Source organism: Micromys minutus (genome assembly GCF_963924665.1).
Source record: "Micromys minutus genome assembly, chromosome: 9".
Lineage (NCBI taxonomy): Eukaryota > Metazoa > Chordata > Mammalia > Rodentia > Muridae > Micromys > Micromys minutus.
The window spans coordinates 56275348-56347436 of NC_137978.1; the positions used below are offsets into that span (position 1 = coordinate 56275348).

Genomic DNA, 72089 nt, shown 5'->3' on the forward strand with positions numbered 1-72089 from the left:
CTCAGATGACAATTATCCTGACAGCTCAGCCCATAGCTCAGACTATGGATGTCAAGGTGGTAGGAACTGGGAAAGAATCTATTCCACGTCACAGTGAACCTTATTGTAGGGGTTTTTCTTTAAAGGGGAGGGGGAGATAAGAAACTTATTTTCTTAGACTATTTATGGGTATGGAAAACAGAAAAGAATCTAAACTTAACTGAATTAAAGACTTATTTTCCAAGAGACACCCCTCCCCACCTTGCTCCCTGACTCTTTTCCCCCTGACCTCAGGTGACAATAGTTTTTCAGCTTCCTTTCCTTTGTCTTAAGGATGAGCACTCGGGGTCTTCCTGGGGGTCCTCAGTATTTCAGTCCTCATCTGGGATGTATTGGCTCTGTCCATCTCTTGCGACCCATGGCAGGGACGGGCACCGTGGTGGTTTGAATGAGAATGGCCCCTATAATCTCACAATTTGGAAGGCTTGGTTCCCAATTAGAGGGGTTGTTTGGGGAGGACTGAAGTGTATGGCTTTGTGGGAGGAGGTAGGACACTGTGAGCCGGTGTTGAGGTTTCAAAATCCCAAGCCTTACTCAGTCGGCTTCTCCTCCCTCTGAGCCACATGGTTGCTGCCTTATCAAATAAGCTCTCAGCTCCAGCTCCAGAACTACGCCTGCCTGTCTGCTGTCCCGCTCCCTGCCAGGACGGTCACAGACTCTGCTAACCTCTGTAACTGTGGGCCCCACATTAGATGCTTTCTTTTTTTCTTTTTTTTTTTTTATGGAAAATAGATTTGTTTCCTTTTTGAAACATTTTTTATTATATTGATATGAGCGTACTGTAGCTGTCTTCAGACACACCAGAAGAGGGCATTAGATCCCATTACAGATGGTTGTGAGCCACCATGTGGTTGCTGGGAGTTGAACTCAGGACCTCTGGAAGAGCAGTCAGTGCTCTTAACCACAGAGCCATCTCTCCAGCCCAATTTTTTTTTTTCATACAATATATTCTGATTATGGTTTCCCTTCCCTCTACCCCTTCTAGTTCCTCCCCATCTGCATCTACCCAGCCTCTTTCTGTCTTTCATTAGAAGACAAACAGGTATCTAAGGGATAGTAACAAAATAAATAAAAACAAATAAACCAGAGGAGGGCAAAACAAAGAAACAGAAGAAAAGGAGCCTAAGGAAAGTCACAAGAAACAGATCTAGACACAGATACATTCAGGAATCCCATAAAAACCCAAAGATGGAAGCCACTGTGTGTGTGCATGTGTATGTGTGTGTGCATGTGTGTACATATACATACACATACACATGCAAAAGCTGTAGCATAAAAATAAAGTAAAAAAAAGAAAAGAAAAGAAAAGAAAAGGAGTCCTGATGTGACATTATGATACAAGTCTTTGTTAGCTGTCCTCTGCAAGGAGACTCCGTCGGAGAAAATTATTGATTTGCATGTGGAGATAGTTTCCTTCTTAGTAATAGGGCATGTGTCCACTCCCCTTCCGGCAGCTATTCTGGAATTTACTGTGCAAATCAAGCTGGCTTCAAAAATCACAAAGACCTCTGTCCCCCCCAAGCACGGGAAAGTAAGGCGGTGGCACCACGCCCTGCTAAATGCCTTCTTTTATAAGTCACCGTGGGGGTCGCTGTGTTTTGTCCGGGCAGTAGAAAAGTAACCTAAGCAGGTGGTTTGGAATCCAGAACCCGAGCCGGAAGTCTTGGCTGTCACTTCCTCCACCTCCCCATTGAGAACGCACACCAAAATCTCCTTTATTGATGCAGCATTGGCTCCAATCTATTTTCCCTTACTGGTCGGCTGCAGAGAGACCTTTAAAACCTGCGGAAAGTTCCAGACTTTCCAATTACGGCACGGTTTTGTGACCTGGGGCATCTTCTCAGTGTTCTCACTTCCCAAGGTCACTGGACAGCCACTGTCAGCATTGTCCTGTCTTGTTTTCGATTTTTAGTAGCAGAAATAGCATTCATTTAGTCGCCTCTTTCCTCTGCCCCCCCCCCCATCACCCTCCGCCTTTCTTCTTCTAGACACAAACATTGACAGCTTTTAAAAGTTGCTGTTAATCTGAAATATTCGGCTCCTTTTTCTAATAGCGATGCTGTTTATGTGGAACATGGCGCCCCCTCGTGGCCATATAGGACAATTAATTTTATTTTTTATTTTTTTATTTTTTATTTTTTTGGTTTTTTTGTTTTGGAGGGGGTTGATTTGGTTTGTTTGTTTAAGATGCTGAGGTGTGTTAGTTAGAGCTAAGATAACAGGAGATAGAATACGGAGGTTGCGTTTTAAAGAGGGGCAATGTCTGTGTGCGGATAGCTGAAAAATTATCTGGGACCCCGCCTTTCAATGCTAAAGTCAGTCAAGTTCGGGACAATTGGGAATGAACTGGTCCTTCTGGGTTTGTTTTACCCCTACGCTACTTTGTGCAGAGGGAAGCATGGGACTGATGCTTTAGATGCAAGCAAGGATTAAGAAGGGGCTGAAAGATGGTGCAATTTCCTGACAAGACTTGGCGTGTGCTATAGAGACGGTGGGGGGGAGGGGGCGGAGCGTGCGGCTCCAGGAGCAACTTTTAGGCTGAAGAGGGTGGACTATCAAGGCCTTGCTACATGTGCACACCATTCCTGAAGGCTGTACAGATTGAGGGTGGGTTTTATCAAATTCAACAAGTTTTCAGGGCTAGAGAAATGCCAGAGGACCCAAGTTCAGCTTCCGGCACCCAGCCTGGCTTGTTGACAACTTACTGCCTGTAACTCCCGCAGTATAAGGGTCTGAAAATCGCTGAAAGAAGACCCCAGACTCAGTGTGCAAAGACAAAGATGTTTGATGCTACTGGAACAACCAGCATGGGGGGGGGGGGGGTCAACGATTCTACAAAATGGCGAGCCTGGACAAAGGCCCGAAGGGAACCGGGGAAACTCTATAGAAGGATTAGGTAATCTCTAATGCGATTGGCAGGGGCCAAAGACGTGACATTAGTATAACTCTGATTTGCTATTGCATTAGTACTTCTATAGTTAGAGCATGGGTTCGGTAATCTAAAATTTCATTGGTGGGTGCTGGGGAGGTCACAGGGCTCAGCTTCTGATTGGCTTGCGCCCGGGGGGAGGGGTCAGTGGTCTGCGTTCTTATGTCATGAATGTTTAGTTGCAGGATGAGAAAGGACTGCCCGGCACAGATGACCCGCCCACCCTGGGATAAGATATTTTCCCATTGTTGTGGTTATCCCCAGGCTCTTCTTTGGAAAGGGGTTTTATGATCTTGTTCTAGATTTTATGGCCTGTCCCTGGCGCTGGTACCTATGGCCTTCTTTTTGATCAGGCCTGGTCTTTAAAATGGAGACAAATGGGGTTTCTGTTGTCTTTGCAGCACCAGTGGACTGGTTGCCTTGCTCTGGCCTCCGTGGTCACTGTACATCCGTGCACACACATAAATTCGAAGAAAATAGGAAGCTGGGTGTGGTGGTGCATAGTTCGGTCCCACCACTCCGGAGGCAGAGGCAGGTGGATCTCTGTAAGTTTGAGGACAGCCTGGTCTACAGGGCTAGTTCCAGGACAGATGAGGCTACCTAGAGAAACCCGGTCTTAAAAACACCAAGTATTATTTGTGTTGTATGCAAACCAGTGTTTGGCCCACATGCTTATTCTGAAGAAGGTGCTGAATTCCCTAGGACTGGAGTTACAGATGGTTATGAACTGCCCTGTGGATGTTGGAAACCAAACCTGGGCCCTGTGAAAGAAAGCAAATGCTCTTAACCACTGAGCCATCTCTCCAGGCCCTTAAAATAAAAGAATTTCTAAAAGGATTTTACAATCCCTTTGTCCACTTGCCCCTGTCCTTGGCCATCCTCCAAGGATTCTGACAACAGTCGGGACTGCTTGCTGGCTTTTAGCTGCTGGTATCCTTCAGCTTAAAATAAAAGGTATTACACGTATTTGTGTGTGTACATGTATGTACATGCATGCATGTGGGGGAGGGGTGGTGTCAGAGGACAACTTTAAAGAGTCCATTCCTTCCTTCCATTATGTGGGTCCCAGGGATTAAAAATCAGCTCACCATGTTTGGCGGTGCCTTAATTAAGCTTTCATTGCTGTGAAGAGATACCATGATCAAGGCAACTCATATATTTTTTAAAAGATTTATTAATTTATTGTCTATGAGAGTACACTGTCACTATCTTCAGACACACCAGAAGAGGGCGCCAGATCCTACTACAGATGGTTGTGAGCCACCATGTAGTTGCTTGAAGTTGAACTCAGGACCTCTGGAAGAACAGACAGTGCTCTTAAGTGTTGAGCCATCTCTCCAGTCCAAGGCAACTCTTATAAAGTCAGACATTTCATTGAGGTTGGCTCACAGGTTAGAGGTTCAGTTCATTATCATCAAGGTGGGAAGCATGGCAGCATCCAGGCAGGTATGGTGCTAGAATTGCCAATAGTTCTACATCTTATTCTGAAGAGAATGTCGTCTCCCATGTGGTTAGGAGGAGCGCCTCAAAGCTCACTCCCACAGTGACACACTTCCTCCAACAAGGTCATGCCTACTTCAGCAAGGCCATACTTCCTAATGGTGCCATGCCCTGGGCCAAGTATATTCAAGCCAACACCCGCATCAAGCACCCTTACCCACTGAGCCATCTCACCTCCCTTCATGTTTTAAGCAAAGATACATGATTATTTAAATGTGGGCCTGTAAAGAGGTTGGGCAACAATCTTAAGATCCTCCTATGCTGAGTGCCTTCTCTCTCTCTTTCCCTCTCATTCCGTTCTTCCACTAGTTGGTGTGAGGATTCCATCAGCAAGCACACAGGAACTCCACATCAGCTATGGTCAGTCACCCAAGGTTGGCTGTTCCCTGTGTTCGATGAGATGCCCTTGTCTCGTCCACTGGCTTACTGATCAATAGAAGCAGCAACTCCTGTCCTTCCTGCCTGCAACTGTTACCTCAGAGCCGATGCCCACTACATCAGAGATTTCTGTTGGAATGGGAGGACATCTTGGGTCTCTCCAACACTAGACTGTTCTGACTTCACCACTCCATTTACTGGGAAGCACATGTGCTGATTTTTATATTTTTCTTGACTCCTTCGAAAGATTTGATATTGGCCTAGAGATCTAAAAAGGCAGAGATTAAAAACCACCAGTCTCTGTATTTGTGCTGTGAAAGCCCCCCCCCCCCCAGCAAAGCGGCAAAGCTAATTAGCCAGAATTCTACTTAAGTCATTTACACTATTAATCTGCACACGCTGAATTATAGAATGTGTGTTTTCTTGGGAATTTAGTAGTATATCCTCAACTAAAAGAAAAACAAAAAAAACCCAACAAACCAAAAACCAAAAACCAAACCAAAACAAAACAAAAAAACAGGGGCATTCTTTTCTAAAACATTTGTTTCTTTTTATTTGGTGTGTGTATGTTGCCTGTGTGTGTGCGTGTGTGTGTGTGTGTGTGTGTGTGTGTGTGTGTGTGTCTGTGTGTCTGTGTGTGTGTGTGTGCATATTTGTATGTAGTGGCCACATTAGTCAGAAAAGAAGATTTGATCCCAGACCGGGAGTTACAGATGGTTGTGAGCAGCCATGTGGGTGATAGAAATCAAATCAGGATTCTCTACCAGAGCAGTGGGAGCTCCTACTCTTGCATATCTACAGACAGGTAGATAGATAGATAGATAGATAGATAGATAGATAGATAGATAGATAGATGGATGGATGGATGGATGGATGGATGGACGGACGGACGGACGGACGGACGGATGGATGGACGGACGGGAGGACAGATAGATAGATAGATAGATAGATAGATAGATAGATGGATGGATGGATGGATGGATGGATGGATGGATGGATGGATGGATGGATGGACGGACGGACGGATGGATGGATGGACGGACGGATGGACAGACAGATAGGTAGGTAGACAGACAGGCAGGCAGACAGACAGACAGACAGGCAGGCAGGCAGACAGACAGATAAAAATAGAGTAGGAATATGTTTGTGGATGTGTAGTCAGGTGTGGGGGAAAGGGGTGTCTTTGTGAGCCCATGCTGAGGCATCCACCCTTCCCCTGAGGGGCCAGCCACCTGATGGTATAGTATAGAACCATGTATTCAGAGAGGGGGCGGGGAAGGGAAAGAGGGGAGAGAGGAGACAGAGAAGAGACATAGAGAGGGAGAGAGAGAGGGAGATAGAGGAGACAGAGAGACAGAGAGAAGGAGAGGGAGAGGGAGAAGGATGAGGAAGAGGGGTGAGGGAGAGAAATGAGGAGAAGGATGAGGGAGAGGGAAAAGGATGAGGGAGAGGGAGAGAGTAGAGAGGAGTAGAGGCCAGCCATGAGCATGTGGAGAGGGGTCTGGGGGGCATACGGGAGGAGAGGACTGAGCCTAGTGGGCAAACAGCCCCTTTTATACTGAGTCAGGCACACCTGGCTATTGCCAGGTAACTGTGGGGTGGAGCCTAGACAAAATGCTAGCATCTACATCCCGCAGAACCTTCTTCTTTAGTTCTGTTTCATATTTCTATTTTCCTAATCCACTCCTGTTTCCTTATCTCCCGGTACTTTCCTGGGTTCTCCTACAATGCTGAGTAATGACCAGCAACTGTTTTTATCCTGCTACCCAGAGCAACGGATAACGAGTCTCTGCCGCTGATGGATTTACTGGGATGCTGGCTGTAGCCTGGGCTTTGTCACATCGCATGCTGCGAAATATGTAAATATGTCCTTGAATCTATTGGGCAAGATAATGAAGCCTTTCACTTCACTTATTCTTTTTCTTATGTACCAGTTGACTGATTGATGGTGTACACATGTGTGTGATATGTGTGTGTGGAGGTCAGAGGACAACTTGTGGGAATCTTGTCAATTCTAGGAACTGAACTTATTTCATCAGCTTTGGCAGCAAACACCTTTGCCCGTGCAGCCATCTTAGCTTTCCTTCCTTCCTTCCTTCCTTCCTTCCTTCCTTTCTTTCTTTTCCTATTTTTATTTTATTTTTTGTTGTTGTTGGGTGTTTTGTTTTGTCTGTTTTGTTTTGATTTTTGAGACAGGTTTTCAGTGTGTAGTCCTGGCTGGCTGGGGACTCACTTTGTGGATCTAGATGGCCCTCAGATCTGCTGGTGTCTTGACTCCCAAGTACTGGGATTAAAGGTGAGTCCTCTCGTTTCATTTCCTAATGCTGTGGGTGTTGTTAATGGAGCCTTAAAAATCATAAATCAACTTTGGTATTCCTAGTGTAAATATAATGTCACATTATATCCATTTTATATGACATCACTTTTTTTTTTCTTTCGTGTTCCCAAATAAGATTGGGTGGTTTTTCCTCCCCTCCCTTGTTCTTCTCCCCCCTCTCCTCCTTCTCTTCTTTCATATATCTACAAAATACATACATACATACAGCCAGACAGACAGACAGATAGGTAGATAGGTAGGTAGATAGGTAGACAGACAGACAGACAGTTAGATAGATAGGTAGATAGATAGACAGACAGGCAGGCAGGCAAACAGACAGATAGGTAGGTAGACAGGTAGACAGATAGACAGACAGGTAGGTAGGTAGACAGGTAGACAGACAGACAGGTAAGTAGAAAGACAGACAGATAGGTAGGTAGATAGGCAGATAGTAGGTATATAGGTAGATAGACAGACAGGCAGGCAGACAGACAGATAGGTAGGTAGATAGGTAGACAGACAGACAGACAGATAGATAGGTAGGTAGACAGGCAGATAGGTAGGTATATAGGTAGATAGACAGACAGGCAGGCAGACAGACAGATAGGTAGGTAAATAGGTAAATAGATAGGTAGACAGACAGACAGACAGACAGACAGACAGACAGACATTTAGTCCGTGTGTCAGGCTCGGTCTGGCCTTTAATTCTCCATGTAGCCAAGGATGACCCTGAACTTCTGATCAGCCTGCTTCCACCTCCCGGGTACTGAGGTGACAAGTCTGCACTTTTATTCTCAGCCTGGGTTCTGGGGACTTAATCTAGGGCTCCTGCAGCTGGGCAAGCATGCTACCCGCTCAACCATGTCCTTAGCCAGATTTCTCTTTGTTTGCTAGGTTGTTGATGACAACCTCCAGTGAAGTCACTGGAGTTCGGGTATATTTTATTTTTATTACCAATTTAGTTTCTTTAATAATAGCAGAAGTTTTCAGTTACTCTCTTTTTTCTCAAATTGGCGTTGGCAGCTAATTTTTCTCCTGAAGGATTTCTCTATTCTGTTCAAGTTTTCACATTCATTGTCACACTCGTTTGTCACATGTTACAATGATGGTTGTTCCTGCTGTGACAGCCCTGTGTTATTTTCATTACTTCCAGTCTTGGATTCCCCCCCCCCTTCTCTCTCTCTCAAAGTCACCTATGATTTCTTTATATCTTAATTTTTTTTATTTGTCAGGGTATATAGGCCAAATTATTATATAAATAAAACATGTCCTGATAAATGATCATAGTTACCTTGTTTTGTTAATTTTTAAAAAGATTTATTTATTTATTATATGTAAGTACACCATCGCTGTCTTCAGACACACCAGAAGAGGGCATCAGATCTCATTACAGATGGTTGTGAGCCACCATGTCGTTGCTGGGATTTGAACTCGGGACCTCTGGAAGAGCAGTCAGTGCTCTTAACCACTGAGCCATCTCTCCAGCCTGTTTTATTAATTTTTAAAAATTGTGATTCATTTTATTTTACATGTATCAGTGTTTTGCCTGCGTGTGTGTGTGTACCACCTGTGTGCCTAGTGCCCACGGGGGTCAGGTGGGTCATCAGAGCCCCTAGAATGGGGTAATCAAATGTTTATGAGCCACCCTGTGGGAGCTGGGAACCAAGCCTGCATCCTCTCCAGGAACAAGAGCTCTTAAACTGGTGAGCCATCTCTCCAGCTCCCAAGAAAAGTATTTTAACCCAGTTCGTTGGCATACACATCATTTTTTTTCATTTCTTAGAAACAAAGCAAACGTGCACACTAAAGAGTTTGTCCAACATAATGCAATCCAAAGATACACGAACTTAATATTTACATGCTGAAGAATGACAGTAGACTATTCAATCTTTGTTTTCTTGGACCGGAGAGATGGCTCAGTAAGTAAAAGTACTTGCTGCCCTTTGAGAGGACCAGAGTTTGAATCTCAACACCCTAATCAGGTGGCTCACAATTTCCTGTACTCTGGCGCCAGGGGATGTTGTGCCCTCCTTTGGTCAGTGCTGGTACTGCACGAACGTGGTGGTACGCAAGCAAATACTCATAAATAAATCTCTTTTTTTTTCCAAATAAAAGAGACTTTGTCTTAAATCACGGAGCGTTTTCAACATTATTCACTTTAAAGAATCTCTCTGCTCTGTGTGTGTTTCCTATTATAACTGTTCTTAACTATTAATCTTTTCCTCTCACATTTTTTTGGTGTATATGAGATTCTTTTCTACCCTACCGCTTAAATTTCCTTATAATTTGATTTGTGTGGAGGTCAGAGGACAACTAACAGCAGTCAGTTCACCTCTTCTACGATACGGGTCCCAGGGGATGGCGTCGGGGCTTTCATCCTCTGAACTTCCGGGTAAAGCTTTTGGGGGAGGGGTGTCGTTATAGGATGAAATTTAAAGGTGGCAGGTTTTCTGACCCAATAGTTAGCTCCCACATAATTGAAACGGATATCTATTAAATTTATTCAACAAGCTTGAAGCACAATAACTGGACAGATACTCCTATCTCTCTGAGAGATCTAGCTACTTCCCGCCTAAGCCCCACGTCACTTGCTGTTGCTGTCTCTTTGGCTCACTCTTGATGTAGCTGCCTGTCCTCATGGAGAACTCTCTCGGCATCTCCTCCTCACGCCTGATCTCACGGTGACCTTCTCGATCTTCCTCCATCTTTATTCACCTTACACCCCAATCACAGCCCTCCCCCCCCCCCCCCCCCCGCCACATAGCCACTATTCTTAACTCACTCCTCCTCTTCCAAAAAGAAGGAGCTCCCTGTGTCATCCTACCCTAGCACAGAAAGTCACTGCAGACTGGGCACATCCTCCCCCAATGAGGCCAGACAAGGTGGCTCAGTTAGGGAAACAGGAGCCACTGGCGGGCAACAGATTTTGGCACAGCCCCCTCCCCAGTTCTTGGGGGGCCCACATGAAGGCCAAGCTGCACATCTGCTGCATATACACAGCAGGCCTAGGTCCAGCCCGTGTACACCCTTTTGTTGGTGGTTCGGTCTCTGGGGACCTCCAAGAGTCCTGGTTAGTTGGTCCAGAGTTGACTCTGTTGGTCTTCTTGGGGTGTCCCTATCCTTCCTCCAACTCTTGTATAGGATTCTCTGAGCTCTGTCCAGTGTTAGGATGTGGGTCTCTGCATTTGTTTCAGTCAGCTGCTGGGTGGAGCCTCCCAGGGGACAGTTATGCTAGGCTCCCGTCTGCAAACACAACAGAGCATCATTCATAATGCCAGGGATGGATTCTTGTCTGTGGGATGGATCTCAAGTCATTGGTTGGCTGTCCCCAAGTCTCTGCTCAGGTTTTGTCCCTGCACTTCTTGTAAGCAGGAGAAAATTTGGGTTGAAGGTTTTGTGGGTGGGTTGGCAACCTTATCCCCCCACTGGGGGCCCTGCTCGAATACAGGGGGTGTCTGCTCCAGGTTCCATTTCCCCCACTGCTAGGAATCTCAGCTAGTTACCCACATAGACTCCCAGGAGCTTCCCCCATCCGAGGTTTCTGGCATGTCTTGGACACCTACCCAAAATGTTCAACCATGCCACATGCTCTACTATGCTCATAGCAGATGTATGCATAATAGCCAGAAACTGCAAAGAACCCAGATGCCTCTCAACGGAAGGATGGATAAAGAAAAATGTGGTTCACTTAGACAATGGAATATTACTCAGCTATTAAAAACAATGATATCATGAAATTTGCAGACAAATGAATGGAACTAGAAAATATCATTCTGAGTGAGGTAACCCAGTCTCAAAAGGACATGCATGGTATAAACTCACTTATAAGTGAATATTAGCCATAAAGTATGGGATAAACACACTACAATTCACAGACCCACAGAAGTTAACTAATCAGGAAGAGCCAAGTGAGGATTCTTGAATCTCACTCAGAAGAGGAAATAAAATAATCACTGGAGGCAGACAGAGGGAGGGAACTGTATGGGAGAGGAGATGAAGAGGGGAACGGGGGGGGGGGATTAGGATCAGGTATGGGGAAGAGAGGATGGGGCAGGGAGAGTGAAAGGAAATGGGAGAACATCTCTAGGTTGTGGGGAGCATTCTTTATACTACATTGATACAGAAGATTCTTTACTATTCATGACAATGCCCCTGTCTGGATGGTAACTGGATCTTGGGGCACAGACATCAGCATTGGAATACACAGAGTGCAAGACCCTCCACCAAACACATCACCATCTCTGCTTTATAGCAGCAGGTGTTGGATTCTCTTGTCCCCTCTGTACCTGGGAAATGAGGTAACATTAAAAACGAGGGAGAACATCTCCCAAATAGCTCAACCGACAGGGACACGCCCTACTGGGTGTCAGTGTGCATAGTAGGTAAACTACAGCAACAGGATGAGGAATGGAGTGCAGGAACTCCAAAGGTCAGGGCTTCCAAGAGGTGACGATGCTTTCCTAAAGTACAAGTCTTTCAGAATGCCCTCCAGTCTGAGCCCATTGGTCAGGAGATGCTGAACGTTTGAAATACACATTATTTTACATCAGCGGAGAACATCCAATAACCAGGATATCAATCAAGTCGACTGATTCCAAAGGCATGTCGCTCTCAGCCAATTGGAGAAGGGGGGGATGCAGGGAGTCCATCTACTGCATGGTCATCAAGATTTCCTCTAGCCTAAAATCTAAGTTCTATTTATTTAGTTCTATTTATTTATTTCCTTCATGACTTTGTGGGGAGGTTGCCAGTACGACAGCTCGAAAGTGGAGGTCCAAGGACAACATGCAGGAGTCAGTTCTCGGTCCACTGTCTGGGTCCCAGGGATCGAACTCAGGTTGTCGGGCTTGCAGAGAAATGTCTTACCAGCCCCTTAAAATTTATTTTAAATTAGCATTCCCCCTTTCTTTCTTCTCTTTTACTGAGAAGTATTAGCCATACATCATTATGAGTACATTATAGTAATTCCATAAATGTCAACAATGAGTAATGATCAGATTAGGATAATAAGCCTTCTGTCTCTTCGAACATTAATCATTTTTACAAGCTGAGAATGTCTTCCTTGCAGCCACTTAAAAACAATTCTCAGGAGCTGGAGAGATGGGTCAGCAGTGGAGAATACTGGTCGCTCTCCCGGAGAATCCCGGTTGAATTCCGACACCCACATGTCTGCTTGCAAGGGTCTGTAGTTCACTCCCTGGGTATCCAGTGCCCTCCCCTGCTCTCCTCAAGCACTGCACACTCACGGTGCATAGCTCTAGATGCAGGCAAAACCCACATATATGAAATAATTTTTAAAAATCAGAAGTCACTGAGCACTAGACAACAAGAACCGATTGCTCCTCTCCAACAGGATTAGGGTCTCTTGTGTAACCCCTGTCCCCCCTCCTCCTCCTGTCCTGGCCCGGCTCTAGTGACCACAGCTGTAGACCACTCCTCTGCGAACCTTCCCTTACGTGGTCTATGTCTTTCTGTGTCTGGGATACACCACTGTACACCACACCCTCTGATTCTATCCATGTGCTGCAGATGACAGGATCTCAGGATTGAATAATTATCCTGTTCGTTTCTGTCAGCTTGACACAAGCGGAGAGGGAACATCAATTGAGCAATTGTTTCCACAGAATTTACCTGTAGGCAAGCCAGTGTGGCATTTTCTTTACTATTGGGGTGGCCCGGACTACTGTAGGAAGTGACACCCTTGGCAGGTGGTCCTGGGTGTCTAAGAAACCAGGCTGAACAAGCCACGGAGAGCAAGCCAATAAGCAACATCCCTCCATAGCCTCTGAACAAGTTCCTGCCTCCAGGCTCCTGCCTTGAGGTCCTGCTCTGACTTCTCTCAGTGGTAGAGTGTGGCCTAAGAGCTGTAAGCTGAAATAAATGCTTTTCTCCCTAATTTTTTTGTTTGTTTAATCATGAAAATGGAAACCCTATGTAAGACAGCAATATTCTAGTGTGTGTGTGTGTGTGTGTGTGTGTGTGTGTGTGTGTATGTGTAAGTACCACTGTTTATAAAGATAGCATCTTGCTATATACTTTGTTGAGCCTTAACATTCTTTCTAAAAATCATCAACCTTATTTTTTAATTATTTCATTATTTTATGTATATAGGTATTTTGTCCACGTGCATGCACGTCTGCACACCAAATGAATGCAGTGCCTCAGGAGGCCAGAAGGGGGCATTGGATCCTCTGTAACTGGATGTGTAGACAGTTGTGAATGGCTGTGTGGGTGCTGGGAATTGAACCAAAGTCCTCTGGAAGAACCAGCCAGTGCTCTTAATTCCTGAACCATCTCTCCACCATATTGAATTTTAATTTATATGCATGCATGTGTATCTGAATGTATATATAAACATGTGTGTGCATGTATCCTTAGAGGCTAAAAGAGGGTGAGGGATTACCCTGAAGCTGGATTAAAGATGTGAGCCATCACTGTCCAGCCAAACTCTTAAACTCTTAAACCAAAACCTTAGCTTAAGGTTCAGTCCCTTAAACTTTTGTTCTTTCTGCCTCTGCGTCTCTACTGCTGGGATGAGCGTCTCACTGTACTCAGTTCTGCGTTTTATTTATTCATTTGTCCACTGACTGCTTATCTTAGCTATTGTGAATAGGGCTTGCAATAAACCTGGGACTACAAACTTCTCTTCCCATAACAAGTTTATAAGCTTTGGAGTTACTGTTCTGTTGCTGTGAGGAGACACTATGACTAAAGCATTTAACTGAGGGTTTGCTTACAGGTTCAGAGAATTAGTCCATTATCATTGTGGTAGAGAACATGGCATACTGGAGAAATTGTTTAGAATTCACTTCTGAGCCACAGGATGCAAACCAAAATAAGATAGAAACTGAGCCTGGCATGGGCTTTTGAAACCTCTATTTCTATGCCCAGGGACATATTTCCTCTAATAAGGCCACACCTCCTCTAACAAGGACACACCTCCTCCAGCGAGACCACACCCCCGGATCCTTCCCAAACAGTTCCATTAACCGGGAGCTACATGTTCAAATACATGAGTCCACGGGGGTCATTCTTATTCAGATCATCACAGAGGTATACTCAGTAATGAAATTGTTGGTTACATTATGGTACTAACTTCATTTTTTAATAAAGAATCCCCATGTTTCCAAATAGTTTAAACTTTATTGATGAAATTATACCAGTGGGAAATGTATAAATTTGTAGTCTAGGAGTAGAGATTTTTCTGTTGGAGACAGGGTTTCACACTGTAGCTCAGGATTTCCTTGAATTAATTGACAGCTATTCTTTCCCTCAGCCTCAGAAGTACTTGGATGACAGCCACCAATGCCTGGTTCAGAAAATATTACCATGGAGGTGGGGAGTGAATCTGAAATGAGAGCACCCCCGCCTGGTACACTGGTGGGGGACACACCCAAAATGAGACAACCCCAGATTATCTGATGTAGTCAGATTATTTGATGCAGGAAGACTCACCCTAAATCTAGGCTGCACCTTGTAATGGCAGAAAGAAGTGGATGAAGAAAACTTTGGGTTTTGCCTGCTTGCCTCACTCTGGCTGGTAAGACCATCTACTCTGTGCTGTGTCATCCCTTTAACCATGGTAGAACCAACTTCCAGGCGATCCCAGCACACACTGAAGGCCAATAGCTCTCCAGGAATCCTCCGGGCCTGCAGCACCAGATTGGGATTGCTGAGACCAGCCTTATGGACTGAAGACCTGCTTTTTTGACCTCCCATTGTGAAACAACTATGGTTGCACTACCTTGTCTGCAACCTGGAAGGCAATCTAATAAATGCCCCACGTGTGTGTGTGTGTGTGTGTGTGTGTGTGTGTGTGCTAATGCCCATCAATAGAGACACGGTTGGCTCACGTGACAGAGCCACGTGACGGAGACTCAGAGGGAACGCAGAATAGATAATCTGCACATAAGGTGTTAGAAAGAAGCACTACTGATGATGCACGTTCGAAAACTCATTTGAGCAGCAGGCAGAGAAGTGGCCCAGAGAGCCCCTGGTTGTGGTGCGAGCAGCGAATTCCTGTGTGTCCACAGCTGGGTGTTTGCCTCATCTGAGAATGGGATGGGAGGTTTTAAATCGTGTAACCAATCAGCTGCCCAGGTATTTGTCATTGGTTAAGCTCCCTTCCCTGCTAAGTCGGTTATTGGAGACCCCTCCATGTTCTGGTGTTACAGGAGGAATCTGGGTCTTCAAACCATCCCAGGCTGACCTTTCTGTATGGAGCTAATGGAAGTGTTAGCCAATGTATCTCCAGAGGAAAAAAGAATGTCTACCCAAAAGCTGTATGTATAGTGTAGTATAGAGGAGAGAGAAACCAGGCATGAAGGCACATGCCTTTCATCACAGCATTTGGGAGGCAGAAGCAGGAACATCTCTGAGTTCAAGGCCAGCCTGGTCTACAGAGGGATTTCAAGGCCAGCTAGAGCTACACAGAGAAACCTTAAATAAAAAAAAGAAAGAAAGAAAGAAAGAAAGAAAGAAAGAAAGGAAAAAAGAAAGGAGAAAGGATACTGATACCCACACTCAAATACAGAAACATCTTTCATACTTTCAAAAGGAAACAAGAAATACAGGCCAGAGGAAGGACGGGGAGAAGGAAATGAGATCTTTCTGGATGTATCTTCCTGTGAAGCTTTGGCTTTGGAATCGCTTAAATATTTTATATAGTCAAAAAAAATTGAAGTAAGTTAAAAGGGTGAGAAGGAAGCATTGCCTAAAATCTGAGAAGAGGCCAAAACAAGTACTAAATTATGTATCAAACTGATGCTGTAGTCTTGAGATAAAAGGCTCATTCCAAGTTACGGATCCAGCCTTCAGAGCAGCAGGCATTATTGTTCAAAAGAGAGCTGCAAAGGAAGCAAAAGTCTCCACCAGCAGTCCTTATGACCATCAAGGCTGATGTTTGCAGCTGCTGTGCACACACAGCAGCCTTATAAGTTATTACAGCAATGAAAATAACAGTTAGAAATCAAGAATTTAGTGTCCCCCCCCAAAAAAAGCCATGCAGACTTTTATTGTTGTTGTTAAAGATGTATTTATTTATTCTATATAAGTACACTGTAGCTGTCTTCAGAAACACCAGTAGAGGGCATCAGATCTCATTACAGATGGTCATGAGCCACAACATGGTTGCTGGGATTTGAACTCAGGACTTCTGGAAGAACAGTTGGTGCTCTTAACCACTGAGCCATCTCTCCAGCTCAAGCCCAAGCCAAGACCGTAATGCTGAGGTGACATAGTCAGACCTCAAGGTCAGACACTGAGTTCGAAGAGGAAATGCTATTGTGAAGTTTTGATACCTGTCATATTTTGAAAACTATGTGATCTTTAAAAGTCAGTCTATAGAAGTAACACAGAGCATAACCTCGGCCAAGCAGACCAGAGTCCCTCGAGACACACCGAAGGCTGAATTGGAGACAGGGCGCTCTGGGTTTTTCTTGAACTGCTTGCAATATCAGGATGCTGAAGCTAAAAGATGGCTCAGTGGTTAAGAGAGCTTGCTCCTCCACCGGAGGACCCAGCCTCAGCTTATGTTCAGCTGTAACTCCAGTTCTGGGAGGTCCCCTTCTGGCCTCAGTGGTCACTAAATATACGCAGTGTGATCGTATAGAAACTGGCACTCACAGACACATATAAAATAAAAAAGTTTTTTTTCCCCTTAAATCAGGATAAACCCAAAGGACAAAAGAGGTAGTAACAGAAACGTAGCCTGCAGGGTTCCCTTGGCTTAAGTAATATAGTCTGAGCATCCAAAAATGACAAAAAACTCGTTAGGGTGGTATATGCCTGTAATAGCAGCATCCTCGTGCTGGAGGCAGAAGTACAAGACTGTAACTTCATAAGCTATAGATCGAGTTCAAGGCCAGAGTAAGTTACATTCGATTCCCTATCTCTCTCAAAAAACCGTGGAGGGGTCTGGAGAGAGGGTTTAATGGTTAAGACCACTTGGTTTTTTTGCAGAAGACCCAGGTTTCAGTCCCCGAATTCACATGGGGTCTCACATCTGTCTATAATTCCCAGGATCCTATGTCCTCTTCTGTCCCCATGGGGAACTGCACAATGTGACACACTCACATACATTCAGGCAAACACTCACACAGGCATAATTTTTTTTAAAGATTTATTTATTTCATATAAGCACACTGTAGCTGTCTTCAGACACACCAGAAGAGGGCATCAGATCCCATTACAGATGGTTGTGAGCCACCATGTGGTTGTTGGGATTTGAACTCAGGACCTCTGGAAGAGCAGTCTGTGCTCTTAACCTCGGAGCCATCTCTCCAGTCCCACAATTTTTAAAAATTAAAGATGACTATAACTGATGAATACGTCTGTAAATTTCAATGGATTTAAAGTAATCAAGGTGAAATGGAAAGACATAGGAAGACAAGAAAAAATAAAGGGAAAAAGAAAAACAGCAACTGAGAAAGAAAAAAAAAGCCATATTAATCAGTGTCACCTGAGGGCAGCCAGAACACCGATCCTGAATCGATAATTAGCGGAGGGGATGAAAGAAGACCCTCCTGTTCCGTGGGAATTGCTGTTGTTTAATGTCCCTCTTGGAGAGGGAAAGCCAGACATCACAGGCGAATCCCATCTGACAGAGCTGAAAGAGAAACAAAATCATTCGCTCAGATTAAGTCGACACAGAGATAAAGAGAAATAGTAAAAATAATGATTAGTAATAAACAACAACAACCAGTTAGCGAGTCTGCGTGTAGTGGTGCCTGAATGTGTGAATGCACGAAGGACAACGCGGATTCCAAGGCTGGCTTTGGGTACACAGAGAGTTCCAAGCTAGTCTGAGCTACATGAGACTCTGCCAGAGAAAACAAGAAGTAAACAAACAAACAAAAAACAGAGAAACTAAAACAAAGAAAAGAAAGAAACAGAGATACAGAGAGACAGAAACTCACACACACACACACACACACACAGAGCGAGAGAGAGACAGAGAGAGAGAGAGACAGAGACAGACAGAGACAGAGAGACACAGAGAGTTGAAATTTACGTTGGAGTAACCACGCTGCCTTTTCCTGCCGTGAATGAGCCTAGCTTTGCTCCATGTGGACGGAGCTCCGGATGAGACGAAATGGAAACGGACACATAAACAGGATGTGTGTTCACAAAAGGGGGGACTGAGCTTGTATATCACCCAGTTTAAGTAGAGACTAGAGACAAGCCAACAAGATAAAGACTCCAGAATGCGACAGCGAGGGTAAGTGACCCAGTTTCTAAAACGAGTCAGGAGTGAATTAGAAAGCAAGGGTTTGAGACAAAGGTGGGGAACATTGCTTGGGGCAGGAGGGGAGAAGCCCTAAGACCCAAGGTAACACAAGGAGGGGCGAAGAAGCCCTAAGGACCGCCCCCTCCCCCAGACTCACAGTAAAGCAACCAAGGGCGAAGTTTGAGTGAATGTGCGTGGGCTATTCTCCTTTTTACTTAGGAGTGTTAAAAGATTTTTTTTAAAAAGTGTGCATGCGTGTGTGTGTGTGTGTGTGTGTGTGTGTGTGTGTGTGTGTGTGTTTACGCAGGCACACAGCGCACGTGGGCATTTGAGTACAATGTCCTCTAAAGCCAGATGCACTGAATCCCTGTGAGATGGAATTATAGACGGTTGCTGGCTGTGGATGTGATGTGACCTCAGACACCCTAACTGCTAAGCCCCCTCACGCAGGAACTTTGAAGTTAGAAGTGATGCTGAAAGGCGGCCACCAGGGGGAGGTGGTGGGAGGGAAGAGGGAGGTGGAGCCCGGAGGTAGACAGAAATCTCTGATGGAATTCAATCTTCAGTCGGATCAGACCCAGGGCGATTGTCAGTTCCAACTGCAGAGAAGATCTGGGAGCTGATAGCTCGGCCGAGCCAGCGTGCCCTAAACTACACCATTTCCACGAAGTGCTAGCAATAAAATCTAACCGCTCATCTTCAAAGGTGCCGCTATCCAACTTAGGTCTAGCTACAAACAACACAGAAACGGGACTTCTGTGGACACTTGCTCATCTGGTTAGTCCCCACTCACCCCAAATCTCCTAAAGCTCCCCACTCGCCACAGCCGCACAGAGTTTAGAGTAGAAAAACACCCTCAGCCTGGCGTGTTTTGCAAGAGCATTCATTGAACAGAGTTGAGAGATGGCTCAGTGGTTAAGAGCACTGACTGCTCTTCCAGAGGTCCTAAGTTCAAATCCTGATAACCACATGGTGGCTCACAGCCATCTGCAATGAGTTCTGATGCCCTCTTCTGGTGTGTCTGAAGACAGTTACAGTGTACTTATATGTAATAAATAAATAAATCTTAAAAAGAAAAGAAAGAAACAAATCTAGACTATAGAGATGAACCATGCTTGTTTTTCCTTGAGAAAAAAAGACAAACAAGAGTAAGAGAGAGGGAGAGGGAGAGGGAGAGGGAGAGGGGGAGAGAGAGAGAGAGAGAGAGAGAGAGAGAGAGAGAGAGAGAGAGAGAGAGAGAGAGAGAAAGAGAAATATAAGACATAAATGGCTGGAAGGTTGTACCCAGGGTTAGAAAGATCGCACTCTACCTCAGGTACCATACCTGTCATTTTTAGGCTGATACCCAACTAGGTCATGTCACAAAGAAACTGTTTCACATTGTCTTCTTTGAGACTTCAGAGCTCTTACTATGAAGTGAGGGTCTTGGTTTCCCGAATGTGGATGGTTAGGTACACGGACAAGCCCCACTCCCCGTGTTCTTGCTAGGACATGGGTAACTCTGAATGAGTCTTTCTTGTAGGATGTGGGGAGGAGGGAGGGTGCTTTATAAACCCACAAAGAGTGGCAGTGAGTTTCACAGAGAGGAGAGCTTAGTCATACAGAATTAACTCAGCTATTGGGGACAATAATGACAGAGTCAAGGAGACCAAAGCAGGGAACTCCATATGCTGTAAAACTAACTACTGTGCTATCTTGGTTACTTTCTTGTTGCCAAGCGACGAAGCAACTTAAAGGAGAAAGGTCTTACTTTGGATTACAGTCCCCGAAAAATATAGTGCACTGTATGCATGGAAGACGTGACAGTGGGCAGGGAAAGCATGCGCTGAAGGCTGCTTGGTTGGTTGCACTGCATCTGCGCGCAGGAAGCAGAAAGTGTACAGGAGGTAGGGAAGGGCTTTAAAGCCTCGAGATCCACCAAGGCTTCTCCTTGTAGAGGTTCCACAATCTTCCCAACCAGCACTTCCAGTCAGGGACCTAGCAGTCAAACGGTGACTAGGGGGTAGGGGAGTTTGTAGTCAAACTCTAAAGCATACAGCTTGATGTCCTTCAGTGTCAACTTGGTTCCCAACAGGTTGGGGAAGTTACTTGTTGTGGACCCCTGCCTTCATAAACAGAGGGTTGAGTTATCAAGAGAGTGGATTTGTCATACCATCAAATTCTCTCTGGCACAAATACTGTTTCTACTCATATTGTTCTTTACCATGTTACAATGTAGCAGGAAGACCACCCAAGATGCTGGTGTGACACTCATGAACTTCCCACTGCCCATGAGCATGGGCCAAACCAACCTCACCTCTGTTCTTTTCTTTTCTTTTCTTTTTATATAAGTACACTGTCACTATCTTCAGACACTCAGAAGAGGGTATCAAATATTATTACAGATGGCTGTGAGCCACCATGTGGTTGCTGGGATTTGAACTCAGGACCTCTGGAAGAGCAGTCAGTGCTCTTAGCCAATGAGCCATCACTCCAGCACCTCCCCCCTGTTTTTTTTTTTTAAATTACTGAGTCTATAATATTCAATGATAGTAACAGCAAAACAAGACAAAAACAACAATAACGACAACAAAACAGAAATGCTATCATATTCAAAGAGACCTAGGGTCAGACTCATAAGAATGTGCTGGGAAACCCAGGGGACCCTGTCTTCTCTTGGATATAGTGAGATTGAGACACACAGTTTCTGTATTTACTGGTTTAATTCTGAGAACATGTGAATATAATTTTTTGTGTCAAAAAAGGCAATTAAATAAGATAAGGTTTGTGTGTGTGTGTGTGTGTGTGTTAATATGCAAGCCATGCACATATGTGGCAAAGTATTCATGTCTGGGCACATGTGCATGGAGGTCAGAAGGCAAACCTCAGGTGTCATTTCTCAGGAGCTTTTCCCTTTTTGTTTGAGGCAGGGTTTCTCACTGGCCTAGAACTTTGCCACATAGGCTTCCTTCATGGCTCAAACTGTACACATCTCCACTGAGCCTAGCTTTACCTGAGTTCTGGGAATCGAACTCAAGCCCTCACTATTGCAGGGCAAACACTTTACCTACTGAGTCATCCCTACAGCCCCAATTAAGATTCCTGACAGAAAGACCTTAGCCTGGGTTATCTAAGTGAGCCTTAAGTACAGGCACCTGTGTTCCAGGAAGGGAGGTGTGGAGGCGCTTGGGGAAATATGCACATAGGGAACAAGCACTCAGGCTGCCCAGGAAACAGCAGCACTGTTGAGTTCAGAGGTGTGGACTCCGGGGCTGTTGTTTTAGGCTATCCATCTGATGTGTGTTTTTTGTTGCAGTGGCTATAGAAAATTAATATTGGGGAGATTATGCTCCATCTAGGGAAAAGATATCACACAAAAAAGCACACAGAAAGTCACAAGTGCACTTAGTGACAGCGGCTGTGAATAAGCAGGGTGTGTTGATGCCTCATCCGGAGGTAGCAGTGGGGAGGACTCAGAGCCTGAGGCTAAGAGCCGAGGCACCAGAAATCAGATCTCCTTGGGTCAGGCATGTAGGAGTGCCCATAGCTGCAGCTTAGAGATTTACACTCTTCGGGATACAGACACATCTGCCGTCTACTCGCCCCAGGTGTGGTCTCCCAAGGTCAACTGTGACCGAATTTTTATTTGGCAAACCGGAAGTGTGCAATACATACTCCATGTCCTCTCTACCTACTCTTCCTTTAGCAGGATCCATTGGCAGCCTAGGGAGGGCAGGCTCCTGAAGACAGGCAACAAGAGTCTGAGGACGGGAGGGGACAGAGGAGAGGAAGGCAGCAAGGGAGCTCTTCTTAGCTTCTCCAGAGCCACCTCTGCAAGTGATGCTGTGTCTGTGCATCCTGATTTGCGTTCTCTGCTGTTGGGATTCTGTAAACCACATCCCTCAGTTACCTAGCAACAGCCAGGTATACCCCACCCCTCAATTACCCAGCAGTAGCCAGGTATGCTCCGCCCCAGTGACCTGACACTATAAAAGGAGCTGCTTGACCCCTCTCTCTCTTGCTCTTGTGCTCTTGCAGCCTTGCTCTCCCACCCCTACCCCTCCTCTTCCCTTCCCTTCCCCCCTCTCTCCCATGTGCTCATGGCTGGCCTCTACTCCTCTACACTCCCTCTCTCTCTCTCTCTCTCTCTCTCTCTCTCTCTCTCTCTCTCTCTCTCTCTCTGCCTCTACTACCTTCTTAACTCTCCCATGTCCTGAATAAACTCTATTCTGTACTATACCTTTGTGTGGCTGGTCCCTCAGGGGGAAGGGATTCCCAACATGGGCCCCTCAGAGGCATCTCCCTTGCCCTCAGGCCTTGCCACACCTCCATGGGCCATATGCCCCCCACTCTCTTCATCCTTCCCCTAACATTGGTGCCGTGACTCGGATCGTCATCTTTTCACAACATCTGCCACTTAAGGGATTACAAGGCAGGAAGAAACTCAAGCACACGAGGCAACAAACCTTTAAAAGCGAGGAAGCGCTCCTGCACACCCACACAGACAGACAGACTTCCCCATGAGTGGACGGATGATTCAGAACCCAAAGTCAAGCCTTTCTGAAACAACAGTTCTCAACCTGTGGGTCTTTACCCCCCACAGGGGTCTTGTCACCTGCACATCATACTTACAATATGATTCACAACAGTAGTAAGATCACAGTCAGCACAACACGAGGAACTGTATTTAAGGCTCTCAGCATTAGAAAGGTTGAGAACCGCTGCTCTAAGAAGGCTTGGGTCTTTTAAGTGCTGTGTGGTAGAAGGTGGGTCTCCCCCCTTCTAATTTTAGATTGGTTAATTCATACAAAGAAGGGAGGTCTGGTAGGCCTGCAGTTTTATGCAAGTTGAGACTTGTCTCTAACTGACCTTGGGCTAGTGAGGCCAGTCAGGAGGAAGGGGAGACCTGCCAGAAGCACTTTGTTTGGAATGAAGAAGCTGGGAGGTTTCCTTGTTTACTCTTAGCCCCTTTCTCTATGGGTCTGCCTTTCAGGGTTCTACCTGCATGCCCTCCTGCCTGGGGCCAGTCAACAAATGCCTTCACAAATCAATCTGCTCAGGGACCCTGAGACCTGAGAAACTTGCCCTGTTAGCCACAGACCCAACGGACAATGGGTTCCACACCCTTTGATTAGAGCAATGCCTCTCATCCTCAGCACCTCAAGGGCTCACCTGGACAGCGCCAAGACATTCCCAAAGTATCTCTTGAGTCTTGTTAGTAGATGTTGGGATTTTATTTAAGTCAGAATGTTTTATTGCTTGAATTATATACTTAAATGGAACTTTGTGCAGGGAGGGTGTTTTAAGGTTAGTAACCAGGACAAGTATAGAAGTTGGACCATTTGGGCTAGAGAGACTGTTCAGTGGTTAAGAGCACTGACTGCTCTTCCAGAGGTCCTAAGTTCAAATTCTAGCAACCACATGGTGGCTCACAACCATCTGTAGTGAGATCTGATGTCCACTTCTGGTGTGTCTGACAGATAAAGTGTACTTATATATAATAAATGAAAAAAATCTTTTAAAAAAGTTGGCACATTTTGCTCTGCTTTTGACATTCAATAGTCATTTCAGGGTTGGCTATACCCATTGTTCTAGGCCATAAGTCTTTCAACATGGATTACTCCACCACTAACAATAAATTCCAATGGCAGCCGGTAAGGCCGAGTAACATCTGTAACATCTGTCCATCGCAAAGGAAGTACACTGTCCGCCAGCCCATTGTTTGGAGGCATCAGGTGAATGCTCAAGGTCAGAGGTGAAGAGGTTAGGGTTACTTTAGTCTGGGATGGGCTGGACAGAAGTGGGAAGCTTCCTCCCTCGAGGTGGGTTACTCACAGGGGTGTTAACTTCCCGGGGCAGCTGTGACAACTGGCAACAGATTGGAGGGTGGAAAGAACGGGGTTTATTCTCTCCCATATCCGGAGGGTTCCCACCTGCAATCAAAAGTGGGCAGAGCTAGGGCCCTGGGGAAGTGGCCCAGCCTTCTCTAGCTTCTGGTGGCTCCAGGAGAGTTATCTAGCGGTAGCTTTCGTATCTTCCTGGACGGGATATCTTTCTCAATTACCATTCTCTTTATATTTTGAGACAGGGTCCCTCCTGATGAACCTGCAGCCAGCCCCGGACATCCTTTAGTCCTCACCTGTCCCTCTTCCCCTCCCCCCATCGATGGCTTTACAGGCACTCAGTACTGTGACTACCGGATCACATCTTTTCCACCCCCTCCCCCTCTCCAACTCCTCCTGTGACCCAGCTTTCAGATTCTCGATCTCTTCTTCCGTAACTGTTACATTTATACACACAACCTAGAGACTCCGTTTATGGTTACTTGTTTGTACATTTATTTCGGGTTAATCACTTGGGATTGCACAACCTGTCAGAGGACTCATCCCTGGGGGTTGGGGGGGGGCGAGGAGCATCTTCCTGTGGAGATATGGATAAATATTTAGAGCACAGTGAACGACTGTATTGATTTGGGGAAACGGCAGTGTAATCCCACCCCCTTAGTGTCTATGACCTCTGAATCCATGGGTAATTGGTTAGGTTTATGCTACCCGGCATGAACTTGCTCCCAGTGAGCAGGCCTTAAGTTCCACTGGACAGCTGTTTGTTGCTAAAACAAAAGTGAACTGCTGCACAGCTGGAGATGTCCCGAAAGCACAGTCATTGTTATGGTTTGTAAGTCCTACTGCTGGGTGACAGTACTGCTTGTTTTTCTCCCTTGGCAGCGTTCAGGGCACCTTCTGATTCTCCAAAAGCTGGTCCCAGAAAAGAGACTTCCAGGTCAGTTCCAGCTCGAACCCTCTATGTCCTGGGTATAGAATGGGCGGTGCCTTTAACGTTTTTTAAACAAAGCCAGACAACCAAGAGCAATGCCAATATCCTGTATTGTCTTAGGAGTCTCTTGAACCACCTTGACCAATAGGAAAGAAGGTGTCCCATGCCTGGCACACATGCACACACACACACACACACACACACACAGACACACACACACACACACACACAGACACACACACATTTGCACAACCCCTGCAAAACAAAAGTAAATTGCCCCCATTTTTTGATGTACGACCTTCACTAAGTTGTATTTATATTAAATTCCTGGTCCCAACATTCCTATCATTTTTGAAAAGACACAATACGCATGTTTTCTCCAGATACTTTGATACAGAAACGAAGCCACACAGATATTCCTCCAAGGGGAAATGGATGGGGAGGGAAAAGGGATCTTTATGAAGTTACCGGCTATGGAAATCTAATTAATTCAGACCTGAAGAACAAGACACACCACTTCTGGTATGTCTGAAGACAGCGACAGCATACTCACATATATGATAAAACGTTTTTTAAAAGAACAAGTTTATAAAAAAGATATTAAATATCTTAAAATATCAAAAAGAAAATCCCAAAAATTTGGGGGACGGGTGCTAGAAAGATGGCTTAGTAGTTAGAAGCACTTTCTGCTCTTACAGAGGAATTACCTGAATTCAGTTGATACCTACACTGGGCAGCTCACAGCCAGTGTAGGTTTTATGTTTAAGCATGTGAATGTCTGCAGGTACCTGCAGAAACCAGAAGTGTTGGATCCCTGGGAGCTGGCCTGCCCCGTAGGGAAGTGCTACCCAGTGCTTCAGTTGATGGTGTAGCTGGGAACCAAACACATCTGCTCCACTGGAGGGTGATTTACTTCAAGCTTAGATGAACTCCAGAAGTGAACCATAAACCAGTTAGTGAGGACAGAAGTCAAGACAGGAGCTTGTGGAGCAGAAAACGGAACCAAGAGGGGAAACTTGATCTATGGTCTCAGAATAAAGCCCAGCCAGGCTGGCCTCGAACTCATGTCTCCCCCCCCCCCCCGCCTCGACTTTCTGAGTTCATGTGTGTCACTATGCAGCCAAGGAAAGTGGTTAATATGGCAGTACATAACTGCCACCACCCCAGATGTCTGGGGTGGAGGAGGAGACAGCATTTCCTAAACAGCCCACACCCCTGGCAGCCTGTGCTTTCTAGCATTCTCTGGAAGTGTTTACAATGGAAGACACAGGTGCACTAGATGAACAGGGGCCCACTTTCCCTTTGGGACAGTGAGATCAGATGTGCCTGGTCTTCGGTTAGACAAGGGGAGTTTTCTGCAGTCTCTGGAAGTAGTTACAGATGAGCCCCAAAGATTAAATAGGGCTCTAAGGAGTTGCATCTATACAAACAAGCAATGGATGAACTGATAGGGATTCAGGAACCCAGGACTCCTGGTGTCTTGACAAATTCAACAGGCCCCCCAAAACTGAAGACAGGTTGAACATTCCCAATTTTGAAATAGGAAATGCTTAAAGCGGTGAGGGGAGGCTGGAGAGATGGCCAGAGGTTAAGAGCACTGGTTGTTCTTTCAGAGAAGCCGGGTTCAGTTCCCAGCACCCACATGGCAGATCACAGCTGTCTGTAACTATGGTTCTAGGGGATTTTACACCTTCGTACACATGCAGGCAAAACCACTAACGGACTAGAAACACAAATAAAAAGGAAAAAGATGTTTCGAGTTGACTTGAAGCTCAGTTCAAGATTTGAGTGCCATAGGTCTCTGGAGTTTTTGTCTGGGGACTATGAAAATATTCCACATTACAATGTCTGGAGCCAGGCACAGTGCCTATAAATATCAGAACTGGAGATGCTGAGGTAGAAAAATTTGAGTTCAAGGGCAGTCTAAGTTATGGGACAAGAATCTATCTTGAGGGGCTAGAGAGATGGCTCAGCAGTTAAGAGCACTGGCTGCTCTTCTAGAGGACCCGGGTTTAATCCCTACACAACATAGCAGCTCACAACTGTCTATAACTCCAGTTCTGGGGGATCTCATGCCCTCTTCCGGCCTTCACAGGTTCCAGGTACACACGCAGCTCAGGCATACATGCTGGCAAAACACACATACACACAGAATATAATATAAAGAATTGTGATTAAATAAATTTATCTCAACCCCCCCCCCCCACCTCTCCCTGAAAAGTCTGAATACTTATGTTCCTAGGGATTTCGGAAAAATCCTCTTATTGATTTAAATTTTTATTACTGTGTGCACATGAGAGTATGAATGGTTGTTGGAAGAATCAGTTCTCTTTGTTCCCCTCCCCACTCCGGTTCCAGGGATCAAACTCATGTCCTCAGGCTTGTGTGGAGAATGTGCCTTTACACACCAAGCCACCACACCAGCCCCACTCTTGCCAAGAGTCAACCTTTACTTATGAGCACAGGCTTGGAGAAGTATCACAACAGAATCCCAGCAGGACAGTGGGAATAGTTGACGGGCCCCTGACTAAGGCAGTTTCCACGGAGGGGAACGAGTGGGAAGTGGGTTCTGGATGGAGGCACGGCTCCCCAGGCCTGCAGACTCCTGCCTTTTATCACCTCCTGTTCTTGAGCTGAGCTCTGGGCCCCTAGGAAAGTGTCAAGGGCCAGGTAAAATGGCTTCTCCTCTTAGTGCAGAGAGATGAAGTCCAAGGGAAGACTCTGAGACCAGAAAGGGTAAAAGACCCAAGATGACACCTGGTTTCCATCCTATTTCACTCCTTGGCCTCGGATTCTCTACTTTAGCAGAGATTTGGTAAAAGCTGTGGCCCATTTCCCCCCACCCTGGGTTTGAAACAACTTCCTGTGACCATGGATACTTTTCTCTCTATTAAGTCTCTCTATTATCCTTATTAGGGATAAAAGATAGAATCTTAGCCAGGTGTGGTGGCACACACCTTTAGTCCCACCCCTGGGGGGGGGGGGTGATAGATGCGAAGCTAGCCTAGTCTACAGAAGCAAGTTCCAGGAGAGCCAGGAGTATACAAAGAAACCCTGTCTCAAAAAAAATAAACCAATAAACCAATAAACAAATTAACAAAAAAATAGATAGATGGATAGATAGATAGATAGATAGATAGATAGATAGATAGATAGATAGATAGATAGATAGATGGAAGTGTCAAAGGTTGGACTCATGCTTGTACACAATCATGTTTTATTTGAAAAGATATCTACACTGTATTGAGTACCAACACAGGTGACCAAGACACTACAGCTGTTCCAGCAACATGGAGTCCCCATGAAAAGATGTGGCATGTCATGAATACCAGACGTATCTTCTCTTAACATCAAACCTTTCCGTTCATCACATAAAAGCAGTTAAGATTATACAAGCTTATCTCTGCCTTCCCTGTCTTCCCTGAGAAGAAGGCAGGCATTAGGAACTGGCTGGTCTTATTTTCTACACTAAAGCAGGCACGGGAGTCACGTCCACTTAAGTACCGAGTTCCGTTCTGGCATCTTGTGACAGCCAACAGCTTTCTCAGCATCTGGGATGAGATCTCCATTGTCTAGAAAGAAGTGGCCGACCTGAAGGCTTGAGTCTTAGGGAGATGAGGATGTGGCTCCTCGACTTGGGCTTTCCATCGCCATGGGGAGTGGAGTAGACAGACCACTGGGTCATCGAGTCAACTGAGGCTTAGAGATGGTTTGGAGATTTGTAAAATGCAAAGGATCTCCCGGGAATGGAAGGCACACTGGATGCTTCTGAAATGGTCTGATGAAGCTCCTTAAGGGGCTAATTATCATGCCCGATTTTAAGTTTATACTTTCAACGAAATGACTCAGACACATTTGAGAAGAGACCCTACTAGGCTGGAATGTATATGTATCAACTTCAGCTGCAGGTTGGCAGCTGCAAAAAGACCGGTGCCTCTGTGATTCCAGACTCCTTTGCCTCTTAACAGTACTAGGGACTGGCCAGGAAGAACCCATGGTTACAGTTTCTAAAGCTGGTATTATGTCTCGGTTTTGCTTCATTTTCTACGCAGGTTGTCTTTTGAATCATCGATCATAACATTTATATTATAAAATTTGTTTTCCAAAGGCAGATGCTTCCAGGAGGCCACGGCTTGTTCCGTATCTTTCCTTTGGTACTGCCGGCACGTGGAGGGGTCACCATGGCTGTGAGTGGGGTGGGTGGACATTCCATGGGTCATCTTCCTCCACAGGAAGAGGATGGGGAACAGGGCAAGTTGGAAGTTCTCTTATTTTCAGATGGGTCGGGAGAACAACCTGTTTTGTTTAGCTCGTTAGGGCCTGTGAAAATAAAGAAAATTATTACTGCTTTTACTGTGGTTGGGACCAGTCACCCCCTTTCCCACTGTCAGCTAATTGTCCTTTTCTCTAGTTTCAGTCCTGGAACGGTGTGCCCTTTTCCCACATATATTCCCCTCCCCGCACCTTACATAGCCAGGGTCAGGACCCCAGACATTTCCAAACATGATGCATAGGCAAGTGCATGACAGCGCACCTCCCGGTCATAGATGACACATCCTCTCCCCTCTCGGCCCATGGCAGTTCTCTGGTTTTCCTCTGGTCCTGAGTTAGAACATTCTAAATTCTAAAGGAAGCCTAACCAAGAGTTAGACTCTTTCTGCTTAAAGTCAACTTCAGGAGGATACAATGACCGAAGTGGTGGAAGGACTACTGTGGGGGAGGGATCTAAATACAAAACATGCCCTGCTCCCCCCCTACCCCCGCTGTTGATGTTGGGGGAGGAAGGGACGGGAGGGGGGGACAAGGAGATTAAGAAACAAGTTAAAACGTGAAATTTTACTTTCAAATTTGAGCAGTTGGAAAATTAAGATGAGAGATCGGATCTGCTCAGACCTCAAAGGAAGTTAGTTTTGAGTTTTCAGAAACTTCTAAAGGCAGGGCTGACATCCGTCCCAGGAAGAAGGCAGAGGCTGAGCCTGTGGAAGCCAGAGGTTTCTGCACGTGCAAAGGTTTGAGCAGTGGCAGGCTTGCCCACAGTCACACGTCACATGGGGATAAGAGGTTACTTACGAGAACCTCCCGGAAATCTTCCTCATCACCACTATGATGATCCCTCCAACGATGCCGATGGCAAACAAGACGCCAACTATGATTCCAACCAGGGTCACTACTGCCAAGCCATCTGAATAGACCAGAAAAGAAGCATAAATCCCAGGAATAAACAGATGTGCAAGGCCACATGTCATAAGTAAGTAACAGAACTGCCCTGCTGTTCTCTGCAGGGGCCCCTGCTAGTCTCCCAAGTCCAGAGGGTCAAGCACGAAAGCCATTTCTTTTTCCTGATATGGGAGAGCAAACCCAGGCCCTGAGCGTGCTTGTCGAGCCCAATACCACCAAGCCAAGGCCTGTTCTAATTCTATCTTGTGAATCAAGAGGATCTGAGTCCCTAGATTTATCACACATAACACACTGGCTTCATTGTTGACGGGCATGCTTCTTTATGGCGTCAATGACAAACACCTCTTGAAAACCCGGAAGAGAAGGAACATACTTCAGTGTAGTAGAGCATGTTTAATAAATACATTAAAAAAGTATGAAAACTTACAACCAACATTATAAAGTGGGAAAACCTCAAATTATTTCATGCCAGCTTATTCAATGTAACAGAGTACTGTGATATGCTATTCTCAACAGCTGTTGTAAATACGCTTAAGTGTGGTGTGGGGGGTAGGGGGAAGTATGTATGTGTATGTATGCATGCACAAATACACATTAATGTAGAACTGGGCTCCCATACTGAACTATATACCCCTAGCCTGGTTTCTTTTCAAATATACAGACTTTCCTTTTTTCTCTTAATAATTAGAAAGATGAAGGTGCTGGGCCTGACAGAGCTGTCAGCCTGGGAAAACTTAATGAGACTGTCTCAAAGTAAAAAGAAATGGGCTGGGGAGGTTGCTTAGCGGCAGAGCATTGACTTAGCGTGCGTAAGGTCCTGGGTTCAAGTCCCACTACTTCAAAAAGCTGGGGAGGGAGGGAAAGAGAAAGAAAGAGAGGGAAGATGTTCCATTCTCTTTATTGTTTGACTGAGATCCAAGAATGGGATTTTTTTTCCCTCTGCCTCCAAGAATAGAATTCTTTTTTTTTTTTTTTTAAGCTCTTGAGTTAATTTTTTTTAGACTTTATTTTAAAAAACAAAGATAAAAGAAAAAAATTTTAAACATTTTTGCATAAATGTATACAAATACAATTGTGTCAGTGCTTGGCTTTTTTTTTTTTTTTTTTTTTTTTAAGGTTTGATACTCTGCATTAAGGTCTTACTAGTTACAATGAGCAAAAAGTACATGTAAAACAATTCTTAAAAAAAAAAGAAAAAGAAAAAAATTCAAAGGAACTTTCTTTTTATCTCTTAAAGAAACATCAAAATCCCATTTACCTTTTTTATCTGTTGTCTGTGTCTCACCGTCTTCGTTACCTGGAAAGAGAAAAACGAGATGACAGAGAATTGATGGGATTTAATGACTATAATCTAACCGTTGGCAGATAAATCTACCTGAAGTGGAATGTAGCAAAACACGAGCAATGAGGGTAATTTCCACAGCAAACCCGAGGGAGGGTTTAGAAGCCAGCCCTGGTAGATTGCTGTCTTTGCGACTATGACCGTCAATTTGCGAGGGTCTCTTCCCATCTACAGGCTCTCTCTACTTTTGCATCCGTTGGATTTTTGTCTTCTTCTCAGAGTCAAGGACACTGAGCCCCAGAGCTGAGAGATAAATGGTTGGGAAACTTTTCCGAATTAAGATAGCAAAAGAATCTAGGTGTGGCCGCTTCGCCTTTTTTATCAAGATCCTGGAAAAACGTGAAAAGCCGTAAGGGTCATCTGAGCATTTTCCCAGCAGACTTCTAATTTGGGAAGAGGTAACCTGGGCTGCCTCCTGCTATCTGTACTCCATTCTTCTCCGACAGTCAGACCTATACATCATGGGGCAGCGGCTGAGTGAGAACTGGTTTCTTGTGACTTCCACTTATGTTCTTGAGGGTTTCCTCTTACATCCGAGTTGGGTGACAATACACACCTTCTTCGATTCTTCGCTTCCCAGTGCCAAGATTACAGCTGTGTAACCCCTTCAAGCTCAACTATTTTTTTTTTTAAGATTTAGTGTTGGTTGTAAGACTTACTTGTAACAGCTGAGCCACCTCTCCAGCCCAGACTTATTTATTTATAGTGTGTTGTGAGTGTGTGTGTGTGTGTGTGTGTGTGTGTGTGTGTGAGAGAGAGAGAGAGAGAGAGAGAGAGAGAGAGAGAGAGAGAGAGAGAGAGAGAATTATATGTACTATGTGCCTGCAGTGGCCAGAAGAGAGTATTGGATCTCCTGAAACTGGAGTTACAGATGGTTGTTGTTAGCTGCTATGTGGTTTCTAGGAGCTGAACCCTGGCCCCCTGCAAAGAACAGCAAGGGTTCTTATCCGCCCCCCCCCAACCTTCCCTCCAACACCTAAGAGGATATCAGGGATGCTCAGTAAAAGGGGCAAGGCTGCTTTTTTTCCTGCTAGTTGGATGCTGAATCACGGTAGAAAGGAGAAGTCCTCTACGATTTCGAAATGTGCTGTGACACTCCTCGTTCTTTCCGGCTTGGTTCTGCCTGGCATTGAGTGTTAGTGTTTTCTTGACAGCTTGCGGCAAGCTTTTCATTCATTTCAAAGCAGTTTACAGGATATAAGTCAGCGGTAGACAGAGCAATTGCCTAGCCGTGAGGAAGGGCCTGGATTAGATCCAGAGCACTCCAAAATACCCAACCAACCAACCAACCAGACAGACAGACAGAACCCCTATCCCATTTGATAAAATTGGAGCAAAATGTATAGGGCAAGAAAACTATGACATTAATTATGTTTTTTTGTGTTTCCTCACTGTGTCACGCTGGCTTATCTAGAGCTCACTCTGTAGACCAAGCTGCCTCCTCTGCCCCGATTGCGGAGATTAAAGGTGTCCACTACCATGCCTGGCCAACCAAAATCCTCAGTGGGATTGTACTTAACCATGTACATCACCTCCATCCACTGACGGAACTGTGTGTGTGTTTGTGTATGTGGCAGGGCTCGAACCCAGGACCTTGGTCATGCTAGGCAAGCATCTGTCTGAGCCGCATTCTCAACCCCTTCCCACGATGTAAAAATTAAACATGCTACACAACAACTCTTCATTTACCCCTCCTAAGCTTCTATTCCAATGTCTATTGGTTTCAGCACTTCTAGGTGTTTCAAGCAAGGAGATTCATGGCCACACTGTCCTTTGTGTCCGACTGAACTGCCTCACAGGTACTGTAGTGTGTGCCGGCATTTCTAGCTCTTTAAAAGCTAAGTAATATTCCACCACGGGTAGACATTACATTTTTCACCTGCTTATTATGAACAAACACTGTTGCTTCCAGGTGTTAAATATTGTGGACAGTGATATGTACAAATGTAGAAGATTTTGTATTATTCTTGAAACAGTATCTCATGTAGTCCCATGTGGCTACTTTGTAAGATAAAGTCTTACCATGTAGCCCAGGCTAGCCTCCTATTAATAATCTTTGTGCCACAGAATATGAGCATTATGGTATTGTACTACCAAATCTGGATCTAAAATAATTTTTAAGGCCTTAGAAATGCTGTAGAGGGGCTGGAGTAATGGACTAATGATTGGATGTACTGACCGCTCTTCCAGGGGACCTGGGTCCAATTCCCAGCACCTTCATGGCAGTTTGCAGCTGTCTATAACTCTGGTTCCAGAGAGTCCAACACCCTCACATACATGTAGGCAAACACCAATGCACATCAAATAAAAATAAATAAATCATAAAAAAAAAGAAGTGTTGAGCTCTTAAGGCCAGACTGGCAACTGGACCTGAAGTACGCATTAAATAACATACAACATTCGGTCAGGCACAGTAGCTTATGTAATCCCAGCACTTAGAAAGTAGAGGTAGGATGATCAGGGTTCAAGGACAGCCTCAGCTACATCAGTTCAAGTTGTAGGCACCAGCCTGGATGATATGCACCATCCAAAGTCCTGCTGAGTCTGACTTATAATAGCCATAATATAAAGTGGGAAACTTTAGTGTAGAATTGTGTCAACACAAGGTTTGTCAAAACATTTTTTGACTTACTTATTCATTTATTGTATGTAGGCATTGTGCTTTGGTGCACTGAAGGAGACAATTTTCAGGCCTTCAACAAGTTTCTTTCCTTCTACCATGTATGTTCCAGAGACTGAACTCAGGTTGTCAAGGTTGGCAGCAAGCTACCTGCTGACCTACTGAGCCATGTGGCCTGGCTTACACAAAATGTCTTTCCTTTTCAAATATTTATTTTACTTCCGCTATGTGTATATGTTTGTGTCTGGCACCCTCAGAAGACGGAGGCATCGTGAGATGCTGGGAACCGAACTCTGAAAGTATTCATGTGCTTGGCCAGTAGCCATCTCTCCAGCGCCAACACAAGGTTCTTAAGAGAGGGGCAGCAATACAACACGCAGAGCCAGCGACTGGCCCCTGTAGGGAGTTAGCACCAGTTATCATCAAGGTTAAGAGATATTTCCAGGGCTGGAGAGATGGCTCAGCAGTTAAAAGCACTGACTGCTCTTCCAGAGGTCCTGAGTTCAATTCCCAGCAAAACCACATGGTGGCTCACAACCATCTCTTCTGGTGTGTCCGAAAACAGCTACGGTGTACTTATATATGATAAATAAATAAATCTAAATAAATAAAAAAATTAAATTAAATTACAAAAGAGAGATGGTTCCAGAAATCCAATAAACTAAATCTAATTTGACAGAGCTACACTGGACTCTGGACCCACCACACAAAGCCTGGTATGGGATTTTCTTAGTCCCTCAGCCCCTTGGGATACCTTTGCTCACGGGGTTCATGGGTTATGTAAAAGTGGACCCACCTCTACCGGGATGACTTGTCTTCTTGTCTGCGGAGTGGCTAGTCACCACGTTGACAGTGGTTGTACTCTCGTGATCTTTGTGATCATGGTCGGAGGTTCCTGAGGTTGGCAGCTCCTCAATGGGAGCCTTTGTCTCACTCTCTGTGTGTGTTAGTACCTGTTAGAAGTGAGGCAGGGAACAGAGAAGGTAAATCCTGAAGGTTTAGAATGTACAGTGTCTGCCTTCCCCCAGGAAAGGTTCTAATATAGCATACATTTAAAATGGGGGGAGGATGCTGGAGAGATGGCTCAGTGGTTAAGAGCACTGACTGCTCTTCCAGAGGTCCTGAGTTCAAATCCCAGAAACCACATGGTGGCTCACAACCATCTGTAATGGGATCTGATGCCCTCTTCTGGTGTGTCTGAAGACAATAGTGTACTCATATACATAAAATAAATAATTCTTAAAAAAAAAAAAAAAAAAAAAAAAAAAAAAAAAAAAGAACCAAAAACAAACAAACAAAAAAACCCCATAAATTCCAGGTGCAAACAAAACCAAACCAAACCAGAGTGGAGATAAGGAGCACTAACATTAATAAAATGTTAAGATAATCCCTAAATCAAGAAGGCATGGAGACTTCTTGTTCCTTAATTCTTTAAAAAAACACTGGCTCACAGCGGCTGACAAGTTCAGCTGCCACTCACCCAGGCCCAGATCCAGGGCTCTGAGTTTTCGTACCCCCAAATCTGTATCATCTGCAAATGGTTAGAATGCATGAAAGGGCCAGTCCTGCGGATCCAAAGCTGCAGGATCTCCATGATCCCGGGCAATTAACAAAATAATCAGGAGGAGACCCAGAAGCCAGAGACATTGAACCAGGAATCATTGCTATGAACACCAGCAAGTGAAGATGTGGGGACAGAGGGACATACTGTGGGACACACTGTGACACACTGCAGCTTCCACAGTGAGATGTTTTCTATGCTGTGTTTTGTTCACTTTGGTAGAAAGATGTGTCACTGTCACCGACAACTACTTCATACCATGCCCTTTAAATGCCTTCTCAATGCCACAGGCAACTTTATGAAGTGGATTCATTGGCTCGGGGCTTGCCAATTAAGCTAAGCTAGCTGGCCAGCAAACCCCAGGGACCCGGATGCCTCCCCAAAATTAGGACAACCACCAATTATTATAACATCTGGCTTTCATATGGGTTCTGGGGATCGAACTTAGGTCCTCGTGCTTGTGAGTCATGTGTGTTACTGAGCAAACGATTTGGGTGAAGAGAGACACAGGGAGAGGTTGAGCAGGAACTGGCTTGGGGCTTTCATACTCTTTTCGGATGAACATAGCTCCCCTCCCCAGAGACCTACCAAAGTCCCTGAATCTAGTCCTTTTTCGTGCATCTGTTTTATTTGGCAGGATCTCACTATGTAACCCTGGTTGTCCTGGAACTTACTGTGTAGACCAGGCGACAGGAATTATTTTTCCCATTTAGAGTTATGGCCACCCATCATAGGGTACGTATTCACAGACATCTGCCTCCTGGATTCTGGGATTACAGGTGGAATTGCATGCGCCTCAGCTCAAATTTGTAAACACTAAGCCGGTTTCTTACTACTTTGAGAAGATGTGGTCTATTTTTTTTAATTAATTAATTTTATTTATATGATTACACTGTCGCCTTCAGACACAGAAGAGGGCATTGGATCCCATTACAGATGGTTGTGAGCCACCATGTGCTTGCTGGGAATTGAACTCAGGACGTCTGGAAGAACAGTCAGTGCTCTTAACTGCTGAGCTGTCTGTCTCTCCAGCTCAAGAGAAGATGCGGCCTATTGCTCTCAAATAGTCTGAGCCAACATCCAACATATTAGCTCTCTTGTCCCTGGATGAGACCTGTGTCACTGTTATGACACATTTCTTTGTATGGAGCTGTTTTCTTACATAAACATACATCATACCCTGTCATGTAACAGCCTGGTTTTGGGGCCAACTCCCTATTTCCCTAGACACTCACCAGAGGTGCCTTGCCAGTAGACTTAGTCAGCCCTCCAGTAGTGGCCGTGGTTGCTATTCTGTCTTCTAGACCTGGGGTCACCATGCCATCTCCTGTACCTGGGGTCACAATATCATCCTCTAGTGCACTTATGACTCCTGAAAAAGAAAGGCCAGTCAGAGAGGAGGTATGAAAATAATTGGCTACCCACAGTCACGATCTGTTCCTTCCTGTAAGATGAGGTCCTTTCTGTCCCATCTCTTTACCGGAGCCAACGGCACTGTCCTTGTAGTGCTCCTGACACACACCAGGGCCCGGCTGTTCCCACTTAGAAGCAGGGGAAAATGGAAACACATGGCGAAGGTACCAGCCAGATGCTCTAGCCATGGACACGTGTGCCCCTCCCTTTTCAGTACAGACAGTGTTGTGCTAGCTAGCGCGCTCAGGTGGACTGAGTATTGTACAGACCAGAAAAACTATGTAGAATCATGTGAACAGTTCTTCTAAATGGAGCCAGGGTCTATGCTCCATCCAAACCTATAAAGTCCAACAAAATAATCGTCTGCTTGCTTTTTGAATGCTTGGCTCATGTGGACTGGTACTATCAGGACGTGCGTTGGGAGGAAGTGTGTCACTGAGGGTTTTGTGGGCTTTGTGGTTCCCGATGCTCAAGCCGTGCTGTCTGTGAATTGAGATGTAGAACCTCCAACACCACATCTGTCCGTACGCCGCCATGTTGCCTGACAACGGGCTACACCCTAAGCCAGCCTCAACTAAGTTCTGTCCTTTCTCTAGGAGTTGTCATGGTCATAGTGTCTCTTCACAGCAATCAAACCCTACGTGAGACGTCAGTTCTCCACTTCCATCTTGTTTGATGACGGAGTCTCTCGTTTTATTTTTAAAGATTTATTTATTTATTATATATAAGTACACTGTAGCTGTCTTCAGACACACCAGAAGAGGGCATCAGATCTCATTACAGATGGTTGTGAGCCACCATGTGGTTGCTGGGATTTGAACTCAGGACCTCTGGAAGGGCAGTCAGTGCTCTTAACCGCTGAGCCATCTCTCCAGCCCCAGAGTCTCTTATTGTTTGCCACTGTGTAAGCCAAGCTAGCTGGCTGGTGAACTGTGGATTCTCCCTATTCCATGCCCCTCCTCTCAACGGAAGCACTAGAGCCACAGGATGGTCACTACTGACTGCATCTGCGTTCTGTGGGTTCTGGGCTTTGAACTCAGGTCCTCATGCTTGGATGTCATAAGAGTTAGTGACTGTCAACCTAACACAAACTAGAGCCACCTAAGAAAAAGGAATCCCAGTGGCAAACTGCCACGGCTTGCATCTGTCTCCCCAGAGCCCACGCGCTAGAAGAAATCGAATCTCCACATTCATTGAGTTAACAGTATTAGAAGCTGGGGCCTTGGAAAGGTAATGAGAATTGAATGAGGTCATCAGGATGAGGTCACCGGGAGGTGACTGATGGATTAGTAAGAGGAAGGTAGTTTGAACTGACACATGCACTCTTACTGGGACATCACCTTTTCATCAAAGCTATGCCTTTACAAAGGCAGAAAGGACACCACGCTCTTGAACTCCCCCACCCCCCCACCAGGAGCCACAAGGAAAATAAAGATCTAATTTAAATGACATGATTTAGGGTATTTTGTTACAGTGATGGAAAAATGGACAGACTCAAACAGTGAGGAGTTGGCAGGTGTCCTCTGTCGCCTTTGACTAACCGAATACCAGGGCATCTGCTTTTACTTAACTCACGTAATCCTTTTCACGAGTTACAAATCTGACTCACTGGCTGTGGGCTTCCTCCCGAGACTTGGAGCGGCAATGGAAACGCCAGGCCTAAAGGCCACTGCGAAAGAAACACAGGGCATCGGAGGAATGGAGCGGAGGGGCGCTTGGGGAGCGCCCTGCGTAATTAAAGAGCCGATGTTTTCTGGTGGGCGCTGCTCTGATGAGCAATGCTCCCCTCGATGAGTGATTTTCCCTCTGTTACAGACAGCCCAGCCAGGACCATGGCTAATAAACATTTGATCATAACTCCAAGAGCTCGTGCCAACAGGGCGGGAGGCTTCTGGAGGGATGCTGCTCTGTTGGAGCCTTCTAGATGCAGCTGACTGTTCCAGTTGCCAAAGAATGGCTTCAGAGGAGCTATCGAGCAAGGGCATCTTAAAAACCAACTTAGGAAAAGCCTTCAAATCTTCAAAACTCAGTGCATACAAGTGGTAGCTCTCCTCTTGTGGTCCTTTGCTACTGTGGGCTGAGGGCAGGGATTGATTATGACTGTGGAGAAGGCAGATGTTTAATGTCTATTTTCCAGACAAATTATCCCTACTTAAAAGCCAAGCATCCCCAGTAGACATGTCTTCAGTGGCATAGCCACTGGTAGGGTATCCACACTCCCGGGAACTCACCCTCACCCATGCTCACCCTCTCCTGTAGGCAGTCCTACTGAAACTCCCTGGGCCACACACAGGCACACTCAGGTATGCGTATACACACACACATACACACACACACACACACACACACACACACACACACACACAGACACACACAGAAGATATGACATGAGGAAGGGAGTCGTTTGTTAGTTTGGAAGAGAATGAAGATTAAAAGGACCTGAAAGGTGAATATGGTTAGAACACACACTATATATATATGTATGTATAAATGTCATAAGGAAACCCAGTATTATGGTCGTTTAATACATGCTAATAGACGGGCTGGAGAGATGGCTCAGAGGTTAAAAGCACCGACTGCTCTTCCAGAGGTCCTGAGTTCAATTCCCAGCAACCACATGGTGGCTCACAGCCATCTGTAATTGGATCTGATGCCTTCTTCTGGTGTGTCTGAAGACATCAACCTTGTACTCATACACCAAATAAATAAGTCTTAAAAAAAGAATTTTAAAAATGCATGCTAATAGAAAACACTAAAAAACAAAACAAAACAAACAAACAAAACTCCTTCATTTCCCTGGATTGAATTTAGTTTTAAACGTCAGTTGTTAAAAGGTTTCCTGGAACCACTGTCAAAGCCCTGTGTCTCTAACTTAAAACAAGCCCTGCTTTAAAAACAAAAGTTCTGAATGAAGCTGGCTTCAGTTTCTTCATAGAAAGCTCAGTTCACTGAAAGAGTAACTCGATAAAAATTCCTCCTTGTTCTTTCTTCCCCTTGGCCCTCGGAGCCAAGAACCAAAGTCGCCCTGAATAGACAAAGGATGTTTTATGAATGACCATGTGTGTCTTTTGTCTCTCCGGCCCAGCATTCTTTTTGGCTCCATGGGAAAGTTATCTTTACAAGATTCTCAATTATTTTGGCGGAAGGCTTTCCCTTGGTGGAGAGCGTCGACTAGGCCAGCTGCCGAGTTTCCAGCCAGCAGTTGACATCCCCTTTCTCTTTTCTTTTGCTCTCCAAATTGTGGATTGATGTCTTTACACTCATGTGTCCTGTCAGGAGGTACACACCAGAACACAGGCGCTCAGGGTTGCACTTCGGACTTGCATACAAATGCTTCATGAGTACTGAGCGAGGAATCCGGGACTCTCAGTCTGGCTTGCCAGGAAAGTTCTGGAAACATCTGTATCCCTTCCCAGTCACCCGAGTATACTTCCTGACACACTCAGCTGCAGCTGGCATGGGCGTGACACTCAACGGAACTTCTCCACATGACAGAAATCTATCCATTGGCATTTTTATTGCTGTTCTTTCAAAGGGTAGGGGGCTGGAGAGATAGATCAAAGGTTAAGAGCACTGAGAACCCCAGCACCTTGATGGACACTCAAAAGTGCCTGTTATTTCTGTCCTGGGGGTACTCTGGTGCCCTCTACTGGCCTCTGTGGGCACTGAACCTAACACGTGTATATAACACACAAAGACAGACATACACATAAAATAAATCATTTTTTAAAAACTGAGTATGTCTGGGCGGTGGTATATCTTTAACCCCAGTATGGGGGTGGCGGAGGCAGGTAAATCTCTAAGTTTGAGGTCAGCCTGATCTACAGAGCAAGCTCTGGGATGGCCAGGGCTACACAGAGAAGCCCTATCTTGACAAACAAAACAGACAACAGTAATAAAGCTGAGTGTGATGATATGGCGTACTTGCCAGCCAGTCTGACAGAACTGGACACGCACGCACTCACTGAATATGCTTTTTTTTTAGATGCCACAGTCTGTTTTTCTACAAGTGGGTATTTGCGTCTGTTTTGCAAAAGGCAAACCCACTCACTGGTCAGTAATCAAATGTCTTATTTTCTCTCTCTCTGACACCACACTTACAAAGCTTTCCTCGGGTTATGTGAATATTCACGTCTATTTCCCTAAGACTCTGTTTGTATACTTAATAGTTTGATTCATCTGTGTTTTTTTTTTTTTTTTTTCAGATTTATTTTAGATATTTGAGTAACTGTCACTGTCTTTAAAACACCAGACAAGGGCACCAGATGCCCATTACAGATGGTCCTGAGCCACCATGTGGTTGTTGGGAATTGAACTCAGGACCTCTGGAAGAGCAGTCAGTGCCCTTAACCGCTGAGCCATCCCTCCAGCCCTCATCTGTGTTTCCTGGAAGTGGTCCATAAAACAGGAATATGTGCGCACTCCTCACATAATAAGATTCAGTCCACACCAACCTTTGTCCTGTCAGATCACAACGGAGCTCAGATGTGGCACTGTAGTTGTCTGCATCTGCCGGAGGTTGGTTAGAGGGGAGATGTGATTTGACCTAAAAGCATGTGCGTCTTAGGACGGCAGCCCTTGGCTGTTCAAGTGAAGCCAGCAGTCAGCATACATACAGGAGCCATGGGACTAGAAGCGTAGTTCATATCTGTAGATGGCTTGTCTGACATGTCTGGGTTCACGCCCTAGCATCACCAATGACAGGCATGCATACAACAGCACAAAAAAATTTTTTTTCTGCTGGGTGTGGTGGCTGATGCCTGTAATCTTGTAAGACAAACAAGTCTTCCCCACGAAGTGTCCTGACACACAGCGGAGTGGATGTGCTGTTGAGTAGGAGGCATTCTTGTTATAGGCCAGGAAGAACGGGGGAGAGAGAGCGCGCAGATCTGTTAGTGCGTGCATTGTGAATGCTAACCTGAGTGTTCTCTACTTGGTTATTGCTAGTAATGATGATGATGACGGTGATGATGGTGATGATGGTAAGGGTGTTTATTCCTGGACTGACCAATACTACTGTGTCTGGGTGGTTGGGGCCCCAAAAAAGCTAGCAGAATCTGAAAACTCTTTCCAATCTCTCTAAAGATGGTGCTTGCCAGTTTGCAGTCCGAGAGCCCTTAACAAAGAAGGAAAGACTCCCAGGACTAAAGCACCCAAGATTCAGCATCTGGCACTCCATGTATTCTGCAACACAAACGCTGACATGTTGCTTTGAAGAAAGAATGTGCCAGGAAAGCACTGGGCGGGCAGGCGACAGGCAGGGGCCGGTGGCCCTCTGTGTGTGTGATGTAGAGAGACATGCGCACTGGTGAGGAGCTGGAGCTGAGCACGCGGCTACCTCAGCTGAGATGCCAACATCTCCCAGGAATGGCTCTTCCAACACAAAACCTGCTGAGCTCCTCTGGTTTCTAAGTCTAGTTCAACAGCTCCGATTCCTTTTGCAGCTCCCCATGGTGAGGGGTTCCTTACTCTGACAGCTTTCTTTTTATCATCTAAAAGAAACTTTTTCTGACAATTACGTTCTTATCTATTTGCTTGGGGTGGGGTAGCATTGTGCCATCAGTTTTTTGTTCCACAATTCGGGTCTCACGTCCCTCAGGATAGCGAATGAGCAGCAAGCACCCTCCGCCCATCCCCCAGCCCCTCCAGACAGGGTTTCTCTGTGCAGCTCTGACTGTTCCAGAATTTGCTCTGTAGACCAGATTAGCTGTCAAACTCCACCTTCATTCCCATCCCAAGTACTCCAGTAAGGCACGGGCTACCTCCACCATCCGGACCTACACTCCCGAAAGCCAACACACCTGCTTACTCCACTCCGATTGGTCAGCCTGAGACTTTAGAATCTGACCAGTCTTGAAATGGTAAAGATAAATTTTTTAAAAGAGTCAGGAGGGGGCCGGAGGGATAAGATGGCTCGGCGGGTAAGAGCACCGAGGTCCGGAGTTCGATTCCCAACAACCACAGGCTGGCTCACAACCATCAGATGCCCTCTTCTGCTGTTTCTGATGACAGCTATAGTGTGCTCATATACATATAAGGCTGGTTTGGCCTTCTTAGGCTGCCCCATACCTCAATGCAGACATGCCTTTCAAAACTAAATGGCTTTGAATGATTTTTGCTGAAAAAAGGAAAATAGGATGCTTGTAAAGGAAATCCTAGCAAGTTCTGGTTTTGCATTTTAAGAGAAACAGTAGGTAAAACAACAGCAGCAGCAACAACAACAACAACAACAACAACCACAACAACACCAAGAAGTAATATATTCCCAGTTACATTCAGGATAGAGAGATGATTTTGGAAAGATTTTTGAGAAACAAAAACATCTGTAAAAAAAAAAAAAAAAAAAAAAATGACTTGAAAAATTGGCCTGCCAAGTTGGGCATACCTATAATCCCATGCCTCAGAAGCTTGGGTTCAAACGTGAGTTCAAGGCAGTCCAGGCTACACAGGAAAGATTCTGTTTCTAGACAAACAAAAGAACCGTCGTCTCTGAAAAGCAGGCTTATTAAAAACAATCCTATTTACACAATTCAAAAGCTCTGTCATCCAAAGCAAACTGAATCCCAAATCGGTATCTTCAGAAAGCACTTGTCAGTGGCCTTGGAGGTACCTGCCTGTGGTCCCCAAATTTCGGAAGCAGCAGCAGGAGGACCCAGAGTTTGAATTTTGTCTGGGCTATGCAGGAAGAGCTTATCTTGGACAAATCAAACCAAAACAACTGCCCCCGAACGCCACAAAACAATAAAAATAAAGTTCCTTTTCCACTGGGATTCATTATGTTTAGTGAAATAAACCAGCTTTAGACAGATACAGAAGCAGAACCTAAGTTTAAATGTGTGTGTGTGGGGGGGGGGGACACAAAACTAGAAAGAGAATCATAGGGAGAAGGGGAGATCTTAGATGTGATGGAAAATAAAAACAGTAATGAAACACTGTTAATAAAAGCTGAAGAGAGCTGGAGAGATGGCTCAGTGGTTAGAGCACTGACTGTTCTTCCAGAGGTCCTGAGTTCAAATCCCAGCAACCAACTGGTGGCTTACAACCATCTGTAAGGGGATCTGATGCCCTCTTTTGGTGTGTCTGAAGACAGCTACAGTGTACTCATGTATGATAAATAAATTAATTTTTAAAAAAAGCTGAAGAAGAAGAAACTTGGGGGAGAAGGAGAAGCAGCTGGAGGGATGGGGGACAGTAGAGAGAAGCATGACAATAAAGCAGAATGTCACATACATTTGCAGATGCTATGGTGGCACCCATCACTTCCTATGCTAACCTGAGATTTGTGATTATGAAAAACAAGTCCCCTGGGTTAGTGAGATGGCTCAGCGGATACAGGAACTTTGTAGCCATGACTTCATCCTTGGCTCCCACTTAGTGAAGGTGAAAACCGGCTACGGAACCTTCCTGTGATTTCCACATGAACACCGTCACATGATTAAGTCCAGACCTGGGGGAGATGTCTCACTCAGTACAATGTGTGCCACATACCTCAGAACCCACATATAAAAGCAGTGTGGCTATGTGCCTGTGATCGCAGCACTGGTTCAGCCAATCAGTGAGCTCCAAGGTGGAGGGGCTGGAGAGATGGCTCAGTGGTTACGAGTTTGGTCAGGCAACTCACAGCTGCCAGAAACTCCAGTTTTAGGGGAATCAACTCTGATTTAAAAGAAAAGGGGGGGAGGGAAATAATCCAGGAAAGAGAACCAACATGCGTGTTTGGCTTCCACATGGGCACACGTCCACCTGAACACTTACACACACATCACACACACAGAATCCGGTTTTGAGAGCCAAGCCCTCTTTACCCATGTAAGGGCTTTTACATCTTACCTCCCCATAGTGTCTCGAACTGTCCCCACAAATCTCAAAATGCATATACCTCAGGCTGTAGACAGTGACAACCTGCGGACCCCCTGCTGACCCAGGAGAGCTTTGCTTCTTCCCTCGACTACCCGAAGGGGTTTCTAAACAAAGAGGGGAGCCTGGAGCTCTCCTCTGCTTACTACAGCTTCCGTGTCCCAATGGGGTGGGCTGGCCCTGCTTTTGGCCTTGCATTGAAGTTGTTCTTTGGAATACGACACAATAGCAGATGTTTATAGTGCTACACTGGTAAGAAAAGCCATTCTCCACAGGCAGTGTTCCTCAACACCTGGTAGTTGCTGGGTGTGACCAAGAATGTTTTTTTCAATGTCTCTTCAATCTTTTTACACATCTTAGCTAATTGGTTATCTGATCAAGAGACCAGTGCTGGAAAACCTCCTCTGCCTTGAGAGTCTGTACTTGTGTTATATTGGTGTGTGTGTGTGTGTGTGTGTGTATGTGTGAACAACTTCAGCATCATTCTACAGGATGCTATCTACCTTAGTCTTTGAGACAGGGTCTCTCATTGAATAAAAACTTGCCAGTTCCATTAAGCTGGTTAGCCTGGAGATCTGTCAGTTTCTCCCTCCTCACCCTGAATCATAAACTTGTACCACCATCCCTGACAGTTGTTAGTTTTTACACAAATCCTGAGGCTTGAACTGAGGTCCTTACCCTTGCACACCAAGCGCACTCTACCAATTGGGCTATCTCTCCATCTCCGGCCCTCTCTGCTTTTCTGAGACAAACTCTCACTGAGGATGTAGCACAGGCTCCTCTTGAATTCTTGATCCTGCTTGCCACAGACTTCCAAGCACTAGGGTTAGAGGTTTGTGTACCAATACACCCAGGCCAAATAACTCTCTACTAATGTAGACAACTCTTGGAAGGCTTGGTCCTACTACTCCAGGGCGCTCACAGAAATACCTTCACTTATGTTTCTCTGGGAGAGCGTGGGACCCCCTAACACAATACCAGCATCTGGAGCCACAGCAGGTTCTTGGGAGGCGTTTGCTGAATGACTGATAGGGTAGGTACATTGCTCCTTCGATCTGTCACTCTCCCACTGTACAGGGCAGCAGTGATGGAACAATTCACTTGGTGGCCCTGCCTGCCACTTACTGTCACAGGTTTCGTTAAAGCCGTAGACGAAGCCTGGTTGATGAGATGGGACACGACCCTCACGCTGCATGATGCTGCGTGTAGAATGTGCATTGAAGAGACGGGTGTCGGAACCGAGGTGAGCAAATCCTGCACGTAAAAGTTAGGAGCCCATTCCCTTGACCTGGAAAAGGGTTGTACATGATGCTCAGAGGTTTCTTTTGGCTTTCTGGCAGGCTGGCCCCTGTGGGTGTCACCTCCTAAAAGCTGGAAGCAGCTTTTCAAAGTTTTTGTAGCTGGACCAGGGCGATGAAGAAAGAGCTGGGGTGTGGCTCAGTGGTAGCATGCAGGGTTAGCTTTACAGGGGGGCCCTGGGATCAATCCCCACCCAGAGTCAAAGAAAAGACAGGGAGGGAGAAAGGAAGAGAAGAACAACAGACAGTTGTGGCAGGGGTGGTAATGACACACTCCTGTAATCTCAGCACCTGAAGGACTGATGCAGAAAGTTCTAGAGTATGACATATTCCTGGGCTCCAGGAAGATTCTGCTGGAGAGAAGAGGAAGGAGGAGGAGAGGGGAGGAAGAGGAGGAAGAAGAGGTGGGGGAGAGGGAGAAGGAGGAAGAGGAAGAGGATGGGGAAGAAAGAAAACAGAAAAGGGATCAGGCCAATGGCTGTTAAAAACTCCCATTTTCACTCTGACAGCTAGACTAAGTCTGGGCAGGAGGAAGGGGCAGAGATACTCCAGGCCACCCAAGCACCCCCTTCTTTTGCCCTCAGAAGGGTCCAAGAGGTGAGATGTTGACAATAGCTACCTCTGGCTGAATTTAAGTGAGAATAAATAAAAGCTACTGCCCCTCCCCCACCCAGCGAGTGCTTTCAACATGCACAGGGACCATCCCTGATTTCAGGAGGATGGTGAGGTGGAGAGTTAGGAGGTCATCAGCTCAGTGAGCAGGTGGCAATGCGGGTGAGAGGTCAGGATCGGTCAGAGTGCAAGGCCCACTCTTAACCATGATGTCTCTGGGTCACTCTTCCCTCAGTCCTTGAAGGCTCTCCCTCTTCTGTCTCTCTCCCTCCTCCCTCAACCCCTGCCCCTGTCCATCATTGGATGTTCAGACACATGTAGGTAAGTGTGTGAGCATGTATGTTCACACGTATGTGGAGGCCAAAGGTCAACCTCAGGCACACTTCCTAGAAACTGCCTACTTTGTTTTCTTTTTTTTAAAGATTTATTTATTCTATATAAGTACACTGTTGCTGTCCTCAGACACACCAAAGGAGGGCGTCAGATCTCATTACAGATGGTTGTGAGCCACCATGTGGTTGCTGGGATTTGAACTCAGGACCTCTGGAAGATCAGTCAGTGCTCTTAACCGCTGAGCCATATCCCCAGCCCTGAGCCTCTACCCTTTAAGGAAAAAGCTGGGTACACTGCCGACCATGAACAGCTTCCACAGGGGCTTGAAGCTAGGTGGTCAAGGTCCATCTCCCAACACCAACGTTGCCCACCCCAACCTTTCCCCACTGCCCAGGGAAAAGCCATTCCTCTACAGGGAAGCCAGGAGGAAGTGTCCCCATGAATTAGCCCAGGGCTTGGCCACCCTGGGCCATTCACTACTTCCTCCCTACTCGGGTTCTAGAACCTTCTTTTAAGCTGCCCAGTCACCCTCACAGCCTAAGGGCACGGAATGAGTAGGTGAATGACAGTTACACTTTTTAAGGCTCCAGGAAGTGAATCAATGCACTCACTGCTCACCCTAAACTTGTCAGCAGTGAGACAGAAACAGCTGAGCCCAACTTTCGTCATAATTACTCAACTCGGGGAGACCGCCTTTTTTTTTTTTTTTGCTCTTGACTAAGAGCAGACGGGTTTTCCTGTAAAAGGGGAAATGAATTCTCAAGTTTTGTGGGCAGGAATCATACCTCCTAAGAATTTTGTCTGGAACCCAGCAGGAGCTGGAGGCAATGCGCTTCTAGAGATGATTGCACAGCAGCGAGCTCATTGGATGTTTGAGGGGTGCTACCCTAACTACCACATCACAACGGGGTGGAAAGCACTAGCCTTCTGCCGGGAACGGAACAAGGGTCTGAGAGCTCATTACTCAGGGCCCTCAGCTGAAGGGCCTAGGGTTTCCAAAGACTGGAAGATGAGCCCCCGCAGATCTGACCTGCCCAGCAGACAGCCCAGCTGTGAGCACAGGGAAGCCTTTGGCTACGTGAAGAATGTGGCCGTCCTTGGCCTTGATCCTCAGCCTTCTTTTTTGGAAGCTTCATCTTGGGAGATTCTCATGTTGCTTCAGGATAATCTTGGTTTTGTTTTCATAGTGGTGGGGAGGCAAAGCCAGGGCCTTGCGTGTGCTAGGCAACTGTCTGTGACTGAACTTCGTCTCAGCCCTTGGTAGATGGACATTTTTAAAGCCGCTATTGGCTGGCAGGGTCTCCTCCGAACTCCCCTTGCTGTCTGTCTTTCTTCTTTCTCCCTTTGTCCTTCCGGGTGGGAAACTCAAGCCTCAGACCCTCTCAGCACACTGGCCTCTACATGCTCCTGAGACGTATCTTGAAGGATAACTTCCATCACCTCATAGTCTAACATGGAGATGCAAGCGTATGCCATGCTCAGCAACTCATTTCTCGCCTCTCACCGACCCCATCTGATTTCCACAGATAATGAACGTGGGGGTGGGGGTGGGGTGTCCTTGTCTGACTGGACGTAAAGTCAAGTAAAAGACACAATAACTATGGACATGTCTGTTTATAGAGAGGCATAGCTCAGGATACAAGAGGTGCTGTGAATGAGGCTAGTCCAGACTGAATAAAAAGGGCAAAGAAGAAAGTTAACCAGCATCACCCCTCCCCCCCGCGTGCCTTTCTGCTTCCTGTGTGGCTGGATACCTCACATTCCTAGCCTTCGATGGACACTCTCAAACCAAGAGCCAGAATGAGCCCTTCCTCCCCTAAGTTGCTCTCAATCAGGTATCTGGACATAGTGGTAAAAACCTGCCTTCTTTTAAAGTAGATTCATTCTCATTTCGAGCACATAACTGTTTGCCCTCAATCATGAAGGCTGTGTGTCCTGGACACGTGTCTGGTGCTGTTGGACATCAGAAGAGGACGTCAGATGCAGGACCATTAGTGCAGGAGTGAACTCTGTAAAAGCAGGAAGTACTCTCGGTTTCCCAGCCATCTCTCCCACCCCGCACTTCCTTTATCGCCTTTCTTACTGAAAGGTTTGGACCAGACCACCTCTGTGCTCTTCATCCCGACAGAGGGTGACTTAGTCTGACCAGATGCTTTACACGGCATCAGGCAGATGCCGACCACTGAGCCACACTCCAGTGGTCCTGATAAATAAAGGACGAGGTAGGAAGGCCTCATGTATTCTGATTGCAAAACTCAAATTAAAGCTGCAGAAATCGAAGCTGATTATCACTGGACAGGGCTGTTTATCCTGTGGGCCCAGCAGGAACATCTATCTCATAGGCTCACAAACTCAAGGCTAGCAAATGCAGCCCAGAGAGAACCCTATCTCAGGAAAATGATAAAATATGACAGACAGGCTTGGAGCAGAGCTTGCATGCGCCTGGCCTGTGTTTTAATTTCCAGCAGTGTAGAACCATTTTTACAAATGACCTGCAGATTTTGCATAAGGGCGAGCATGTAGACCAACAGAGTCCAGACATAAACCTCTATGCTCACGGGCAGCTGGTACCAACCAACAGCATGAGCAGACAAGGAGACAGACCAGATTTCATGCTCTCAGAGAGCCGTGCTCTGACCAACACGGTAAAATAAATGAACAGGACAACCCAATTCATAGAAGGGAAGAATGTCTTCTGCTATCCAATAATAGCCCAGCATTTAAATCTCAATCTCTCTCTCTCTCTCTCTCTCTCTCTCTCTCTCTCTCTCTCTCTCTCTCACACACACACACACACACACACACACACACACACAAACACACACACACACGTTGTTGTTGTTTTGAAACTAGGCCTTAATATGTTGTCCAGGCTGACTTGGAACTCACTACCTAGACTAGACCAGGCTGGCTTTGAACTCACAGAGATATGCTTGCCAAGTGCTAGGATTAAAAGCACCATTCGTCCGGTATCTAAAATTGCTGAAGTATGATTTTAACCAACAAGTAAAAAACATCCCATAAAAAAAAATTACTTCTCTTATTGTGAAATTCATAGGAATACTTCAAAACTTTCTCTTAGCATTCACAATTTTTTAAAGATTTATTTTGGGTTGGAGAGATGGCTCAGTGGTTAAGAGCACTGACCATTCTTCCAGAGGTCCTGAGTTCAAATCCCAGCAACCAACTGGTGGCTTACAACCATCTGTAATGTGAACTGATGCCCTCTTCTGTTGTGTCTGAAGACAGCTAGTGTGCTCATGTAAATAAAATAAACCTTTAAAAAAATCTTAAAAGAAAGTAAAACCAATTCTGACAAGCTAGCTCATTTTCCTCTGCCCCCAGCCCCCCACAAAAAGGGACAGACTCTTCCACCTTATGTACATATTTGCTCCCTGTGACAGGCCCACCTTCCCGATTAAAAAGGGTTCCAGAGATGTTTGGTGTCCTGAAGAACAAAAGCACTGGATGGAATGTGTGTTTCCAGATCAAGGGATTAAAGATCTCTAATTCTCTGGGACCCACCCAAACTGAGGTCAGAATCCCCAAGGCTGCCAAGATAGGCCTTCCCTGTAGGAGCTCAAAGCAGGATAAAGTCACGCTCCCAGGCCTGAACACACAGCAAGAACTCAATACATATTTGTCAAATAAGCGAATTCCTTGGGCGGGGCAGCTTTCGTGTCAACAGACGCTGTTACTTGTGTCTCCTTTTCTAGACACCCCAGGCAAACATTGTCCTTTCTCCCTCGGGTGGGCACTCCTCTGCTGACTGCTTTGCTCTTTTATTCTTCCTCATGGACTCCGGGAAATACCCTGCTTACTTGCAGCATTACTCTTTACGAATTCCGCCCCATCCTTCGTCCCTGGCTTCCTTGGCATTCCCCTGCACCCTGCCAACATGACAGGGGCTCTCAGAACAGGCAGTGTGGCACCACTGGATGATCTGCCCATACCTCTTGGGGCATGTCTGCAATTCTGGGTGCTCTGAATAGAAGTCACAAGCTCCTCTTCGTCTGGAAAGGCAACTGTCCGTTCGAGGTTTTTGTTTTAACCGCCTCCACTTTGCCTTGCCTCAACCATGATTGTCTCCTGTTTCTCCACCTGAGTGATCAGCTGCCCAAGGTCGAAAGCCTCCCTCCGAACTTAGCCTGACTCATCACCAAATAAGGACTCTTCTCCCAGGCAAAGACGCTGGATCAGACACAAATGCAGACATACTCCTCTCTCTCCCTCTGTGTGTGTGTGTGTGTGTGTGTGTGTTCAAATGATAACCTCAGGTATTGTTTCCCCGGGCACTCTAAATTTTGAGACAAGGTAGCTCAATGGGGGTGAAGGGGCTTGCTGACTGGTCGGAGAGCCTCAGGAATATGACTGTCTCTGCATTCCTGACACTGGGATTACAAAAACCCTTGCTGCAGTAGGCAAGGCATTTTTACATGGGGTCTGGAAACCCAACGCAGGTTCCTATGCCGGCACAAATGTCTCTCCAATTCTGGTCCATTCTTTCTGTTGATGTTCAAGAGTTTCCCATCACCTGGCTGGCCATGAACTGTCTGGGTGATGGACAGCCGGGCGCTGTGGTTAGACACGTGGGAGGAAACAGCTCCCTCTATTTCCTGCCCTGGATGAACTTGGCAGAACGCCAGCTGTTTCCTAACCTGGCTCTATCCTACCTTAGATCTTGGATGAAGAGCCTAATCACTTTCTTTCCCCAGGACAACCCAGGGGCTGGAAAGATGGCTGCTGGTGAAACTGTTCTCCACACAAACAGGAGCATATGAGCTCCAGCTCCCCCAAACTCACACAAAGCAGGGCATAGTGGTGCACATCTGTTACCTCAACACTGGGGAGGCAGAGGCAACCACATCCCTAAGGGAAACTGCCCAGTAAATCAGTGAGCTCCAGTCAGTGAGACTGTCTCAAAAAATATGGTAGAGTATTTGAGAAAGATACACTTCACACGCACGCACACTTTTGAGCGCGAACAGACACACATACATATGCACTCACACACACACACACACTCACACACACACCCTTCAAGAGCTCGGTTGAGAAAGTACTTAAAAATCGCAGGCAAGGAGAGCTTTGTCTCTCCAGTGTTGTCTCTCCGAGTGCCTCACACGAATCCTACAAGCAACCTCTTTATCTCGACCTTCCCCAAATCACTGGACCCTCTTCTTCAAACGAAGACCACACAGGCTCCTTCCCTGAGAGATTTCAGGATATCAGAGCTTCCTTGGGAGATGGTTGGGCTGGGGATCCTCTGCAGGGTTCCTGGCCAAACTGGTATTTGAGTTTGCTTCCTCCTTAGCCCTCCCCCAAAATACTTCCACAAGCTGTAACCTGGAACGCCTGCTCTCAGAGGCCAGAAATATGACAAAAATTCAGATAAGCCAGTGCAATCCAGAGCACAGGTTCATTTTTGGTTGGCAAGGATGACGGGTTGGGTGCTTTCCGGGACCCGGCAACCCGCCGCACCCTCTGAGTGGTTTAGCGCCTGCGTGCAGGACAAATTATTAAGCAATCTATTTTAATACACCATGCCAAATCCATTCCAGTATGGGGAGTGTGTGATTTTATGTATTCATGTTTAAGGGGCAGCAAGTGAAACCTACCTTCAGTATCAAGTTCAGCCATTTATTTTTTTAAAGGTCAGTCATCGTAAAAAGCTTGACTTTGTTTCTGAATCACAGTCCCAGCAGCTTCCGAGATAACTGTGGATAGTTTACAGGAGTGGTGAGGATTAAGCGAGGTGAAGCCTGTGACATTCCTAGAATGTGGTGGGGGATGGGAAGGCAAGGAGGTGGTGCCCTGTCCTCTAGTCAGGGCCATTTTGTGTCAGGCCAAGACTTGAGTCTTTTTGATGTGCCAGCACAGAGTCAATGGTGGGCTGAGTTTTGTCCTGTTTGGTCACGGCCACACAGCCTTCAGCTGCTGCACACACATTTTTACATGTGTTTTCCTCTTCTGAACTCTGTTTCGGATCCTAAGTCCCAGCTTCCCCCACAGGACCTTTAACAGAACCAGCTTCATTCAAGGCCCCCTCGGCAACATAAGCCCTCAGCAGGCTTGCGAGGATTCCAGGGCCCCAGAAACTGGCAAGAACTTCAGGGAAATCACAGGATGATTCCTTTGCCACATGATTAATTCTGCTCGGACCGGTCCCGGAAGAGCACACATGGGTTAGCGGCAAGCAGCAGCTTGTAGAGTTGTATAAAAAGCAATTTCTAACGGGGGAGACCTGGGCTACCAGCTTTGGATGAAAGTTCAGAATAGAGTGAGGAGGGGGCCTGGCGACTCGGAAAGACAGCAGATGTGAGGACAACGGGCCTCGTTAGAATTCACTAACGCTTCGGAGATCACAAAGGGGGTTGGGTTAGAACACTAAGTCAGTATAGCACAAGGCTCTAACAGAAGAATTAGCACACCACAATCACTCCTGGTCTGGCTCCGCAGTAATAGCTTAACTCAATGGAGTGACTCTTCCATATTCATTAATTCTCAGACAAAAACACTACAGGCTCAATCTTGCTGCAGAGCAGTCGGCGTGCAGTTGGCCACATGGCTGTCCCTCTGGAAGCCCCTTTACCAAGCCCATTTCTCCAGCTGCAGTTTCTAGTCTAGCTGAGCAAAGACTTCTGAGCATTTTGGGAGCTGGCTGAAGACAGTTGCAGCTTACCCCTGCCTTGGAAGGATGTTAGCCAGCCTCTGGCTTTCCTGGGATGTGGTTTGGGCTGGGTGCCGCCCCTCACTTTGCACTGGCGAGTAAAAAGTCATGTTCTTAACACACACTGTCTCGCCACGACGGAAATGGAACCGAAATACAGAACTGTATATGTATATATATATCCTGGCACAAGAAGTTTCAAAGATAGTACCGCCAGGAATAGCCCCGGGCACCATAAAGAATAGCTTCATCTCTTTGAAGCAGACAATCCAGCCCAATGCACTCTATATAATTTTCCTAACAGTAGGTAGGTGTTGTCTGTGGAAAAGTATAGAAGCCTGGGCCAGGCCCACCCATCTCAACGGACCACTCCCCTTTACCAGTAAGGACAGTCCTCCATCTCTGAAGACCACTAGCCTTCAACTGTTACTGTCAGAGGATGTTCTAGCCCCGGGATCGAGGTTAGAGCTTAGATTCCACGAGGCAAAGAGATACAATTTAAAAACGCCAAGGCAAGAAATAAAATAATGGGAAACAGTCCCAGATCCCAGCCATACATCACACCAGAGGGAGGAACGTCAGACAGACGAGGAGAATCTGATGGTGGTCCCCATCAATCTGTTTCTTTCTAGTCAGGGTCTCAAAGGCCGGCCTAGTTCCAAACTCCTTATGCCCCAGGATAACCTTGAAACGCTGACATCACACAGCTGAGCACCACTGTACCGGTTTTTGTACCTTGCTGGGGATGGAACATCCGAGTGTCATGCGTGCAAAGCAAGGGCTCTGCCAACTGAGCTACATTCTCAAGCTCCGTTGGACTTTTATTAACACTGATCCAGCCATCGAGTCCTTGGCCAAGTTTAATACATGGTCCCAAACACACTTGTACTTCAATGCTCACAGAAACCCTCCAGGCTAGGAGGTACAATTCAGTGGCGTTCTAGCAGGCTGGACGCCCTGGGTTCCATCCACTCCCAGTGCAGGGGTGAGGGGACGAAGAAGGAAAGAAGCAGACACAAGGGTGCTAGAAAGACAGCAGCCTGCGGTTCAAGCTGCGGTTTACACCGCCCCTTCCAGCTACCATCCTAATTGGCGAAGCCTCTTCAGGTCTGTCCCCAGGTAGGGGTGTGACCTCGAGTTCCAACCTATGCCTTCCAGCCTGTTCCTCTTTTTCAGAGAGTACTGCTCTTGGGTCAGTCCAGTCGCCTTTGGCGTCACCCTCCCATCCCGTACCATTAGCCCCCCGGGGGGTAAAGGACATTTTGTACCCCTACCACCTGTCGATCCGGGCTCCCACCGCCACACCCCTTGAGCTGTACCTGGGGACTTAGCCCCGTCTAAGCTTCCCCACCGCTCTCCCCCGCATTCTCAGATTCCAGGCCCAAGCATCCCCCGCCTCCCTCCATCCCCACTAGCAAGTGCCCGTTGCCAATCACGCATGGCGCTTACCTCCCTGCACAGAGTCCCAGAAGCAAACGTTCCCCAAAACCCAGAACAACACTGGCGCGGTCCACATCTTGATCTCGTCGGAGCCTCGGCAGCTTGTGGGGTTTTTTTTTTTTTTTTTGTGGGTTGTGAAAAGATGAAAACAAACAACCAAAAAAACTTTGAAGCCAAGGGCCCCGCCGGGAAGAGCTCGGGAGGAGGCTGGAGGACGGTGGGCAGAAGTCCCAGCGTCAGAGAGTGTCCGGGCTTTCTCCGCTCGCGGAAGGAGCAAGCTCAGCAAACTTGGCAACTGGCAACTTCTCGGCACAGTCGGCATTTATGTCTCCCGTCCCGGGGCGGGAGCGGGTGGGCATCAGGTGGTCCCGGAGATCTAGGACCGCCCCTGAACTCTGTTTGGCCAGCATCACAAGATGACCTCAGGCCAGGTTTAAAGTTACAGGGCCTCAGCCACGGGGACCCAGCCCAAAAGAGAGAGAGAGAGAGAGAGAGAGAGAGAGAGAGAGAGAGAGAGAGAGAGAGAGAGAGAGAGAGAGAGAGAGAGAGAGAGAGAGAGAGAGACAGACAGACAGAGAGAGAGACAGAGAGAGAGAGACAGAGAGAGAGAGAGAGAGAGAGAGAGAGAGAGAGAGAGAGAGAGAGAGAGAAAGAAAAAGCTTTTGACTTTGTTCCACTACAGGAGAAAAGGGGGCCACACGCAATAAGCTGTTCTGCGTTACAGTTTTAATTTATTTTTCTACTATATTTACTATTCTGTTTTGAAGGGCAAAGTACACAACTTAGGTTTTCTTGTTACTGGGCAGAAGGGAAGATTCACGGTGGCATGTGCGGCTGATTTTATGGTTTTGGAACGATGCATTCCCCCCACCCCCACCCCTTTTTGTAAACATTGAATCTGACGGTTTGAGGAAAATGGCCATTGTTTGGGTGAGTCTGAGGCGACTTCGTTAACCCTCCTCCAAGGCACGTGGATGGACGGTCGGATGGATGGACAGGCGGACGGATGGATGGATGGATGTATGGTGGGGTGCTTCTCCCACAGCTGGGCCCCAGTGCAGTACTTGGCCTTGTGAGGTACTTGTCTAGGTGGGGTGCTTGACCTTGAAGGGTGCTGGGCCCCTAGTGACTTACAGATTTGAAGGGCAGAACACATGATACCTCCGGATACTGGGACATCGTGACTTCACCTGGACACGGGAGCAGCTGTGCTATCTGACTAACCGCCACTCACCCAGAACTACGAGTTCAACTCGTCTATTTTAATCCTAGGGTTTAACTGGTAACCCCCCCCCCCATTGAAGCAATCCTTCCTTGCTATCTGGGAGTTGGTATCAGCAAGAGAAAAGTTCATTACTCCCTTCTAACCTGTTGGAATTTAAGAACAGGGTTGGGGGTGGTCTAGGAACCACTCCCAGATGCCATAAATTCCTTTCAACAAAAGCATCTAGAAGATGCCCTCCACCCCCATCCCGGGAGATGGCTCAGCCACCAAGCCTGGTTGGTGACTTGAGTTCTACACTCGGAACCCACAAAGGTTAGAGAAGAGGCCTGACTCCTGAAAGGGCAGCGCGTGTGTATGCTGTTTGACCTCGGTTTCAAAGAGACTTCATCCTAAGAATTACAAAAGTAGATTGATTTCTTAAAAATTATTTAGTGCGTGCATGCGTGTGCGTGTGTGTGTGTGTGTGTGTGTGTCTGCTAGGTTTCCAGACACGTCCTTTTATCCTGAGGCAACACTGTTTTAGAAAGTCCTATTCCCAGCTTCTGCCCCACTGGCTGATTAATCAGACCTTTTCGGGAAATGCTAGTTTAAACCAGTGTCCCCGGAAAGCTTGCTCACAGGGATGGTTGGTAAGCTGTACCCACTAGCGGAGCTCTGTGTCACTCACCAGGGTGAGAGTGAGCCTGCCCGTCCAGCAGCAGGTGGAATGTGGAACTTGGCTGCCTGGAGGTTGTACATCAAGGGCTGGCAGCTTATCCTGGGGCTACAAAATAGGAATGAAGTGGATTCAGGAAGTGAGGGCAGGAGACCCGGAAGAAATGCCCGCACCCCCTCCCAACTGGTCTTACAACATTATTTCTTTGGTATGACTATATCGTATTGTAGACTGAGGGGGTGTGCATAATAAAGCCATTAACATACAGCTTATATCGAAGGGCATCTGGGAGTAGGTTAAGAGTCTAGGAAATAAATCCATCCTGATCTTCTACGTCATAGGGATGTGTCTAGGTTGTCGAAGAGAGTTAGGCCTGGGAGAGTCTGCAATGGTGCTGCCTGTTTTCCTGCGGAATAACCAGGTGAGTTCTGGCCCCAAGACTCAAGGAAACCGGGGTGGGGGACGGGTTTACAGTCTACAGCAATGCAATGGCAAGGCCCTGGGCAGAGGGATTGCCTAAGGGTCCCACCAGAAGGTGGCACAGCTTGTGAGAAGACTGAATAACAATGAGGCAGAGGTTTGAATGGCTGACGCTGGGAGATAGCACCCCCCGGCCCCTCCCCCCCCACCACGTGCTGATCTTACCTTGAGGATCTTATCAGATCAACCGACCTTTGATCTAAGATCTCCTACAATTCCAGGGGAATGGTTTAGCGCTGATTCACCTGGAGGGCTGGCTGACACACTGGTCACTGGGGTCACTCCAAAGTTCTCTTTCCTTGAAAGAGGAAAGCTGGAGTGCCCTGCTGAGAACAGCTCTTCGGAACACACCTCAAAACACACCCAGAGTCCTCCTGCGGGGAAGAAAAATGCCTGTCTCCGGGCGGCAGACGGAGGCTGGAGCCTACCGCTAATGAGAGAAGGAACAGAGCCCATACAAACAGTAGGGGACCCTTTGTTGTAGGGGATGCTGGAGGCTGGTCTTAGGGTCTCTAGAGGCCTCTGCCAAGTCTGGAGAGCAGTGGGCTGCACTTCTGCGGGCTCCCCGGGGAGACCCTGTTCTGGGGCTGAAACTCCTTCAACTAGTCCTCCAGGGGCATGAAGCTCCCATGTGGCCCCTGAATATGTTGTTTCTTGGGGCATCAGGCTGGGCAGGAATAAGATGAAGCTGTAAACTAAAAACACCTTGATTTGCTGGAAAGAACCACCCCCATCCCCACCCCACCCCCACGTGTGTGCCCCAGAGTCTGCGTTCTTAAAATAAGTGTCACTCCCAGTCCAGAGAACTCTGCATACCCTAGGAGTCGACTACTACCATGCTTCTGGTAGCGGCTGCTGCTACCAGGCCCTGAGGAGTTCTCAGTGTCTTTCCTCCTCTAGTGCTGTTTGTACACACGGGGAAGCTCAGTCATCCCTAGTGTCTAGGGCAGACGTTTTTTGAAAAGGGCTCTAAGGGAGCCAGGGTCTTTGATCTAAGGCACGGAGCACTACACAAGAACTAAGTATCAGTGTCTCTTCTTGGCCAGCCTTCACCTGATTCCGATTTATGAAGGTTCCCTGAATCTGCCCAAGTCCTGGGAAACTGGACTTACTCCCAGTTACACTCATGAACTGGGACTCTGTGCCAAGACCCCAGCCAGGAAGTCATGTCTGCTCTTCCGTGAGTGGGAACTGGCTTGAATTCTGACCCACCGGTGTCTCCTAAGTGCCAGAGTGCACCTTGCTTCTGTGAGATGCCAGTTGTCCCTCTGGCTGTCAGAGTCATGTCATTTCATGCCTCCGTTTCAGTGGGGCTGTGAGAAACAACTTCACTTTCAGACTCCCAAAGGAATTTTTGTAAAGCTAGGTACCCATTTTCCATCACAGAGTTGAATAAGCACAGTGGAGGTGGGTTCTGGGGATATTATTGTTTGGACACACACACACACACACACACACACACACACACACGGGACTTAGGTGCATATTTTAATATTTTACACAACATAACATGCAATGGTTCCCCCAGCATTCTTCAGTCCTTACCTGGCATATCCTGCTCCCAAACCCTGAACTAGGGACTGGGCTGCCCTTTCCCCAGAGGGTCCTCCCTATACAATCCAGACATTTGGTCTCTCTCTCCCTTCCTCTCTCCCTCTCCCTCTTTCTCTCTTACTCTTTGTCTTTCTTGCTCTTCCTTTCTCTTCTTTCTCTATGTACCTGCTTCCCTTTCTCTTTCTGTATCCCTCCCTTACCACTCCCCCTTTCCCCATGACAACGTCTCTGGACTTGGTACTTGGGGCCATTGAAGTCTCTCACCCAAGAGCAGCTTCCCAATAAGCCTGTCTTTAATATAATCTAATCTGGTTTGAATTGGCTCATTTTGCGGGCAGCAATTATAATCCACAGATACTCAAGTCCCTATGGACAGTGGGGTTGTATTTGCAGGTTGCCTTAGCATATCCTCCCATGGACTTAGAACGTAGGTCACCTATACTAACTAATGTGATATCAATACTGCGTGTTAAATAAACAGCTGCTGAAATGTATTGTTTAGAGGGACAGGGGAAGAGAATGTCTGTGTATATTTAATGCCCGCTTCTTTCTGAAACAGCGTCTCACTGTAGCCCTGACTAGCCTGGAACTTCCTATGTAGACCAGGGTAGCCCTGAATTACACAGGGATTAACGGAATGCACCACCATGCTCAAACCCCTAAATATTATTCCGTGGTTAGTTGAACCCTTGGATCCAGAGGACTGATTGAACAAGACGTTCATCGAGTTAAGCATTTCGTAAAAAGAAACCAGGTGGGGCTAGAGAGCTGGCTCAGCAGTTATGAGCTGTATTGAAGGCAGGTGGGGCCCACCCTTACGCCCAGCACTCAGGATACAGAGGCAGATGGATCCCTGAGTTCCTGGCCAGCCTGGTCTACAGAGTGAGTTCCAGGACAATCAAGGCTATATAGAAAAAACACCATTTGGTGGGGGGTGTGAGGGGACTGGAGAGGTGGCTCAGAGGTTAAGGGCACTGGCTGCTCTTCCAGAGGTCCTTAGTTCAATTCCCAGCAACCACATGGTGGCTCACAACCATCTGTGATGGGATCTGATGTCCTCTTCTGGTGACAAAAGACACTGTCTGAAGGCTAGAGACGGTGTACTCACATACATTAAATAAATACATATTTTTAAAAAAGAGAAAAAGGGAAACACTATCTCGGAAAAACAAAACAACAAAAACAACAACAAAAAGAAAAAGAAAAATGAAAGAGAAAGAATAGGAAAGAAAGTTTGAAAGAATAATTTTAGAATTCCCATATACCCTTCCTCTTCTGTTTTGCCACATTACCTTCATGTAATTCATAGTATCTGCTTTTACATGTAGATGGACAATGATGCATTTCTGAGTCACTGGGAGAATCATGCAGTCCCTGTGCCCTCCAGTCCCCAGCACCTGAGTGTGAATTTCCTAAGAGCAAAGACTTTCTTCATAGCCACAGCAGAATTACCAATCTTAAGAAGGTTAACATTAAAACACCCCTCTTGGTTGGGGGTGCAGCTTAGTGATAAGCAGCTGCCATGATGAAAATCCTGTATTTGATCCTCAGCGTGGCCAACAAAGTTCTGTGGAAGACTGTCATGGTGTCTGTCATCTGAAGTTCCAGTTACTCAGGAAGCTGAGGCAGGAGGATCACTTGGACCAAAGAATGTGAGATCAGCCTGGGCAAGGTAACAAGACTATGTCTCAACATAAAGGAAAAAAAAAAAAACCAAAAAAAAAAAAAAAACGTTACTTTTGTCCCTGGTTCATAATTGTGTGTCATGTCTTCAGAAGATTCCAGAACACGGATACTTTTTTTGTCTTTCATGAACTTGGCATGTCTTGAAGGCTAGGTGTTTGTAGGATTCCCCTCTGCTGGAGTCCATGAGGCATTTCCTGATGACCAGATGCCGATAAACCTTCCTGTTTGAGTGGCACAGGGTCAGGTGGCATCTTTGTGTATCATCGAGTGCCACCTTTGAACCTTTAATCAAGGCTTTTGAATTTAGAGCAACCTTCGTGGGTGGACCTCTGCCCTTAACAGTAAGTACTTCCCATTGGCACCAGGACTGAAGTTACTTTCCTTCCTCTCAGCACTGTCGTGGTAGCACTCTGTCCGTAAACTACACACTCCTCGTCCCCAGACATTTTCTTCCCAGGAAATGCTCCTTAGGAAGGTAGATGGGTAAAGATGCTAGGGATAAGAACTTGATTTTGTTGTTGGAGCACTTTCTTTCCTTCTTTTGGGAGGCAGGCTCCCATGTAGCCCAGGATAGCCTCGAACTCACAGAATGGCCAAGGCTAACCTTGAACTGACCTTACTTCATTCACCCCATCCTCAAAGTGCTGAAAATACTGGCATGCCACACCACACCCGGTTTTATATGGTGCTGGGGCTGAAGGCCTCCTTGCTTGCTCTCATACTTCTCCAGCCCCAGGGTTGAGACAGTCTTTGGTGACTGAAGTGGGTCCTAAGACAAAGAATGAGCTAGTAGTGTGTGGTGTCTTTCTTTGCTCCATAAAAAAGGTTGGTATCTTCTTGGAATGCTAATGACATTATTCAAATGCAGATAAACATGCCCCAGCACTAATAACTCCAGGGAAGTTCTTGACCCTGGAGGTGGGACGTGTCACACACACAGAGCTTGGGCTTCACACATGCTATTCCGGCCAGCAAGGTGATCAGTACCTTTGAGGGAAGGTGAGGGACCCTATCTTAGAGACTTTAGTCTCTTGCTGGCTTCTTACTGCTGCCAAAAAATGCAGAGACTTCTTAGCTGGTGACTGTTGTCATAGCAACTCATTGCTTGCTTACATACTACTACCATCCCCCAACTAAAAGAAAAATGTGTCAGAATCCACTTTGAATTCAAAGGTCTCTCTGATGACTTGGGTGGCAAGAGTCACTTCAGTAGGATGGTATCTCAGGAGTCAGGCTGTGTTTGCTTTGATAAGGTGAATACTGAACTTGTGATGTTTTTGCTTTGAGAGCAAAATCTCAGTCTTCTCTGGAACTTTTGGTTTGATTACCTCAGCCTTCCCAGTGCTCCCTGCAGTGCAGAGCCAAAGCTGAGTTCAAATGCGAAGACAAGCGGTCGGTCGGGAGGCGGACGTTTGTCACCATGCAGAAGGAATGCAGAGAAGGCTCCTTTGGATGTGTTAAAGCTCCGTCGAGCATCTGGGTGTGGGAGGTTCGGAAGGCACTTGAGGCAGAGACTTTGTGAACATTGGTCCCGGCCTTTTTCTCTCTGTTTCCCTGGGTGGAGAGTGGGCTTTGTGAACAGGACCACAGCAAGGACTGTGAATGTCCCATAGAACGTCCTCCTTGGAGCAAATGCATACTGAAGGCTTGACCAGAGACACTTTATCTGTCAGGACAGCTGAGTGCCAGCGTCCCAGACCTCACACCACCCCACTCTGCAGGCTCCTCCCCAGTGCAGAAAACAGCTAGCACAGAGATCGGGTCACAGGCCCCCAGGCTGGGGTGCAGTCCCTACGGTATAGCCTGGAGCCTGCTGTTGTTTTAGAACCCCTTCTGTTAAGGGTCCAAAGGTGTTTAAACGACAGCTCCGGAATCTAGCTCGAATACCCAGACAGTGTCTGCCAAGAGACGGGTTTTGGCCATGACAGGAAAACAGGAAAGGGCTTAGGAGTTAGTAAAGCTGGAGCAAACAGCTTTGTATGAGCAGTGTGCCTGCTGCCCTGCTGCCTTTCGGGCCAATAATGTGAGCATGCCTGGTACTTGCTTTGCTCATCCCCAGGGGTTTTTTTGTTTTGTTTTGTTTTTTTCTGGAGATGATCAAGAGGCACCAGGAGGCTTCTGGGGAAATGTTATTAGAATGATTTTTCTGTTTTCCTGCTCTGGTGCGGGGAGTGTGGTCACACAGTCATTACTAGGATAAGAGCAGCATACACTATGCAAACCCAGGGTATATGTGTGCAGCAGTGTGGTGGCTCCCGGGATATGCCAGGAAGCAAGACTTTCAGGTTCCTGCCTCTGAGCCACTTGTATTGCAGAGAGATAGGTGGTGGAGCCAGAAACAGAGAGTCAAAAATGGTAACAGAAATAATAGAAAGGAAGAGCTTGAAGAAAAGCATCACTAGAGAACACCAGCATTCTTCCGAGTGGTTACAAATCCTGAGGAAGCATCTGCCCTCTAAAGGGTCACATAAGCAAGGAGGGTCAAGGGTGTGCATCTCTAGTCCCAGCTAACCTCTGCTCCCAGCGGCCTCCCTTCTCGGTTCTTTTCCTTTGGACTTCACTGGAGAAACCCAAAGCCCTCGGCTAAGCTTCATTGTAGGGTGGAGCATTGCCCCGGGGGCATGCAGATTTCATTCAGGGTTGTGGTGTGCTGTGGTTTGGAAGTTCTCCCCAAAGGACTCCTGTGCTGAGAAATTAATCTTCTCTATGGGGACTTGAGAGGATAAGCCACGGGGACTGTGCCCTTCAGAGGTAGTTTACACGTGCTTGTCAGGGTGGGGCCTCTTGGTGGAAACCTGGTGATTTTATAACAGGGAGAGAGAGCACAGAACACATTACACGCACGCACACCACCGACATTCACCACACAGTTGTGTGCACACAGAGACACAGACATACACAGAGGCATGAAGGCATCAGACACCACCTTCGGAGTCTGATGTTAAGAAGGCCATCACCAGTCACAGCTCTTGGTTGAACTCTGTCTTCCTAAAGTTTGCCAAGGCGGAGGAAATCGCCTGTCATTGACAACGGAAAGCAGAGGAGCACCGTGTTTGGGCAGCCTTCCTTAAGAACCTACCACAGGCTGTGAAGCTTGCAGAGAGGCAGGGGGGAACCAACACGAGGATGCGCTGTGTCTTTCTTGGCAGACAGCTGTCTCTGTTAAGTGTGAGATTCATCCTTGAGTCAGGAATTTTTCTTTTACCAAGTTGGGCTATCCTTAATGCAAATGGCAAGAGTGGCTTTTAATCTTCATTTTGTGTCTTGGCCTCTTCGCTATCTTGGCTCTGGTCTGTGATGGTTGCTGCTAGCTCCCTGGTGGCCAAAGCAGAGAGGGTGACAGGAGGTGAGGACAGGTTGGAACACACAACCAAGTGCACAGCGCGGTCCTGTCTAACCTACTCATCTTCTCAAATGTCTCAGGATAAGTGTGGCACCGTGTCATGTTGGATAGGAAATGAAGACAGACTCTGACCAGGACAGTCTGGTCCATCAAAACCCACTTGATAAGGCTTTGCCAGTGTGGTGCTGGGATTTCCTGCTGGTTCCTTGTCCAAAATCTCTGACTCAATGGATAATGAAGTAAATGTAGGAGGACTAAATGAATTTAAGTGCATAGATCTTTTGACATGTTTTATGTTCCCAATTAAAATGTTCAAAGCATGGGCTCGAGAGATGGCTCAGGAGTTAAGAGCACTGACTGCTCTTCCAGAGGTCCTGAGTTCAATTCCCAGTCATGGTGGCTCACAACCATCTGCAATGGGATCCGATGCCCTCTTCTGGTGTGTCTGAAAACAGCAGTAGTGTATTAACATATAAAATAAATCTTTTGAAAAAATGTTTGATGCAGAATAATAAAAGTTAGTAACTCTTGAAAGTACCTTGAAGATGTTCTTTCTTTTGTAATTTTTAACTTTAAAATTATAGTTTATTTATTAAGTCATCTTTCTGTCTATATGCATGTGCCTTGGCACACATGTGGAGTCAGAAGACATGTAGGTTCTGGGGATCCCCAACTCATGTTGTCAGACTTAGCAACAAGAACCTTCCCCCGATGAGCTATTTTGCTGGCCAGGTTCTAGGTCCCACATGAAGACCCAGTTGCCCGCCTGTTACATTTGTGTAGGGGGTTTAGGTCTAGCCCATGCTTGCTCTCTGGTTGGTAGTTTAATCTCTGTGGGACCCTATGGGCCCAGGTTAGTTGACTCTGAGTCTTGTGGTGTCTCTGGCTCTTTCAGTCCTTCTTCCCCATTTTCCACAGGATTCCCCAAGGTCTGCCTAATGTCTGACAATGGGTCTCTACGTCTGTTTCCATCAGTTGCTGGGTGAAGGCTCTCTGATGACAGCTATGCTAGACTTCTGTCTGCAAGTAGAGCAGAATTTCATGAACAGTGTCGGGTGGGATCCTTCTCGTGTCACGGGTCTTAAGCTGGGCCAATCACTGCTTGGCTATTCAGTCTATTTCTACTCCATCTTGTAGGCAGAAAAAATTGGAAATCGTGGCTGAGTTGGTGTCCCAATCCTTTTATTTGAAAGAAATCTTGCCCAGTTTCCCGAGATGGCCATCTCAGGTTCCATACCCACCTTAACTAGGGTCACTTTTATAGATTCTTGGCAGTTTCATTTGTCCTAGGTTTCTAGCTTGTCCCAGAAATGTTCCCTCACACCCATTCCTGTTCTTTCTTTTCTTCTCTCTCTCTGTCCTCTTTCTATTTGATCCCTCCTGTTCCCATCCCCACACCCCTGTTCTTCGTTGACTAATATGAATTAGAAACTTTTGCTTTTCATTAAAAGATGTTACTAGGCTACTGAGCTATTTTGAGCTATCTCTCACTCTGGTGCCTGCCTTTGGCTCTCTTTCCCCTAACTAGCCTTGTCTGGCCTCAGTAGGAGAAGCTGCACCTAGTCCTCCTGTAACTTGATATGCCAGGTGGGTTAATATCCATGGGTGGCTGTGCCAAAGCAGGTTTATATCCACAGGAGGCTTCCCCTTTTCTGAGGAGGAAGGGAGAGGGACGGATGAATTCGGGAGATGTGAGGTGAGAGGGAGGGACTGGGAGGAGAGGAGGGAAGGGAAGCTTGAATCTGAATGTCAAGTAAATAAATAAGTTTTTTTTTTTAAAAAAAAAAAAAAAGAAGAAGAACAGGAGCTAGAGAGATGGCTCAGTGGTTAAGAACACTGGCCAGTTTTCCAGAGGGCCTGGCTTCAATCCCAGCACCCACGTGGGAGCTCACATCTGTCTCTACGCATGGTTCCAGGGGATCTGGTGTCTACAGACTCTGCTTGCACCTGACGCATCCATGCAGACAAAACACTCAAGCACACAGAAATAAAAATCATAAAACCAGAGAGTAGTCTAGTTGTCGTATGACATAGTCATCTAAGGACTTATCACTATATAATTTCTAATAAATATGTGTCTTTGATAAATACAATTCACAGAAGTGAGATAAGGTTCCTTCCATTTCAGTGTTCTTTGTTTCCCCCACACCCCCTTTGAGTTCTTGGAATCGAGCCCTGAGCCTGTACACCACTCAGCTGGTTAACGTTGGCCTTCGTCCAAAGCTCTTTAGTTAGTGTAGCTCTTCACAAATTAAAAATGTACAGAAATAGTGACTTCTGCCTTATGCTACTAACGAGTGCCAATCTTCTAATGGCGCATGAACAGGGGCTGGAGGGATGGCTCATCAGTTAAGAGCACTGGCTCCTTCTCATGCGCTGGGGACCGAACTTGGTTCTCCTGGGAGAACAGCAAGTGCTCTTAACTGCTAACCCATCTCTCCAGGCCCTGAATTGTTCATTTATTTAGCTTTTGAGATAGGGTCTTGCATAGCTCAGGCTAGCCCCAAACTCACTTTGTAGTGGTTTGTAGACTGATCCCCTAGTCTCCTGCTCTGGAGTTCTGTAATTCCTAGTCCCGTGTGGCACTGTGGGTGAAACTGTGGACCTCGGGCAGCCGAGGCAAACATTCACCTTGTGAGCACTCAGAGTCCTCATTTATTGTTATTATATTTTATTTGTTCCATTTGTCACCGTTTACATCATTGGGTACCAGTTATATAACAACACATCTAAACGTTTTAGCTTAGGCTATAAAAAAATGCTCATTTCTGTTTTCTACATGCTCTTGGGATCTGTACTACCATCATTAATATAAGGTTTTTCATCACAAAGGCAAGTGACTTCTAAAGGAATGAGGAAAGATATCACTTCATTATGTTTTCTTTTCTCAGATTCTCTCGGATGCACTTGAGAGAAAGGTTATTTTGAAGTTAATTCGCACAAAAGCACACGTTTATGCTGCGACATATGTACACATATTTATGTAAGTGTGGGCAAGTAATATATAGAGATACATTTATTCATTTACTTATTTATCTACTTAGTAGTGCTAAGGATCAAACTTAGAAGTCATGCATGGAGGCCAGGATTCCACTATTTATTCATTGAATATACCTCTTCACAAGTTAACAGTGTCTGAGAAGCAAGCAGCCAGAGACATCAGCGATGGACTACTGATGTCTAGGAAAACTTGAACCCTGGCTCACCTGTGACATATCCCCAGACTGGGCGCTCCATCTTTTCAGCTACTAAATTAGTGATGAAGGATTCTATCTGTCTGTCCATCTGTCCATCTGTCCGACAGGGTTTCACTTAGCCTCGGCAGGCCTCAGACTCATTATATAGAAGGGCGTGACCTTGAACTTCTGACCCTTCAGCCTCTACTTCCTGAGTAGGCACTGAGGTTTCCAGGTGTGTGTCACACTACAATTTGTGGCGGCGCTGAGGATCTGAAGGATTGTTTTTTTTGTTCACTGAGCTGTGAATTCACAAGGACTGGGCTCCAGCTGCTCAGATTCTTCCCTCTGTGCACCGGGCCAGCACTTCAGCTGAACACGGCGCTTTCTCACTGGGTTCCCTTTTCTGAGCACTTTCCTTCGGTTTATGGGGGCTGTCTTGGCTCTTAGGGCCTTTACATGCCCCATCTGGACCATAATTCTCCTGGCTAGAGTCTCGCCCTTAACTTGTTTGTTTACAATGCCATCAGCATGCTAGCTTCAGGTTTGCCGTGGGGACATTTATGGGGTGTTCCTTTGTGAACAGTATGCATTTCCCTGATGTCTGGAGTGTGGTTGCTGGGAATAGAACTCAGGACCTCTGGAAGAGCAGTCAGTGCTCTTAACTGCTGAGTCATCTCTCCAGGCCAACTTCTAACGAATCTAGAGAACAGGGGCCTCCTCTTCCCTTGGTGTTTGTCATTTTGATGCATCACTGGAAGACAGCCGTTACAGCCACAAAGCATCTGTAAGGATTTTAAAGTGTGCACAGAGTGGATACAACTTTCAGAAATGACTTTGAAACATTTCTAGGCAAAACGAAGCCTGAGCTGAACCTGAACGGTGGCAGCACACGCCTTTTATCCCAGCACTCCGGAGGCAGACACAGGTGGATCTCTGAGTTGGAGGCCAGCCTGGTCTACAGAGGGAGCTCCAGGACAGCCGGGGCTAAACAAGCAAGCAACACCCCAAACCTAAAAAAAAGAAAAGTGTAGTGGGTGGGGGCCACTTTGCAAAGTGAGGTGGCTTCACTGAAGTGTCTCTTCTTTGAAGGGAAGACAGGCACCTTCAGCTGATGCTGAGAATGGAAGAGGAGGGAGATGGGCAGGTAGAAGGAGGGGCTTGTAGGAAGACACTGAGGCAGGAAGGACAGCCGGAGGGTTGGATGGTACACTGGAGGAGAGCTAAGGGGACCACAGGGGGTGGAGGAGAAGCAGGGAGCTACAGAAGCTGGCTGACAGTGGGGCTTCTAACACATGGAAAGTCTTGAAATGGCTTATCCGGATGTCCCCACCTGTCAGCCACTGCATGGCTTCATGACTGAACCTTGGCATTGCTGATATTTGGGACCCAATAACTCTTTTTTTTTTTTTTTTTTTGTTTGAAGTCTGGGCATTATAAGATATTTAGGGACATCCATGGTCTCCACCCACCATGTGCCAGTGGCAGACACCTGTTCTCCCCATGTTAGTGATAAAACATGAGATTAAGAGTTGCTAATGGTTACCTGAGAGGAAAAAACACTCCTGTTGACCCTCTTCTTGAAAACCAGTCAGCCAAGCCATGTCCTTTGAGAGGATTAGCTTGGGAGACATAAGATTATACAGAGAAAGGACTTGGTACTCAGTGTTTGTCTTTCAAAATGGGCTCCCTAAATCCTCAGCAATAAAAACACTCAGACAATCAAGCTGGAGAACATCCTACAGCCTTAAGCACCCTGATGCCTCAGCCTCCTGAGCGCTGGATTCCTGGTACCGCCACATCTGGATTCTCCCTCCAGTCTGTGTTACTAAACACACCCACTGTTACAAAAGTTCTATTTTTCTTTTCTAAATAATTTTGACATTATTTATCTCTAAATTTTTTTTTTGTGTGTGCATGTTTGTGTGTGCAAGCACACACGAAAGTGATAAACATAGTAGTTAGAGAACACCACATAGGTAAGTTGGGGGATGGATTCAGCTCATCAGACTTAGCAGCAAGCCCCTCTACCCACTAAGCCATCTCACCAGCCCTCTGAATTTCTGTTATTTTGTTATTGTTGTTTGATTTTTATAGCTCCCTTGTCGGAAGTCTTGAGATTCTAAAGCTATGCTTCTTTCTGTAAAAGCATCAGAGAGTGGCTGCTCTCTGGAACTTTCTATACTCCAACAGCTTTATTTATTGGGTTTCCTTTCCTAACTCCCCTCCCTTCTCTTTTAGGTCAATAGTTTTATTTATTTATTTTTTGTTTGTTTGTTTTCTTTTTGTTTTGTTTTGTTTTGTTTAAGTCTTCTATTCCAACAAATATTTACAAAGCAGCCTCTCTCTGGCTGGGGCTTTAGAACGAGGTGGCGTCAGACTGACCGGCTTCCGGCCCAACGTCTGCCATCGGTTCACCGTGTGACTGTGGCCATTACTGAGGTGATTTGCTAAGACTGACTTGTCCTGGCCATGAACTGGGGATGATGATAGCATCACTGTCCTAGTCCGCTTTTCTGTTGCCGCGATCAGCACTGACCAAAACTCACTTGAAGGGGAAGGGTTGATTTGGCTTACAGCTTCCAAACAGTTTCTCACTGAGGGAGGCCATGGTAGGAGCTCAAGGCAGAAAACCGGAGCCAGCAACTTGAAGCAGAAGCCATGGCGGAAGTCGGAAGGCGGCTCATTGGCTTACTCTGCCTTCTTATGGAGATGGGGTGTGGGGGAGGCACCACCCAGAGTGGGCTGGGTCCTCCCACATCAATTAGTAATCAAGTGAATGGCCCTCTGTCCTGTCCAGGGGCCAAATTGACGGAGGCAATTCTGAATGGAAGCAATTCTGAATTTCCTAGACAACTCCAGCTTCTGTCAAGTTGACAAGAACCAACCAGCACAAGCAGCCAGTGGAGGAATTAGACCGCGGCCTACGAGCTAGAAAACGGTAGTGGAGGGGCACAGGATGGAGGCAACGACAACAGTATTGGTTGTCACGCACCACAATGGCTTCTGGGTACATGAACACCAGCGAGAAAGGATTGTTGATCAGGTTCGGGAAAGGAATGATAAGAACAGAGCAGTTCAGCGATGGGGGGAACAGCATCTCCTGGCAGACATCTTGATGAGCACAGATCTGTAGGCAGAGCAACTGCTGACTCAGACATGGTCTGGTCCATCCAGTGCACTCTGGGCAGTGTCTTCAGTGAGCCTTCTGGTACTCGGAATGTAGTCCAGGGTGGCTTTGAACTTATGGCAGTTCAAGTACTCAGCCTCTTGAGTGCACATTAGTGGGTTTTGTTATTTTATTTTGTTCTTCAATTTGAGACAGCCCCAGTCTGTTGCCCAGCTTGGTTTTCAACTCATGGTGATCCTCCTGCCTCAGCTTCCAAAGGGCTAGAGTAACAGATGTGAGGCACAGTATCTGGCTCACTATATTTTGAAGCCGTGGCTTTATTTGGTCTTTCCAGCCTCTCTGGCTCTGAAGTGGGTGCCTTCCAAAATGGCACCCAACAACTTTCCATGTCCTCGAATATCTTGCTGTATCAAGGTGGTCACCATAGGAACGGTGACTGGCGCACCACTTCTGGATGCTTACCTCTCCTTCCTTCCTTGCCCGTGTCCTTTATTTCTGCCTTTTTGTCCCTCCCCTCACCACTTGCTCCGGAGACATCAGCCTTTACATGTGAGCTACCCTGGGCTAAGCCCACATAGCATATAGGCCATGCTAACAGTCTGCAGAACTGCAGAATGAGTTTAGCGTCAAATCACCTACTCTCTGAGGAGCTTTGGGCTCACTGGTCCTGTCTGGAATCTTGTTCACAACTTACCGGGGGACACTGAACCATCCTCATCCAGCTAATCCTTTCCTACTTTCCTACTTGGGACTACGAGGCGATAAGCTTCCGTTGTTGGGGCTGCCTACTTTAGTTAGGGATACAGGAGCACGGTGTGTATTTCTCCAAGCTCCAGGGGAGTGCGTTGATTGGCTCCCTACAATGACAAGAGCTGCTAGGATCTGAGGCGTAACCTCTATTGGTTCCCACTTTGCTCTTGGAGAAAACAACAAAGGGGTTTTGAGAAAGTCCAGGCGCGAATCCTGGTCCCGCCTCCCTCCACCATGATGGTGGGCAAGTCATCTTTCCTCCCTGAACGCCCAGCCTCCTCCATCAGGAAACAAAGGATCATGTCAGCCCTGTAAGGCCAGGGAACAGTACCTGTCACACTTCAGATAGTGTGTGTATACCCAGATGCATGCTTGGGGTTTACGTGAACATGCTAAGATCACCAGTCCATCTTGTGAGACAGAGTTTGTCACTAGCCTAGAATCCATCAACTAGGCTAGGCTGGCTATTCCTCACTAGCATCAGTCTGTCTCTAACTCCCCAGAACTGGGATGGTCAGTAACTGGGATTTACAACGCCAGGACATCTATCTCAGGACATGCTGGCAAGCAGGCACATTACCCACTGAGCCTTCCCAGCAGCTTTTGCTCTGGCTATCAGTGTG

The 72089-nt window shown here is 46.5% G+C and overlaps 1 protein-coding gene across 2 annotated transcripts; it reads right to left on the reverse strand.

Annotated features, from left to right (window-relative positions):
* Positions 1–28445: 28445 nt before the first annotated feature.
* Positions 28446–55550, reverse strand: PDPN (podoplanin; the record flags this gene model as incomplete). Of its 2 annotated transcripts, XM_080921689.1 has the most annotated exons (6): positions 55477–55550; positions 37080–37216; positions 35080–35236; positions 31580–31618; positions 30214–30325; positions 28446–29463 (listed from the first exon to the last, which is right to left on the reverse strand). In XM_080921689.1, the coding sequence occupies exons 1-6, from the start codon at positions 55541–55543 to the stop codon at positions 29457–29459; spliced, it is 519 nt and encodes a 172-aa protein (XP_080777815.1). In that variant the 5' UTR covers positions 55544–55550. The 2 variants fall into 2 exon arrangements, with proteins under 2 accessions (XP_080777815.1, XP_080777816.1); XM_080921690.1 differs by lacking the exon at positions 28446–29463 and having other exon boundaries at positions 30210–30325.
* Between the last annotated feature and the right edge of the window lie 16539 nt (positions 55551–72089).